The sequence below is a fragment of the Xenopus laevis genome, chromosome 3L, assembly GCF_017654675.1.
Source record: "Xenopus laevis strain J_2021 chromosome 3L, Xenopus_laevis_v10.1, whole genome shotgun sequence".
NCBI lineage: Eukaryota > Metazoa > Chordata > Amphibia > Anura > Pipidae > Xenopus > Xenopus laevis.
Window position 1 is genome coordinate 53523736 of NC_054375.1, and position 60948 is coordinate 53584683.

The 60948-nt window shown below is 38.7% G+C and overlaps 2 protein-coding genes across 3 annotated transcripts; one reads left to right on the forward strand and one right to left on the reverse strand.

Annotated features, from left to right (window-relative positions):
* Nucleotides 1-4438: 4438 nt before the first annotated feature.
* fam193b.L (family with sequence similarity 193 member B L homeolog) lies at nt 4439-25686 on the reverse strand. 2 transcript variants are annotated; one of them, XM_018252232.2, is made up of 10 exons: nt 25004-25686; nt 16162-16404; nt 13167-13407; nt 11828-12010; nt 11246-11615; nt 9463-9658; nt 8697-8924; nt 7141-8047; nt 4931-5006; nt 4439-4759 (listed from the first exon to the last, which is right to left on the reverse strand). In XM_018252232.2, exons 1-10 carry the CDS (start codon nt 25145-25147, stop codon nt 4663-4665), a joined length of 2685 nt encoding a protein of 894 aa, XP_018107721.1. In that variant the 5' UTR covers nt 25148-25686; the 3' UTR covers nt 4439-4662. The 2 variants fall into 2 exon arrangements, with proteins under 2 accessions (XP_018107721.1, XP_041442162.1); XM_041586228.1 differs by lacking the exons at nt 16162-16404; nt 25004-25686 and adding an exon at nt 15224-15508.
* Nucleotides 25687-31335: 5649 nt separating this feature from the next.
* On the forward strand, nt 31336-59978 carry zfyve28.L (zinc finger FYVE-type containing 28 L homeolog; the record flags this gene model as incomplete). The annotated part of the gene is given in 13 exon segments (NM_001093695.1): nt 31336-31428; nt 42651-42791; nt 46011-46148; nt 46230-46432; nt 51449-51538; nt 51742-51831; nt 53157-53258; nt 54596-55018; nt 56459-56538; nt 56731-56832; nt 58501-58581; nt 58988-59091; nt 59182-59978. Coding segments are annotated over 12 exon segments (1617 nt in total). The 5' UTR covers nt 31336-31428; nt 42651-42734.
* Nucleotides 59979-60948: the final 970 nt, after the last annotated feature.

The following is a 60948-nucleotide window of genomic DNA, read 5'->3' on the forward strand; positions in this document are numbered from 1 at the left end:
GCTTATTAAGGAACTCTATATAGAAACAGATTCCTATACAGCAATGCAATTAGGACTGAACAGTTATAGTCCCCAAATCCTTATTTAAGGGCACGTCAACCCAAAAAATATCCTATTGCTTAATAAAAGAAAACACCATTTTAAACAAATTTCCAATATGAATTTATTAAAAATTGTTGGTGTTTTAAAAGTTATTGATAAATGTAATTGCTGTTGAAAGCAGCATTTGCTTAACTCCTGGTTACTTTTTGAACAATGTTGCAAAAGTCAGTCTCCTCCAGTTAGACAGGTCTGTCAATCCTTTGCCTTGTCTTACATTGTTTCAAAAGCCAGAGCCACCAGGGCAGAGAATAGAAAGCTACTGCTTACAATAGCAATCTAAATACAAATAACTTAAAAACTTTTTGGGTTGATGTCCTTTAAAACTAGACAACTATAAAGCAGTTATTTTACTTGGTCTTTGTAAATATTCTGCTGACCACATGATTGCACAGAAGCCCGTGCAGTCTGTAGCAATTAGTGATGTGTGAGTCTGGGTTTTTCTTGACTTGCACCTGACCCAAGCCTGCTCGCACCTACCTCCTCCCCTCTATTTATAGGCCCCGCACCACCCACCCAGCCGATGACATCACTAAAGGGGTGTGGCATGGCAAGTACAAAAACCAAAACCGGAAGCAGGCAGTGTAAGTCACAAGTGGGGAGTGCAGGCCGAAGAGCTTAACCCAAACCCACCCGCAACCTGCAAAGGAAGTGTTGGCCCAAACCCGCCTGGGTGTTGGGCCGGCCTGCACATCACTAGTAATATCAGACCTCATTCTAGTTAGCAGTCTACGATGTGAATTTTATAAATCAAGCCTTTAAACAGGGCCATTTATACTAAACAGGTCACATGCCCTGCAGAAACAATTTTTATTAAAACTGTTCTTAGCTAAAGAGGTTCTAGAGGTCGGTTTTAAGGGATATGCTGAAAAAGGGGTGATGAAATGTTCGCTTTAGTGTCTAATCTGGATCCCAAAAAACAGGCTTCCCATCATCCATTTCAAAATGGATGATGGTAAGCCTGTTTTTTTTAGAAGTGGATTATTAAAACCGTTTATTCACTCAAAACTATAACATGAAATAACGTCTTAAACGTGCCCGGAGTGGATCATTTCCCTAATGTCAAGGTGTTGGCTGACGTATCTGCCAACTGATACTTATGGGCAGATTTATCAAGGGTCAAATTGAAAATTCAAATTTTCAAGTTTTTTGATGGCCAAAACGGTCAAATTAGACTAGGGAATTGTTAAAATTCGATTCATATTCTTCAAAAAATTCGATTTTCAAAATTGATCATACTGCCCCTTTAAGAACTCAAATTCAACTATTCACCACATAAAACTTGACGAATTGCCATTTTAGTCAATGGGAGACGTCCTGGGATCAGTTTGTAGTTGTTTGTAGCCTTCCTGACATTGGTCGAATTTCGAGTTTTGAATTTAAAATTTGACCATTAGAGTCCCTTTCTGCAAGTTTGTGTGACTACTGCATGACTGGACTCTTTGTTTCTCGGACTCATTTCCACTTCTGTCACATCGCTTGTAGTAACATAAAGACAAATCTGGTGTTAAACTGGTGTAAAATACTCTTCTCTGCCACAAATGAATAAAACAGCAATTCACAAGTTAGACTAAATCAATTTTGCCAGTGTAACTCCATCTTTCTGACAGAGTTCTTAACAGCAACATACTCCTGACTTGTGGGGAGAAATTCGGTACCCCAAATTCACTTATATGGCATTCAAAGTGTACAAAACACCATATGCATGTAACAAGTGTGATGTTCTTTTAACTCCAATATTTCTTATCATAGACTATTATTGTTTGCGTGAAATGACAGTGAAGCGACATTCATAGGTTGTAGCCAATTTCTCTGCATTATATGAATTCACAAGAAATAAGACTTTTTCACCTGTGTCCAAATTCATTTAATCTTCCAAATGAAAGATTTTTCACAGTATAAAAAGTAAATAATAATTAGAATAAAAAAACAAAACCAAAAAAAAAAACGAAAACACAGCAAAGCCAATGTACACTTGGCCAACAGAACATTAATAAAAACCAATTCCGAACCCAGAGAACTGGGCCTGCTTATCAACAAGGCCGGAGTCCCACTGTTAATTCGGCCATAGCACCGTCAGGTAAAATTAATGGGGGTGAGGGGATTAAGAAAACAAAAACAAAAAAAATACAAGGAATAAAGTAATAAGACAATTCCTTAGTTCAGTCTTGCACTGTTGTAGCCAGATACAGTTTCATAATTTTGGTTGACAAAAAGTAAGAACAGAATGGGGATACATCAAGCCGGAAAAGCAGAGATATGAAAGAGGAAAGGTGAATGCAGTTTGCAACTGTCACCCACATGAAGTCAGCCAGTTCAGTATTTCCATCTTAGGGAATTCGTGCAAAAGGAGTGGCATAAGTGCTTCAAAGGGTATGTGAAGTTTGAGTGAAAGCAGCTGCAGGAAAATTGTGGCAGGGGAGGAAAACCTTACTTTCGTCTTTACATACATTCCACTAATGCTGGGAATTAGCCTGCAAAAATTTTTTAGAATTTTTTTCTCCCAGAAGCACATCAAAGCTCTGCAACCAGGAAGGGGCAGCAAATAGATGGAATATACTTGTGTGATTTAAGTGGCACAGCACTGAGCACCTGTACTTACATGTAAAAAGAGACTTGTACTAAATGCAATGATAAAGCATGTGAGAAGTACAGGGGTCCCTTGCACAAAAGTAGGTGCAGAGTATTCTCTTGCAGATCTACTTTTTGTAAAGGAGCCCTATAATCTTTTAGGGTAATGACACACAGGCTACTTTGGGCACTTTAAGTAGCCCAAAGCCGCAGTACATATACAGCCCCACATTGACTAGAATGTAAATTGCCTGATAAGCATATGTGTCCCTGCAAGTGCAGCCTGAACTATGGTCTGACAAGCCCCGATGTGAGAACCTGTCAGGCAATTTGCATTTATTGCTATGTCGGGCTGCTTTTGGGACAAATATTTTCAGCCTACTACAAACTTGTTGCTTAAAGGGGAACTATCGCAAAAATGAAAATTTAATATAAGCTTCCTCATACTGAAATAAGAAACTTTCTAAATACATTCAATTAAAAATTCTGCATTGTTTCTGAAATAATCAAGTTCATATTCAGTATTCCTCTCTCAGCATCTGTTTCTCTTCATTCTGTCTTCATGCAGCAGTTGGGTGTCAGATGAATGATCCAATATATCCTATAGAGGGGGCTTCCTTTCCTAGCAGATGTATTAGAGCTCACTCAAATAACTGATTCCAGTACAAACAAAATCTAACAAAATAACTGACAAATCCTGTACGTAGAGAGACAGGATTTCTGGTGATTTTAATAGAGTGAGCTCTAATACATCTTCTAGGCAAAAGGAGCCCTCCCTATAAGATATATTGGATCATTCACCTGACACCCAACTCCTGAATGAAGCACAGAATGAAGAAAAACAGATACTGAGAGAGGAATAGTGAAAATAAACATGATTATTTCTGAAACGGTACAGAATTATTAATTGATTGTATTTAGAATGTTTCTTATTTAAGTGTGCTGAAGCTTATATTCAATTTTAATATTCCCCTTTAAAGTGCCTAAAATTGCCATTACCATTAAGCAAGACACTGCAACACAGTTAATGGCACTGAAAGCATCCATTTTTGCCTCAGGCTTCTTTAACCACCAAAAATTTTATTCTCTAAGGTTTGCTCACACCGACATCTACTGCAGTTGCAGGGGATTTGCTAAGAACGTTGTTATCGGCATCATGATCAGCACTTACACAGTCATGGTAAGGTTTTTCTGCTTAAAAAGCACTGCTACTATTATTACTACTAGTAGTAACATCAAATTGCAGCTGATTTGAGTAATATCAAGTTACAGCTACAAAGTTCGTGTCATGGAGTGAATGATGTCACATAATTAGAATTAACAGTAAGCATGTGACCCATGCATAATTCCTAGCAAAAATGTTTTTAAAAACCCACTGTAAAAATGACCATTTAATAAAAAAATTAAAAACAACCACAGTGAACAGTGTTCACAGGAAGTCAAGTTAATACGATTGGTGGTTCTATTTTCTTAGTTGCATTAAAGAGGTAGTGTCTGGTGCTAAAATTGATTGCTTTGCACAAACAAGGACATTTTTAAAGTGCTAGTGCCCACTACTGAGCCCCAAAGGGCGATAATTTAATAACTCCATGCAAATCATATGATAACGGTTACATGGGGATACCAAATTATATATGGTTAGCTTTTCCTCCCCTGATATGGATGCCACTGTCCCACAAGCAATATAAGACTGCTTCCTGCAGCGATAGGCAAAGTCAATGTTTCACAAGGACAGATAAAGGAGAAGTTTAAAAAAAAAAAACAAATCTGTTTTAAAACCTTTCTTGTAATGTAGACCGTTGCCATTTTAAGACTTTCGTAAAAAGAAACTAAGATCAGATCGGTGTAAATGTGTACTTAAAATCAGATCCCCCCCAAAAAAGTCAGTGAGGGAAAGTGAAACAGTAGATGGGACTGGCGTTCATCGCAGATTTCAAAGATCTGTATTGGTAGGAGCTAGAAGAGAGGTGTAAAAGTGAGAAAGTGCAGGCATCACTGAGCCACATTTGAAGTGGTTTTCTTCAGGCTAAAGTTGGTCCAGTTCACAGCTACTTTCTGGCGTGTTTGCTTGGCAGAATCTAAGCAGAACCTGTGGGGTAAGGATATAACAACATCACTAGGTTTTCTTTGCCATCTCACGATAAAAAATAAATCGACTGAATCCTGCACTACTCATCTGCTTACAAAGAATATATGTATGTAGCAGAGTTGATCTGCTTGTGGTGCAACTGGGAAAGTTACAGCATCATTCTGCGCTCACCTTTTGAAGTACTCCACTTCACGATCAGTCTCATCCATCTCCATGCTGTCTAAATCCTTTGGGAGGAATACATCATCTAGAAGAGCAGAAACAGTTCAATGTATTATAACGAAAAAACAAACTCGAGAACAAACACCTATGTGGCTAACAAAAGGAAATGAACAGATGTACCGAAAGAATTACCCTGACAATAACATCAGCCTCATATAGGTTTGCCACCTTTTATGAAAAAAAATACCGGCCTTCCAATATCTTTATCTTTTTTCCCTATTAATAACATTGGGATCAACCATCATTTTTACCGGCCATGCCAGTAAAATACCGGCCAGGTGGCAACCCTAGCCTCATAAGGCACAACTAAAGCACATGTAGTTGTTCAGAAGGAGAGCAGCAACCTTTCCCCAGAGATGTGGGTTCCAGCGCTTTGTACTTTTGGACATGAACAGCAGCCTCATGGAAAGGGACATTTAAAAATTAAAGCTAACTTCATTTTTCCAACCATTTTTATATTTTAATGCTGATGAGACTACCTTAAAGGAATACTACCATGCAAAAACATGTTTTTTTTTTCAAAAATCAACAGTTAATAGTGCTGCTCCAGCAGACTTCTGCACTGAAATCCATTTTTCAAAAGAGAAAACTGATTTTGATTTTTAAGATTTAATTTTGAAATCTGACATGGGGACATATTGCCAATTTCCTAGGAGCCCCCAGTCATGTGGCTTTTGCGCTGATAAACTTCAGTCACTCTTTACTGCTGTATGTCAAATTTGATTGATATCACCCCCCCCCCCAGCAGCCTAACAATAGAACAATGGGAAGGTAACCAGATAGCAGTTTACTGATACAATATAACAGCTGCCTGGTAGATCCAAGTATAATAAAAATCTAGGTCCCACAGCGACATATTCAGTTACATTGAGTAGTAGAAACAACAACCTGCCAGAAAGCAGTTCCATAGTGCAACAGTGTCTCTTTCTGAAAGCACAGGCAAAATGAGCCGAGATGGCTGCCTACAGACCAATATTACAACAAAAAAAATGCACTTGTTGGATTAGGAATGACATTTTATATGGTAAAGTGAATTAGTTGCAGTGTAAACAGTGTAATTTAGGAATAAAAATGACACCATAAAAATCATGACAGAATCCCTTTAACACTCTTATGATGCACTGGCCAAGCAATTTCTTTTAGCTATGAGTAAGAGAGAGACGCCTAAGCATACACAGAGTGAGACTGCCCTCTTAAAATGCAGAAACCCGAGTGGACTGTTGAAACACCTCTGTATCACCCTGTATGCGATGACACAGGAAAAAGCATTCAAAACATACAACTACATCAGCCTGCTAATAAAAAAACTCTGCAGATACAAATACCATGATACCTCAAAAGAGGTCCCAAAAGGCCCAAATTAGTACTCAAGGTCATAGAAAATATTGTCACTCTGCCTAATTTACTCAGGGTGGGTGCAAGTGCAAAAACATGTGAAAAGTTCTTTGTTTTCTTTTGCACTTTGCACAATACCCCACAGTTAGCAACCAAGACACAGGGCTTTGCGCTTTAGAAAAGAGCTTCTTGCCTGAATAATGCATCACTGTATTAAAGGGGTGGTTCACCGTTAAGGTAAATGTTGGTATGTTATAGAATGGTTAATTCTAAGCAACTTTTCAATTGGTCCTCGTTATTTATTTTTTAGAGTTTTTTTTAATTATTTGCCTTCTTCTTCTGACTATTTTCAGCTTTCAAATGGGGGTCACTGACCCAATCTAAAAACAAATGCTTTGTAAGGCTACAAAATGTATGGTTATTGCTATCATATTCCAGTCTCTTGTTCAAATCAGTGAATGGTTGTTAGGGTAATTTGGACCCTAGCAACCAGATTTCAGAAACACCAAACTGGAGAGCTGCTGAATAAAAAGCTAAATAACTCAAAAACCACAAATAATAACAAATGAAAACCAATTACAAATGATCTCAGAATATCACTCTCTATATCATACTAAAAGTTAAATTAAAGCTGAACAACCCCTTAAAGTACCTGGGCATCCCTTGGACAATCCCAACCTTGCATGTCACTCATAAGCTAGGGAGCACCAATACGCACATTTCACAATGGCACCGGCAGGTATTAAGTACAGGGCTGTATTGTGCTCACTGTGCTGTACTTTGCAGTTAAATTTCCTTTAACATTTGTTAAAAAAACAGCTTACCAATGGAAATGTTTGGTTTCTCAGACTTATTCTTGCTCTTTCTTGCTTTGCCTCTAGGTTGTGTTGACTCTTTGACAGTCACGTTAGTAGTGGCTCTCATATCACTTGGCACAGCTGTCCTTTCACACCCAACTGGCTCACACCTCTCTTTCTCAGGTCTGAGTTTTACTGGATTTACACTGTCAGATTCTTGGCTTAAGGCCACCTCTCCTTTCTCTGGCAGGGTTCTGTTTTGTGGCTTTCCATTTGATGCAGGAACATTCACCTGCCCTGTTTCTACACACTTCCGGGTCTGTAAGTATTGCTTTTTGCTCTTTTTCTGACGACCTCCAGCTGTTGCAGAGAATGGTGGTTCCTGAAGATCCTGCACGTCAGTGGCAGACAGACTGTTAGTGTCAGGGCTTGTGTCCATACTTTGTCCTGATTCAGATGCCTTCGGGGACTGAACCCAAATCATTCTTGATAAGTTGGGCACAGCACTTAGCCTTTTAACTACCCCATTTTCTGTGGGTTGAACAGCAGTACCGACTGTATCCTCTGGCTGCCTTGAATTCTGGCTTTTTGGTACCCCAAGGCTGAGAGGAGAGAGATCAAGGTCAATCTCCTGGAGTTCAGAAGAACCATTAAGGTGGGAGAGCAAGTTTTTCTGCTCTAGTACAGCTGCTTTCTTGGGAAAGTCATTCACATCAAGATTTAGGTCATAAACGCTGAAGCTTGCCCGGATCGAGTCCTTGATAGTATTCTTAATCTCTTCCAGTCTGCTGGTTAAAAAGCTGTTCACTCTCTCCAGTTCCAGCTGAGGCCATTGTAACAACTTGTCTCCTGATGCTGGAGCCCCTGTGTCTTTGATTGCTGAAGAATAATCATCTGATGTTTTAAATGCACCAACCTCCTGTAAAGCCTTCTCCTGTAGAACAAGCAATATACAACATTACTCATTAAATAAAAAGTTACATTCTCCATGATGTAGCAGAGTGCCAGGCTCAACACACAGAAAGAATGACGTTGACAGCTTTTTTATAGGCTAAAACCCATTTAAATCTTTTTCTGTTCCTTTGGGTAGATTTAAATAAGAATAAATGATCATTCAGTGGCCAACAAGGCTGTAAAGGTCTATTTATGACTCCTTGATCTTCGGCATCCTTAGAAACTTTTACAGCCAGATCAACAATTATTTAAAGCCACAAGAAAAGCATCTAGTAAATCAATTATAGAAGTTTTTTAACAGAAAACAAGTTCTATTAAAAACCCATAACGGATCATTGTTTTGTTTTTACCTATGCTTTCTCAACCTCTCGCCTCCTGTAAAGATAATAATGTCCTTAAATAATAAGCACTATATAAACATACCCCAATTCCTAGCTGCAGTCTGTGTCAGGCTTAGAGATATGAAGGAACTCATTATACAGGGGAATTCTCAGTGGACCAGTAAATTTAAATAACTACATTCTCCTCCTACAGCTTCTTGGAAGAACTACAAGAAGTTTTTAATTAATTCATTTATTCACACCTTTTATTTGGGTAGGATTTCCAGTGGCTTCAATTAATGGTTTTACCTTTTTTTTCAGTTTGTGTCGGGCTCTTTTGGCGGCTTTGCTGCTACTGGTGGTTTTAGCTTCAGAGCTATTGATGAAGTCCAGCAATTCATCCACATTCCGGTGATCTATAGCCTGTTCATCTGCCGAGTGCCGCTTCTGTGGAATCTCCTCTTTCCTTTTAGTAAGGCGAGAGCGAAGCTTCTCTCTCATCTCTGGGTAGTTGCGACTCGTAGGAGCTGGAGGCGGCTGAAGAGACAATGAGCAATAAAGACAAGCTTGATTTTTGCCTACTTGAATCAAGATATGTTACATCCATAGGGAAGGTACTATGTATAATGTCATAGACATGTTCTACATATCTTCCTGCCCTGCCCTCAAGTAGCTGCAGAGCTTAATGGGGCAGTATTTCACCTTTTTCAACATGGGTTCAATGAATAGTGCTTGTACTGAACATATATATTCTAACAATTATAACCATAGGCAAAAGCTATGTTTTTGTTATTTCTTGCACTACAGGGCAAAATCTGAAAGTCAAGTCACTACTTTAATATCTACTAAAAGTCAAGTCACTACTTTAAAATTTACTAAAATCTGAAAGTCAAGGCTCTATAACACCTAATGATGCCCTGACAACCCATTGCCTATGTCTGTAAAATGGCAACTTCCCCTGCGGTTCGACCAACCTCCCCAGCTCTGCCAAAATATTTTGGCCAATGCTCCATCACCCCTACATTCCAGGCTGAATTCCATATCATATAGTAATGCATTTGTTGCCATGCCTCACCGTGTTATGCCCAAAGAATTCGCAGTAGCAACAGTCACAGAATTTGCCATCTCTCTGGTTGGTGGATGATGAAGTGCATGAGCTGCGTTCCGAACTGCTGTCTTCATCTTCCCCAAGCCCCTCATCTGCTTCACAAGGCTGCATGGCTGAACAGCTTGAGCCGTTAGAAAACTTGTGTCCTCTACATGTTGTGTCCCTGAAAAGGTTGAACAACTCATGAATAAGGCTTCCTCATACATTTTGAATGTATGTTGTTTGGTTTGGGTGTATACGGTGACCCTGTGGGTGTGAAAGATTTGTCCTCTCAATCATTTTGTGATACATGCCCTTGGCTTTACTGAAAGCTACACTTTAGCAGAGTTTGCATATTTATCTGGTGCCATGTTGGAGGTGAATGTTGAACATCACTAATATTAATTATAATCAAGGAAATATGCTGCAATTTTATATCACTGATCTGCTGCCAGACTAGAGAAATGATGCCATCTTTATTTAGGGAGGAAATAAATAAACCTTTGTTTAAATTATAAAATGATGTTGAGGTCATCCCTACAGCTAAATATATTACAGCTGTGTCTGTTTCATGCAAAAGCCCTGCATATAAATTATTTTTATAACAATATAACTTGATATGAATAATATATTAGTGATTAAAAATGTTAAAAAGTAATGACAGATCATATGTCAAATCAGTGCCTCTATTCTCAAGTAAATGTTAAAGAATGAAATAGAGCTTTAATTAAAATCAGGTGAGTAAACTAAGGAGAGACACTAACAGTCTGTTTAAGAGCAAAATATTATTCAGAAGTCTGCCTGAAAAGATGAATGTTAACCAAACTCCAGCTATTTTTAGGGAGGAAGGAACAAATATCTAGAGAGGTATGTGAGCCCTCTGACAACATGATTAATTAGAAAACATTCAGTTGAATATTGCTGGATTTTATAATGATATATCACCTTACATGATGTTTGTGAAGATTCTCATTCATTTCTATAGCTACACCTTACATGACCCATTTTTAAAGGTGAACTATTGTGAAAATGACAATTTAATATTAGCTTCAGCATACTAAAATAATACAATCAGATAAATAGTCCGTACGGTTTTTGAAAATAATCAGGTTTATCTTTACTATTCCTCTCTCTGCATCTCTTTCTCTTCATTCCGGAGTTGGGTGTCAGATAATCATTGACAGTTAGATCCAATATATCTTATAGGGGGGCTTCATTTTGCCTAGAAGATTTATTAGAGCTCATTCTATTAAAATCACCATACATCATGTCTCTCTACATGCAGGATTTGTGCAAAAGGCAGTTATTTTGTTAGATTTTGTTTGTATTGGAATCAGTTCAGAGTGAGCTCCAATTCATCTGCTAAGAAAGGAAGCCCCTCTATAAGATATATTGGATCTGTCAATGAGTATCTGACATCAACTGCTGCATGAAGACAGAATGAAGAGAAACAGACGCTCCGAGAGGAATAGTGAAGGTAAACTTGATTATTGATTCAGGAACGATGCAGAATATCTAATTGATTGTATTTAGAAAGTTTCTTATTTCATAATAATAATAGTTCCTCTTTAATATAGCAAAGCCTTGAGAAAAATACATTATATATGCCACTGGATTACCATACAAAGAAACAATGCAATTTTAAGTTTTGGTACTTTAATAAAAAGTCCAATACATATAGAAATGTCATAAAAAAATCAAATTAACGGATTCAAGGGAACAAAATACAAATGTATCACTGGCTTTTGGTAACATACAAGTCCCCTTTTACCTGTTTGTAGTGGTCCCGGGGATGCCCCCGCCCTGTATTACATTCCCCCCACTGCAATGCCCATTGCAAGGATGGCTGCATGACGACAGTGGAGGAGGAGGGGGATTCACTTTCAGGAGTGAGGGGCTGGAGCCAGGTAGGTGTGGACCTCTGTGACCTCTAGGGGGAGATCCAGCAGTGGCTTTAGGAGCTGCGATGTTCGACGAATGGCTTGATATTGAGAAGGGGGATGAGGGGTTAGAAGAGGATAGGTGTGGAGGTGGAGAACTTTGAGGAGATGGAGGCAGCTGGGAGGAGAGACCTGTAGGACTGTTTGGGGGGGCGCTAGGATCCGGATGCTGATGGTGGTCTAAAGAGTGGTAAGCCTCTCCTAAAGAAAGAAAAAGAAGTCATGTCCTCCAAAAGCCGATACAGAGCACATTTGAAGCATCAGAATGTTTAAATTGCCACATAAAAATAGTAGTCTGGCAAAGAAAAAAAAACCCAAAATAAAGAACATAAAATCTATTAAGTTCCAGGGGTGATTGTCAACCTGGAGCGCTGGCACCTTTGCACCACATTCAGTCGCTCTTTCTCACTTACCAGGGGATGAGGGCCTATGGCACATGCTTTTAAACTGTTTGGGAGACTTGCAAAAGTTGAGTGAGGTAGGGAGTGTTCCTGTGCTTGCCCCTGATGGGCTATATGGACACTTCTTTAGTCCAGAGAGCTTGGGAGCTTTACTGCCATGTTCTGGAGAGACTGGGAAAACATCACCTTTATCTACTGTAAAAAAAAAAAAAAAATCTATATTAGACAGTGCAACTTTGACCTATAACTACATAAAAGCCAATATCAGTGGTATCTGCACTGCCAATGCTTACAAAAGCTAAAACTGACAGAGCTCACATCTGAATACAAAATTGCCCTTCACATCCACTGGTACGTACTGATACGTATACCGATGTTAATTTTTCTTTTATTTTCTGAGGTTTCTTTTTAACCTTCTTTTTGTTATTCCTAGAATTGTAGCATCATTTGTGTCACTGGTTATCAATACTGCTTGTTAAATCCATCACCTAAACTTTCATGTCTTATTATTGTAAAACCTCAATAAAATGTTTGAAAAAGGGTAGGTAGCCCAACAACTCATATTTTGGAATAATCTTTTAGATAACCTGTTATATAATAAAGCACTCCCGTTTCCAACATCCATTCCACTCTTCTTTTGCTATTCTTGTGTTTACTGGATTCTCATCATCATTTTTATTCCTTGCTTCCTCACATGGTCTCAGCCTTTAGCTTGTTTTTTTTCTTCTTTAAACACTTATTATGTATGCTACTTAGTTTTCATATCTCTGAGGACCATAAACAAGAAAATGGCAGAATATGGCTCTTGGGAGAACCAATTTGTGTGGTAGCAACAGAAACTGAATTAAAAGACACCTGAGCTGGCTATGATAAATGCAATAGTGTATATGAATCCTTTACCCCATAAAAAGGTAAATAAACACATTTAGAGAATAAGAAAACCAGCAATATATCTTTAAGCAGCAAGCAAAAAATAAAAATCATACCCATAAACGATTATACACAAACCATTGTATCAGACATTATACTGCATTTTCCCCTATGCTTCAGCCTTCTAGAATAGGTATAGAAATGCACCCCGTTTTCATAAACATTGGTACCTAGCACTGTTGTCTTGTAATGCCCGTCCGTATTTGTTCTGCAACCTGAAAGGTACTTCCTGCAGCCTGCCTTTGCAATTAATTCACCAGCATATGCACCTTGCTTACAACAAAAAAAAAACAACTACTTGGTATGGTATAGATAATAATGCATAATAAACCATGCACAGACTAGTTCTAAAATAGGAGTTTGTTTCCAACATGAGCCAATAACACAAATTTCATTATTTTTAAATATGGCTTACACTCACCAGAAGCAACACCTCCTAAGCTGCCATTAGAGTGCTGCTGAGAGTTCCAAAGGCCAGAGAGCTTGTGGGCAGAGAGGAAGGAGCTGGGGTCCCAGTCCCCAGAATTTCCATGACAGGCGGAAGAGGAGGAGGAACTAGAGGAAGAAGAGGTGGATGAAGATGAAGAGGAAGATGAGGACGATGAGGAATGTGAACCGCCTCCACAGGACTGGGATTTACAGGACGTATGAGACAAGGACACCTGTAGGAGAGAGAGAAAATAGAACAATGAGCTGTATAAATGACTTACATCATGAGGCACAGAGAAGGCCAAAATGTCACACATCTGTTAAATCATACAACAAAAAGTGTACATGGCAAATGAATAGTGTATGGTTTTAATGCAGCTCACTTGCCCAGGGCAAGGGCACATGGAGCATAGGCTCCTCTGCCCTTGTATTTTTTGCAGGCTGGGAGAAGCGGATGTGCTCTGTGCCCCACCTATATTGATTTTAATAAGTTCCGCTACCATGCAGTCACATGCAGAGAAAATGCACGCAAGCGGAAACAGTCCAAATGGATGAAGCTGGGGCATGGAGCGCAACTGCTTCTCTCAGCCTGCACAAAATAAGAGTAGGGCACTCAAAATATGATATAAACAAAAAAAAAATGTTTACATTTATTATGTAAATAAATGTTTTTAAGGTTTATCGTCTTATTTTGTGTACCCTGCTTTTGCCTAATTATTTGACACTTGAAGATGCAGAAAATACACAGGCTGAGAACACTGGAGCCTACTCCAGTCTGTCATTCAAACTACTGGTAAATTGGTAACTACTGGTAAATTGTAACCTAGCAAAAGATAGCTCTTGCCATCACTTCCCTTTATTAAGCAGGAGTATGTTGAATTATTTATAGCCCCGCTTTAGACGCATTCATTTGTTTATGAATGTCTAATCTTTTGATATAAACAGTGCACTTTTTTCAAGTAAATTGTTTGGACTAGCCACTGAAGGGGTGAGGTAAGCTCTTAAAAGCTATAAAGGAATGTAAATCAAACTTACAAGATGCAGGGAAACAGGAAGTATTTCTTTTAGGGAATATAGTATATTATTGCGCTCACAGCAAAAGTGCAACTAGATTTGAAGAAATAATACATCACCCTAAATCCCTTTCCCTAAATCACTTACTTACAACATTATTGTTATTATTGTTATTAACAAGTATTTTTAGAGCGCCAACATATTGTGCAGCGCTGTTGAGCCAGGTTGGGCGTGAGTGGAGAAATTCAGAACCTGTACATCACTAGCTCCCTGATCTTTACATACGTCAACTATTATAAACCAAACCTTTAGTTGCTTCCATTATTCTGACATTGTTGATCAATGTATCAATTAGTAGAACAAACCGTTGAATGAATTGGCAACCTGGCTTACTGAGCAGCTACTGGAAACACCTTACAGAGGACAATGAAGCACTACAGATATACTGGCAATGCAGAATGTGTTTCTATTCACATAAACCTGAACAAAGAAAGGCAGGCAAATCACTGTAGATTACTTTAAGGGATACTGTCATGAATAAAACATTTTTTTTCCCCAAAATGCATCAGTTAATAGGGCTGCTCCAGCAAACTTCTGCACTGAAATCAGTTTCTCAAAAGAGCAAACAGTTTTTTTTAATTTAATTTTGAAATCTGACATGAGGCTAGACATATTGTCAGTTTCCCAGCTGCCCCCAGTCATGTGACTTGTGCTCTGATAAACTTCAATCAGTCTTTACTGCTGTACTGCAAGTTGGAGTGATATTAACCCCCTCCCTTCCTCCCCAGCGGCTTAACAACAGAACATTGGGAAGGTAACCAGATAGCAGCTCCCTAGCACAAGATAACAGCTGCCTGGTAGATCTAAGAACAGCACTCAATTGTCCCACACGACACATTCAGTTACATTGAGTGGGAGAAACAACAGCCTGCCAGAAAGCAGTTCCATCCTAAAGTGCTGGCTCTTTCTGAAAGCACATGACCAGGCAAAATGAGATGGCTGCCTACACACCAATATAATAAATGTAATACCTACAGTTATGCAATGCATGTCTCATCAATGGTCCCTGTTAATCATGCATAATTATATAAATGGGGTGTCCATGCATTTAATGAGCAACTCCTTTGGTTAGAAAGGCAGTGTTCTCCCCAGGTGGTTTTGTTGAAGCGAACAGTCTTACTGGGTTGTATAAAAAAAAAAAATTATTTTAGTATAGGAGGCACATTGTTTTTTTCCTTACCCAGCCAAATTTTTTCTAACCCGGCCATTTTTCTTTTCTTGGGAGAACACTGTGACAGCATACAAGGGCTAAAGGTGGCCATACACGGGCAGATTTTTTTACTTTCAAACGACCGATAATATTGATAACCTATTGGTTGGTTGGTTGATAGTGTACTAACGATCGTCGGAGGAACGATCATCTCTACATTATCGTTCGCAAATTTGATCGGATAAGTTTAAAAATTTTAGTCGTTCAGGGATAAAATCCCTCTTTGCGCATGTCAGGATTGTAGCACAAGCCAACGAACATATACGGAAGGACCCGAATGCTGAAAGCTTCATTTGTAACCATATGAACTATGTAAAAAAATAAATTGGTGCTGACTGAAGGAATATCACCCCATCACCTCATATGTGAAAGACGTTTATTATGGCATAGCAAGACATAAATCCATGTGTCTGAATGGAGCAGGGAAGGAGAAACTGACTATATACTACAGACAGTGACACAATGCTAGCACCATTCCTCGTTTGTTGAACAACGTTAGTCCGTACACGAAGCAAACGATACGGTTATATCTGTTCATATAATCGTTCTCCGTGGATGGCATATCATATGGTAAAATAATCGTCAGACGATTGTTTATCGATGCGATCATTCATCGCAGAACGATAAAAGTATGCCCGTGCATGGCCACCTTAACACACACTTAATTAAATGAAATGAAGAAAAGGTTTGTCAGAAGTCTTACTGCTAGAGGCTGTTCAGGCATTGCCCGTCGCTCTTCCTCCTCAACACTTTTCCGACAGCTCTGGCAAATCCACAGAGGCATCTCTCCCAACAGGTTTTGTGCCAAGGAGGGCATAAAGGAAGCCGGGATATCATCCACTGGTGAGACTAGCCCATTGTGAGGAGGGGAACCTGTCCAGTCTTTTCTTTCCCGATGACACAGAAGGCAGCATGTCTGGACAAACTGGCTGGAAGAGGGCAAAACCTGGAACATGGAGAAGAGTTCTATTAACCCCAGAAGATACAGTATACGGTTTATACACACTTAACAGCGTATATACATTTCTTCTTATCTGCCTAGGCACTCCAAGATGCCTTGTGTCATAAATACTTCTTTATGTGATGAGAGTCCAAGATGTTATGCATAAAAGTGATCAGAGATAGAACCTAGAAAGTATATAGGGGCATGCCGAGAAAATAATAAAGACAATACAAAATACATTTTGTAATGCTTTTCTATTTATTTTAACTTTCATGTCACCAAAATTATTTTAAAGAACATGTAAACCCTATAACCCTTACCATGACTTTAGGTTGGGCACATATTCCCCACACAAACTGCATTGTCTCTGTATTTTTCCCCTGCTAAATGCAAGATCTGCTTGAACCCAGGCGGCCATTTTCATCGGCTACATCATCATTAACATTTGCATATCAAGACACGCCTGATGACCTCTCAGAATTTTTTTTGTTATGTAACTTTGTTAGCAAGATAATAAGAAGGGTGCATTCCCCTCGTGTAAAATCTTCATAAACAATTTATTATTTGTAGATAAAATGCAACTTTATTAGCAAACCTCATAATTGACATACATTCTCTTACATTTTAAACTTCATTAAATTGTATCTGTACCTTTGTTTCTTTCTGTTTGTAATCTATTTTATGAATCTGGTGATTTTTGATGTATGGATGGATAAATAAAATAAAACCACACAATTATATATTTTTCTTTTTTAAATATATTTTTTTTCTATTTTATAGCATATACTCTATGTATAGACTTTCTATTAACACATGTTGTTTCTTCCAGGTCTGTAGGTAAGCATGCTGTGTTATGCAAAAAGCGTCGGATGCTGCCAACCCACAGCACCATCTTTAGAGGTGGAAAACCTTGTGCCAAATTTTACGGCCCTACTCATGGGTGTCCACATTCTATTGTCCTGCTCGTTGGGGATGACAGTTGAAAAAAAAACTGGTCTCCAGTAAATGAAGAGAGGCTGTGCCCTTCTACTTCATTAACTCTGGCCTGCATTACTGTCACCATCTTAAGCTAATATACTTCATACCCTATAGTCCAACTGCAGGAGCTTTTGCTTAGACAAGAATTAAGCAGATTATGAGTTATTGAGCTTTAGGAAGAATATTAGACAGGCACAAATTATTGGTTGGATTTGGTTTGGAATTCAGCCAATATCTACCAACAGGAGACACAAAGGAGATACTACCTTACTAACAGCAAAAAAGCTCACCATTTTGGAGGGAAGCATAGAGGAAGGGTATAAGGGTTTAATATCAATATGTTGAGCTTCTTTTGCTTCCAGTATATTGGGTTATATTCCTTCCTTTTTGCTCCTGTGTCGCACTAGCTCTGTTGGTAATGCTTTCTTGCACATCTACACACAAGAAAAAAAGATGGCTGCAGCCTTAACATTAAGGGGCACATTTACTTAGCTCGAGTGAAGGAATAGAATGAAAAATATTTCGAATTTTAAATTATTTTTTTGGCTACTTCGACTACGAATCGAACGATTCGAACTTAAAAACATTCGACTATTCGACCATTCGATAGTCTAAGTACTGTCTCTTTAAAAAAAACTTCGACCACCTACTTCGCCACCTAAAACCCACCAAGCATCAATGTTAGCCTATGGGGAAGGTCCCCATAGGCTTTCTAGCCAATTTGGGATCGAAGGAAAATCGGTCGATCGATGGATTAAAATCCTTCGAATCGTTCGATTATTCCTTCGATCGAACGAATTGCGCTAAATCCTTCGACTTCGATATTCCAAGTCTAAGGATTTAACTTCGAGGTTCGAATATCGAGGGTTAATTAACCCTCGATATTCGACCAATAGTAAATGTGCCCCTATGTATTTACATAGCTAACAATTCTCACCATGACTACTAAAGTAGGCCAAGTATAGTGAAAGTCAGCTCAAGTCAGTGTGCCCACATGCACATATTGCTTATAAACTACCCTGGGCTATAAGTAATGTGTGTATTTATCTTGGATTTGGATAGTGTTGTGCTAGCCAAAGTTACTGCAGACATTGCACGCAGGAAAAAATTTAGGAAGAGCAAATAGTGCAACGTCAAAAGTAAACAAATTCTATTTATAACAGCATTTACTTTTCTATAAATAAAACAGCAAATTGAAATAGGTCATTCTGCATGGTGACTTTTATTTGTTGATATGTTAGTTTTAATGCGTTGAAGCCGACATATTGCTCTGATAATTCCAAAATACCTTCCCCAGTAACCCAAATATGATAAAAAAAAATTAGAAAATTTGCAAAGCAATAATCTTAAAGGGCAAGTCAACCCCAAAATAAAAATTTGCCTAATAAAAGAAAACATTATTCTAAGCAACTTTGCAATATACATTAATTAAAATAAAGTTATTTGTATTTGTATTGATATTGAAAGCAGTGTTAGTTTCTGTTCTCTGTCTTGATGTCTAAGACTGTTAATACAATGTCAGACAAGGCAGCTGATTAACAGACCTGTCTTTGCTGGGGAACCAAGACTGTTGCAACATTGTTTAAAAAGTAACAATTATTTATTTTTAAAAATAACGTTCAAAGCACTGAAAATTTGTAATGAATGTATATTGAAAAGTTGCTTAGAATTATGTTTTCTTTTATTAGGCAACTTTTTATATTGGGGTTGACTTGCCCTTTAAAGAGAACACTTTTTCTGCCAAAAAAAAAACCCAAAAACATGTGCATTATATACTGTATTGTGCCAATCAAAATAACGTTTAACTTAAATTCAGTAACAAAATAGCTGGCGCATGTATTTTCATAAAATAGAAGCAGGGCCACTTGAATCAAAAAGAAGTACTCTTCTACTTGATTACTAAAACTTATACTATAAATTGATTGTCTTTATTTTTTATTTAATTTACTAATTTGCAAGAGGCAATTAAGGATTAAAGGGCTGACGGCGGAGCTGTTCATTCTAAAACAAATACTCCACCCCAAATTATTTCTGAATATTTATTGCCACCAATTACTTCTAATTTTTGGGAGCTACTGTTTAAAGGGGTTATTCACCTTCCAACACTTTTTATCAGTTCAGTTCACCAAAATAAAAGGCTTTTTCCAATGACATTCTATTTTCTGTGTTTTTCTAATATTGAAGTGTAAAGTGTCATTGTCACTGTAAACGGTTCTAAATTGATACATTTAGTTGATACATTTCTTATTTTTTTCCTGCTAAACAGAATCCCTGAGTTTCATTACAGGCAGCTGTTAGCAACTATTATATTAATTCTAATACTCCAGAGATGCTGCTGAGAAATGTATCAACTAATGTAGCAAAATCGTAACAATTCAGAATCTGCACCTGAATTACTGAGCTGCCAGACTGAAACATTAAATTTTAACCTTACATTTTGTAAAAATGGTAAAAAAAATGAAAAATGTTAAGTAATTGAAAAAATAACTTTATTTCTGGTGAAGAATCTGAAAACTGTCCCTTTAAGACAAAATTGAATGGATAGTGTCATAGCATGATCCCATACATATAGTACTTACCAAAAACAAATAGGTATAAAGAATATACAAAAAAAGTACCAAAAATATATATCTGCCTGTCCAGCCCTACATTAATAATACAAATCAACAAACCATATTAAAGTAATGAATTCCCAAAGCCAATTTGCATACATAATACAAATAGATTTAAATTAATTCCTAACTAATAAATTACTAATAGAATAGACATGCACCTCTAATGAAAGTCAACAAATTAGTGGCCAACCTCCATAAAGGTGGGAAATGTTCACCTGGAGACTGGGACCAGGCAAAATTAATGTAAGTGCAATTATTCATACTACATATTTTAAGTAAAGATTCTATTCAGGCCCTCCCCTATTCATATTCCAGTCTCTTATTCAAATCAGTGCATGGTCGTTAGGGTAATTTGGACCCTAGCAACCAGATTGCGGAAATTGGAAACTGGAGAGCTGCTGAATAAAAAAACTAAATAACTCAAAAACCATAAATAATAAAAAATAAAAACCAACTACAAATTGTCTCAGGATATCACTCTCTACATCATACTAAAAGTTAATTCAAAGGTGAACAACCACTTTAATATGAAAGTGCATTTTATAGATCAGAATGATGCGCAAGACCATAATAATGCCATAACAAGTCCATTTTGTTTTTAAATGTTCAAGTGTATATGCTGCCTCCACCAGGAATTTGTTCCTTCCATAAAGGAGGACTAACTTTTTTACTGGCAGCCAATTTGCCACCAAGCAGGGTTGCACCAAATACACAGGAATCCAGAAACATAGCAAGTATGGTGCTGATATGCTAACTTGTGTACCCGGGCTGTATATTCTGCAAAGAGCAGAACATAAATACTTAGGGGCTGATTCACTAAGGGTCGAATATGGAGGGTTAATTAACCCTCGATATTCGACTGGGAATTGAAATCCTTCGACTTCGAATATGGAAGTCGAAGGATTTAGCGCAGATAGTACGATCTAAGGATTATTCCTTCGATCGAACAATAAAATCCTTCGAATCGAACGATTCGAAGGATTTAAATCCAACGATCGAAGGAATATCCTTCGATCAAAAAAAGATAGGCAAGCCTATGGGGACCTTCCCCATAGGCTAACATTGACTTCGGTAGCTTTTAGATGGCGAACTAGGGGGTCGAAGTTTTTTTTAAAGAGACAGTACTTCGACTATCGAATGGTCGAATAGTCGAACGATTTTTACTTCGAATCCTTCGATTCTAAGTCGTAGTCGAAGGTCGAAGTAGCCCATTCGATGGTCGAAGTAGCCCAAAAAAAACTTCGAAATTCGAAGTTTTTTTACTTCGAATGCTTCACTCGAAGTTAGTGAATCGGCCCCTTAGATAAGGGACAGATGAGGAATCAGAACGAAACAATTTGCAAACACGACACCTGCTGTACTTAGATGCCCCTCAAAATGATTTAGGCACACATATTACAAGATGAACCCAAGTTCATTGGATGCTCTCTCTCTGTATTTACACAAATCAATTTATCTTATGCATGAACTTTTTTTTTTAATAAATTGTGGGGTGGTTCACCTTTATGTTAACTTTTAGTATGTTATAGAATGGCTAATTCAAAGCACCTTTTTAGTTGGCCTTCATTATTTATTTATATTTTTATAGTTTTTGAATTATTTATTTCTGACGCTTTCCATGTATGAAACGGGGGGTCACTGGCCGTTAAGGTGGCCATAGATGCAAAGATCCGCTCGTTTGGCGATGTTGCCAAACGAGCGGATCTTTCCCCGATATGCCATTAACAGGCATGGCTATATCGGGGGTAATCTGATTGTTCGGCTGTATGGCCGAACGATCAGATTACGATGTGCCATGAGCTCAGGCGGGATCGGTCGGGTCTAAATCAAACCTGACCGATCGACCAAACGACCGATCTCCGCCGGGCGAAAGATGTCGGCACACGCCACACACGATCCGAAAATCGTACGAATCCTCGATTTGGACGATCGGATCCGTGTGTCTATGGCCACCTTTAGGCTACAAATCTATAGTAATTGCCGATTTTTAGGACTCATTTTTCTATTCTGGCCCTTTCCTATTCATATTTGTCTCTTATACAAATGGTTGCTAAGGTAATTTGGACCCTAGCAACCAGGTGGCCAAAATTTCAAGCCGGAGAGCTGCTAAATAAGAAGCTAAATCATTCAAAAACCACAAATAATAAAAAAATTAAAACCAATTGCACATTGTCTCAGAATATCACTCTCTACATCATACTAAAAATGAATTAAAGGATGAACTACACCTTTAAGCACAATCGAAGAAAATATGATTAAGGAACTTTTCAATATACATTGAACATTTTCAGTGGCTTCAAATAATTTGTTAATGTAATTGCTGCTGAAAGCAGTGTCTAGCCGTTTCTGTACTCTGCACTTCTTATTAGTGATTACAGTGTTTCACCTACATTTCCTAATCTTTCACTTCAAGTTCACCCAGGGCCAGACTGTGCCGGCAGGACAGCAGGAAAAAACCCAGTGGGCCAGATTTGCTCTCACTTGGCCCATCTCACTTTCACTCGGCGCTCCGTGATCTCTGTGACTAGCACAGAGTCCTGCGCGGGTCCATTTTTTGTAACCTTTACCCGACCCGTACCCACAACCCAGTCCCGCAACCCGCATTCTTAGCCGCTTGGACCCGCTACCCGACCCCACCCACAAGTACCTTATTTGCAACCCGAACCCGCTGGCCATCAAGAATCAGGAAGTGCTGTCATTGTAAACTGGAAGTGACATCATCGGAAGTAAACGTGATCAGAAAAAAAAAGTAAAATCAATATTGAGAAGACCCATGGCCCGACCTGCGACCCGCAAAACTGCCGATCCGCATCTATACCCGAACCCGGAACTTCTACCCACAACCTGCAGGGTACCGCAGGTTTTTGCGGGTACCCGCAGGTACCGACCCGCTGCAGGACTCTAGCATGCACCAACTTCTTCAGCTATATAGAGCACAGTGCTCATGGGCCCCACCATAAAATACAAAACATAATGCACTGTGGCCATTATACTTGTTCTGTGCACAAAGATTATAAATCACTGGGAGGCCTGACAAATTGATACCCCAATAATTTTAGCTTGCTTTTCTCTTTAAGACCTTTAAAAAAAAAAAAAGAACAGAGCAGAAAGTTAGAGGGCCCAGATGACAACAGCTTACAATCTAGATTTGAGAGTACTACCTCAGAGTTGTTGTGGAACATGCACAAAGTGTTTTCAATGAAGCACTTCTCTGCATATTCCTCTTTGTTCCTTTCCCTTATTTAAGCATTGTGCTGCTACCCTCCAGCTCAGTGCAGGACACCCACAATATTAGGTGCTGACAGTGATGTGACACGGACAGGATGTACCTTATTTACCTCAGGAAAAAGCTATTTTTCCAATGTTAATAAACGAGGGCATCCAATCCATGTCAGCTCACCCACACGATCACCTGTACTGATTGATGTATGGCAGTGGCAGCATCATTCTCAGAGTCTGCCTCACATCAGCAGCAGCTGAGCATCACTGCAAATGAAAGAATGAAACAGCAGAACACACTTGCTTCAGTCTTATAAAAAATGATACTTCATCTTTTAATAATGGTTGTAGATAAAAGGTGAAGGGCAACAATGAAGCAAAGCTCTGTCATTAATTCAGCTGAGCCACTGTAGGGATCATTTACTATTAGCCCAGGCAGAATGGCAAGAGCGCACCCCAATAGTGCTTATTCAGAAAGCATTTCTGACCAGGGTTTGGCCGATCTCTGCGCTTTGTGGCGGAGGTGTAGAGCAGAGCATTAACCCTGTCCTTACATGTGCCATAGGACAGATGGGAGGTACAAGGCTCCTTTGTGGCCTGTGTCTGCCGCCACTCTAACTTGTACAAGTTAGGAACTTTCTAGTAACCAACGGCAACCAATCAGCAGGTCATCTGTTTGAAAACACGCCTCAGATTAGCTGCTATGGGTTATTAGATGTGGGCAAACTTTAGACTGCTTATTATATTACTTCCCTAAGTATGTCTAATAATTTGATCCCAATCTCTGATTTTCCTACATCTGTTCACTACTTAGATCTGTCCCTTTTTAGGCCTGACAGTGCTTAGAGCGAATCAGCAATATCCCAAATTGCCAGTGCATAGCTACATGGAAGGCACTCTGAGTCACAACATGCAGAGAGAGATACACTGCAAAGCATACAACGCTCTTCTACAAACATGTGGAGGCAGTAGATTTATATAGCGCTTACATATAGCTCAGCAATTTAATGTGATTAATTTAGTGATTAATTATCATGCATTCCCTGCCCCAGTGGAGCTTACAATCTAAGGTCCCTAGCACATAAATCCCATTGTCCTTTATCAGGAGTTACAGCTCCCCCATATACCAGGGTTGCCAGGTTGGCGGGTTTCCAGCCAAATTGGGCTACTAATTTAAAGCCCAGGCTGGTTTTGCAAGTACAAACTAGCCATGGGCTACTTTTTGGGCCTCTGGCTGGTTTGTACTTTGGAAACCAGTTTTTTCTTGCACTAATGTGCCAAGCCTGCGTCTCCCAGGGCATGTTGGGCATGTTATGGATGCAGGTCCTTATGGAGATGTTGGGAGTTGAAGCTCGAGTGAGACTTGAGGAGACAGGTTAGGCATTATTGCTTATGTGGGTAAACCAGCGATGGATGGCATTGAGCACATGGGGCATGAAGCAGGCACATGGCTCCCTGTGTTTGGATGGCTGCAGGTTGTTACCCTGACAGAGGGCATTTGTTCTTGCTCCCATGGCACCAGCAACCCCTTGGGGAAGTTTGGAAGCAAATATTTCTGAGGAAAATCTGCACTTCACAGCAAAGGCTTAGCCCAGCAGGAAGAATGGCTGCGAGACTGTCCCATGAGACTTTACTAGTCACTGCAGGGAAGTCATAACTCCCACACTAAGTCTGTGTCAGAAATAGAACTGCCAGCAGCAGCCTTGGCATGTGAGGGAGGCAGTGCGTTGGATGTAGGGATGTAAGTGCAAGGCAGGAAGAGCGGACAGCAGAAGGGGGTGTGTCCTTACCTGTCCGGCTTTCCCCATCTCCTCCAGCCTCTCTCTCGCATCTGCCTCTGGTCCCTCACAAGCAGGAGAGCTTTTCCCCGGTCGATGCTGCCCCGCTGCACGCTCCCTGCGACCGTTCCCCTGCTTGTTTCTCTTCCTGGTCATCGCTCAGCCAGTCCGCAGAGTTCTCTCAACACAAGCTGCCCGTTTCGAGGCCACCTACAATCCTAAAGGCTACAGCCCAGATCTGTACCCCTTAGACAGGACAACAGTCAATATGGCGGCGTGCTGCTTACTATTGGCCCGCCCCTTGCCAGCAGGGTAAAGGTCACAGCGCAGGTGGCATTAGGAGAAAACTTGACGCTCCAGTGGCCATTTTGTTTGTGGGAAAGACTTTTCCACGGAGAAGGGAATGTAAAAGTTGCAGTGCCATCTTTTGTGTGGGCATGTGACGCCCAGCCCTTAAATAATAGACACATTCTCACCCCCCATCGCTTATAAGGAGTGGCCAGGCAGCCTGTATTTGAACCATGTTTGCACACCCGACTTCGGCATGTTTCAGGGGTGAGGGCTAACTAGGAGCGGAAGTAATCTTAAAAAAGGGATAATATCAAACAAAATAATAATTGTTAACATTTGCTGCTGGACTGGTATACAGGGTTGCAACACTTTCCTGTATTTTTTTTCTAATTATTCTTTTTTTTTTCTACAATGGGTTATTAAAACTTCGACCAATATGATGTTCTGTTGTTTTAATAGGGGATGTAAACCCCAAAATACTTTTTTTTTGTAAAAAAGAAAAGAAATGCTGATTGTTTTTTCGATCGGTTTTCCAATATGTATCAATATTTGAATGTGTTTTACGACACGGGCAGATTCGGGGAAATTAGTCGCACCAGTGACAAATCGCCATTTCTTTGGGACGACAATCTCACCGAACTGCCTTCCCGCCGGCTATAATGAAAAGTCGCCAGCGGGATGGCACTCGCATTGCTTCGTTTTCTGAAGCTGCCCAAAGTTTCCTCGTGAGGCAACTTTAGAAAACGAAGCGCCGCGAGTTTGTTGTCAGGGTGACTAATCTCCCTAAATCTGCCCGTGTGTCCTTACCTAAGGTGATTAAGGCAGTTGAAAGCAGTGTTTTGTCAGGCGCCCTTGCTATACTGCTGGTTCCTGTCCTCCACCCCCTCCCCCATCATCAGAAGGGACCCAGGAGGTATAGGGACCCCATAAGGCCCTAATACATATACAACTTCAATAAATATTAGTAAAACAGGTCAACTTCTAGACATGTTGGTGGCCAACAGATTTTTGCCCTAAAATTGAAAGCAGTGTTTTGTCAGGCGCCCTTGCTATACTGCTGGCTCCTGTCCTCCACCCCCTCCCCCATCATCAGAGGGGGCCCAGGAGGTATAGGAACCTCATAAGGCCCTAATACATATATTAGGTTAAAAAAAAAACAGGTCAACTTCTAGACATGTTGGTGGCCAACAGATTTTTGCCCTAAAATTGGGAGAATGGGACAGGATCTGGTAGCTCCCGACTTCTACACAAGTCAGTCCCATTGCATGCTGGGTTGGGTAACTGCATTACCCAACATGCATTGGGAGACACAGGCTTGGCACATTAGGGCTAGAAAAAACTTTGGCTGGTTTCCAAAGTACAAATCAGCCAAAGTCCCAAAAAGTAGTCCAAATCCCTACCTTGTACTTTCAAAACCTACCAGGCTTTAAATACTGTATGTCCTAATCCCCCTCCCTGACACTCTTGCTTTTTCTTCTAATTGATGCACTTGCGCCTGTGCGAACTTGCGGTAGGGGGGTGCGAATGGTTGGTTGCGATCGGAAGCGGCTGTTCTTTCTTGGGGGGACCCGGCACAAGCTTGTTATGCTCATGCTTAAACCATTGAAAAGTTGCAATGAACCTACATTGGAAAATGTTGGGGGTTTACAGCCCCTTTAAGTGCACAGTACACCGTAAAATCACATCAGTACTGCTAGATACAGCAGCCTGTGCATGGAAGGAAAGAGAATACAATTGTTACAGGATGTATCCAGCCGGGTAGTGGTTTTAAAATGCATATAAGGTCAAGAAGAAAAAGTAAACGTAGCCGGCTCAGACTACTCCTCTTAGCTCTTTTGCATTTTGTCTATTTAAAGGAAAACAATACCCTTGTACAATATAAACAGAATATTGCATGAAACAGCACATATGTAAAACCCTGCTTCATCTAAATAAACCAGAAGATTGCCATAGTCCCATTGACTAAGGGACGTCCCCTGGACCATACCATTCACAGTGCACACAAACAAGGGAAGTTTCCTCGTGAGGCAATTACGGGCAACTTCGGAAAACAAAGCGTTCCGTGTGCCTGCCCCCAGGCGAAAAAGAGGAGATATGTCGCCTGGCGACTAATCTCCCCGATTATGCCCGTGTGGCCAGACCCTTATGTTGGCTTGCACTTGTAAACTGGTGTGTCTGCTTCAGGAACACTACTATAGTTTATATAAATAAGCTGCTGTGTATCCATGGTGGTAGTTATGCTATCTAAAAAAGGAGAAAAGACAGGTTGCATAGTAGATAAGACCTGTAGAATACAATGGGTTTAGATTCATGTGAAAGAACTAAACTATGTAGCCCTCTTTTATCAATTATTGGTCGCATTGTTTGTAAATCTGTATTTTCAGTGTATACACCCATTAATTGTACAGTGCAGCAAAATATTTTGGTGTTTTATAAATACATTTTATAATAACAGTGGCATAACTATCAGTGGTCAACTTACCCCGTAAAAAGATCTTCAGGCGGGCCTGGCCCTTAGCCACAGGAACACCACAACTTCCAACAGCCACTTTTTTTTTAAGTTTCCATTTAATCACATGTACAGTAGAAACCCCATTTTATATTTTTCAGGGGACCAGAAAAATTGTGTAAAGTCCAGGAATTTTTAAATCAGGGAAAACGTAAAAGGCTTGTTCGCCTTCCAAAGCTTTTTTCAGTTCACTTTTCCAGAATGAGAATAATGATCGTGGATTCTAAATAATATGTGTGTTAGAGGTCAATGGGAACAACCTATAAAAGTATTGCAATATGTCATCTATGTGTAAAGCAAAATCCACACACCCTCAAGATCTGATTATGGGAGCAGCTTTATAATATTTTTTCCACCATACAGTGTGTAAAACAACATGGGAAACAAAGACATAAAAAGTTACAATCCTTTTACACTTGACAAAAGTCGTCATATAAGGTAATCTTTGCTTTAGCTCACTTAAAGATTAGGAGTCACATCATACTCTGGTAGATCATTTCCTTCAGAACCTCTGACACATCAGTATCTCAACAGCCGGGCCCTTTGGAATTCTTTTGTTTGCAATTAACAAGATATGACCTTTTGATATGTAGTTAGCATGATGGAAGAGATAGGGAAATAAACACAAGCACTTCAAACATGCTTACCCACTCAGGGAAAAATATAGACCATTCCGAAATTCTGTACATCTCCTGCAACAAAACCCTATTTGATGGAAAGGAAGAGCTTTAATGCAAAGTACATATTTTCGATTCTTAACCTGCGTTTATACACAATTAGCCAGTGAAGCATTAACCTAAATTATTTCTGCGACTCTCAATCCACTTGTGTACATCTATGCCAACAATATAATCTTATGCAGTGGTTCCCTTTTATGCACTCATTGATTATATCACAGTCTTTGGTTTTATTTAACAGCTTTATTGAGATTACACAAAAGGGTGGTGGCACACTTGCAAATTTGGGGAGATTAGTCAGCAGTGTGTCATGGAATGCTTTGGGCCACAATATATCATTACATGGTGGAGATCACTGTGTCTGTCATCTGTTGTGTTTTTGAGAAATGAACATGGTATATGGGGGTGTGGCCACAAAGAAGGCATGGTGAAAATATTTTTGTGGCACTACGATTGGCATAACATTATTTCTATCCTTCTATTTTTTAACATCGGCCAAGTGGAAGTTGGGGGCCCCAAATGCATTACCTTGTCTAGGGCCACATTAGGGGCACATTTACCTAGGGTCGACCGTTGAAGTTAAATCCTTCGACTTCGAATATCGAAGTCGAAGGATTTAGCGCTATTCCTACGATCGAACGATTGAAGGAATAATCGTTCAATTGAACGATTAAATCCTTCGAATCGAACGATTCGAAGGATTTTAATCGAAGGATTCAACGGATTTTAATCGATCGAAGGATATTCCTTCGATCAGAAAGTTGTTAGGAAGCCTGTGGGGACCTTCCCCGTAGGCTAACATTGGCCTTGGTAGGTTTTAGGTGGCGAACTAGGGGGTCAAAGAATTTTTTAAAGAGACAGTACTTCGACTATCGAATGGTCGAATAGTCGAACGATTTTTAGTTCAAATCGTTCGATTCGAAGGTCGTAGTCGAAGGTCGAAGTAGCCCATTCGATGGTCAAAGTAGCCATATTCGACCATTCGAAATTCTAACTATTTTTCCTGTATTCCTTCACTCGAGCTAAGTGAATGGGTCCCTTAGTCTTAAATTGGACCTGTCTCCCTAAGAAATTATTACAAATTCTTTTCAATTGTGTTAGTCAGGCAAAATAAACTTTACTTACACTATATAAATGATTGAAATGTTGTTTCCTTCAGGGTTGGAATTACGCAATCCCAGCAAGCAGGCAGCTACCATTTTGTAAACACTGTTATTAAGGCAAGCTTTGCATCGTTCCAAAATCTTGTTTACCAGAATGGGGAGCTTAATGCCCAATTATATGCACTGGCTACACAATTACAGCGTATGCATTGTGAAAGGAAAGGGAATGTGGGGGGCAACGACATTTAGGATGTGCAGAATTGAAAGTGAAAGATATTGCCTACCCCACCTCTATGCCTGAGGCAAAGAGAAGGGACAGGCAATATTTGATTGACAACAGGTATGGGTGTTTTAACAACATGGGTTTCATGTTTAATTTGCAAAGGACATTTATTATACAGTACAACTTTTTATGTCTGGGTGACAGGTCTCCTTTAACCCGTCTCTGGCTCTATAACTCACAGGTTTTAATGCAGCAGAACACATTAAAAAGCCACCACACTGTAATGCATAAAAACACCCGTTTGTATGAGCCCTAATGGTTTATAAACCATGCAAATAAATAATAAAGAACAACTGGAAACTTGCTAAGTACAGGCAAGGTCAGTTTACTAATATTTACAGTCAAATCAAATTAAGACAAATATAAATCTTACCACCTAAAACCCGATGAGAAGCCACAGAAGTCAAGTGTGTGTTCAGCATTTCAGCAAGTTGATAATCAAGTTTTTTTCCCCACGCAAGATGAAGCCTTTTGAGATTCTTCTTCATATATGAACATCACTGAAAAAACATATTTGCAAAAAATCTTTGTTACTGTGTATATTTTTTTATTTTTATTTGATTAATATACTGACTTGTAAAAATGTTAATGACATACCTACCGACATTACAATTTTTATATATATGTAAATGTGTTCATGTGCATGGTTGTTTAAAATACACTGCAGCAGGGATCATGACTGATTAATGTTCAGTAATGTGAATTGTTGTTACAAGTGGTTGGACTGGATTTTAACCTCGCTGCTGTGGATCTAATGACATTTGCAGATTCCATACAATTATCTACTAATCCCATAGTTGAAGATAATGATTATGACACACTCTGGCCATTTTTCAGGCCTGACATCCTGTTAACATGGGTAGAAATTTGATTTTTTTAAAAATCCAGGTCTGGATCATTATATAATGCTAGAATGGCCATATCTCACTTTTAATAAATGGCGCCTATAATATAAGCATGCTACAGGGAAAAATGTACTATAAAGCCTGCAGTATAAATGTTATAACGCTTGCTACCCTAGGCCAGTATTTCATAGGGACTAGTTTTTTGGTCCCCATCCAGCTGATCAGGATGAAATTATAATACAATGGGAATTAAAAATAACAATAAAATAATCTCTTGTAATCAGTCTGCAGATTGTGCCATCCTCATCCCTCAGATTTTCATCTGTAAACACTGTGCCGTAGCTGTCACTACAGTTGTGGAACTCAGTCCTTGGGTCAGTTAACAGTTTACTTTGTAGAAACCCACCTCCTCGAGAGAGTTAGACTAAGTGCATCTAGATCTAACTTGCTACAATGCTTCTGAAGGTGCACTAGGCCAGTTGTACCATTGGATGGCAGCAGACATGCTTCACAATGATGTTCTTTTTGTGCTCCCTTGATTTTGTAACTGGAGATGAGTTCTCTGGAAGCAGACAGGTAAAGGCGGAGCCAGGTGAGAAAGACAAAGCAGCAGCTAGGCAAGCGGCATTAAGGAGAGACCAAGGAACTGAGCACAGAGTGCCACACTCTAGGAACCAGGCTTGTACAATGTTACCCTCTGCTGTGAGAAGATGGCTGAACAAACCAAAGGTAAGAATCCCCAATCCATTTCTTCACTGTGTACTACTTGAAAAGACCGACAGTTTTTATTAGAACAAACAAGAAAGTGGGTTTCCTCTCATACTTTATTAGGGGCAGTTAAACCACTCCTTTCTATGATTGTGGGTGGGGGGTCTTTCAATTCCATTGCCAAAGCATTTTGGGCCACGAAATCGCTCCTTGATTTTAGGCACCGGCATTTCTCATTGCTCAAGACACAGGAGGAAAGTTCCCTGTGTTTTGTTAGTGCTTTTTATTTATTTCCCATAATTCCTTTGTTACTTTTTCCTAATGTGGAAAAAAAACCCTCAGAGACGTTCTCAGTTTGTCATGAACACAGCTATTCCTATTGACTATAATTAGAGCAGTCATTCCCTAAACATTTCTATGCACAGTAATTCTCCAGGTGACGGCACTGTAGACTTCAGTGTCCTACAACAAACTGCATGGGTGGAATGACTCACTGAAAAGAATTAGGCAACATTTATACTAGGGGTGCAGCTGATAGCAAGGGCTAACACCACATGTTTCATTGTTGTCTATGTGGCAGACCACACAGACTACACATTGCAGTACAGGCTTTTTCTTCACATGAATCAACACAGTCTGATTTTTTTTTAATTTGTTAAAAAATCACTTCTGGAATGCAAAGGGGCACAACAATGGAAACCGTAAGGCTAGGGACAGACATGGCAGATCTTGTCGTGCAGAGCAATGCAGACCTAGAATCCACTCCTCCGCTGTTCCATGTGCCTGCACCCTGATACATTGCCTCTGCTCGGGTACAAGCAGACACTGCAGATTGCAATGTTGCATTTTAGCACCAAAATCCAATGCGTCTGCCTGCACCATCACTACTGCACCCAAGCAGGGCGATGTATCCTGATGCAGGCATATGGAGCAGCGGGGGAGCAGATTCTCAGCCTGTGGAAGTCATGTCTGTTCCTAGCCTAAACCTATTAGTTGCCCAGGGATGAAGAGGGCCTGATGGTAGTAATGTGTTGTTAAGCACACAACTTGCAGAGCAGACAGGTTTATATCAGGGAAACTGTTTACTTAGGTGGGAGGGTGGCTCAGACTCCAGCAAGAGGGATTATGGTTCCATCACTATGGTACAGACTGTAACTTTAACCGTTGCCTGCTCCCCCCCTCTATGATATTGGTGAACTGTTAGGGACAGGTTTAAATGAGAAAAATGTCTGAACTGTGGGAACTTGTCTGTTGTAAGTTGTTAAGTGTGGGCAAATGTCTGGCTGGGTGGTGTTTTGTCCCAGCCAACTCATCACAAGATGCTGAGAGAGTTTCAGCATATTTACATTATTCAATTAGTTTTGGTAATGAGGTGCTAAAAGTCAAATCGTTTTGCGTGACAATTCAAATTTTGTTGCTTAGCAATCATTTGCATGATCATATTGCCACTAAGGTTGGTTTTTTTCTGTTGGAATTTTAAAAAAGGATGTTAAGCTGGTTAACACAAGGCTTGTTCTTGGGATATATAAAAAAGGTTATCCAGGGGCTTTCCAGCATGTGGATTACACTGAATCAGGGACCAAGGAAGATGATTATGCCTGGGGGTGGGCACAAGGGGTAGAGTAAATCACTGTGATACACGGCACACCCCACCTGAAAAACTTTTATGGTGGTAAAAAAAATCAACGGGGAGCCAAAGTGCTCTGGCACCCCTTTTCTGCAATACACAGACACTAAATCAACTGCATACTATTTAATCTTGTCCAGGGACTTCATAATAGTGCTGATTGGAGGCAAAAACAGCAGTAAAGAAAAACTTAAGTATTAAATCTGTGTAGTTTAGGCCTATGGTGCAAATGAAAGATAAGAGATGTTCTGCTCTATAAGGGTCACTAGGGTTTGAGCCAACCAAGATATTCTTATACTATGTGTTCTGGAAGGTCAGCCAGACCCTGAAGTGGAACATACTAAAATGCACAGCACATCAGCTTCATAAGAATATTAGCCGTATGGGTCATGGGTATGAGCCCTAAGGGCAAAACCACATACAATGATGATCACCAGGACCACCCATGAGGATATCCTACAAAAAACATGTTTTCTCTAATTTTATTTTAGGAACCTAAATCAGATGACCAACCAATTTTTTTTTATGCAAAATAGATTCTAGTAGCAAAATCTGACTGTCTGTTTATATTTTTAGCAGCCCTGATTCGGACTACTCAATCACTGGAATAAAAGCCAGCTGATTAACAGACATAGGAAATCTGACTTCAGCCAAATTGTTTCAAGGGTCAGAACCAGGAGTGAGTGCAGGGAAGAGAATGTTATAAACTAATGCTGCAATTGCAAATATATATACATATATTGCAGCAACAGAAGGTTTTTTTTATATGATTTTATAAAAACAATAGTAGTGTTTCTGAAGCAAACACAGCAGTTCTACCAGTGCACGGCAGCACTGCATTATATTTGTATTACTTTAAAAAATTAAATTTTTTGATGTTACTGGTAGCAACTTGTCCAGGGTAACAATTAGTTGCCACAGGGAATCAAAACAGAATCTCATGCTTAAAATTAAAGGAAAAAATTGCAGGGAAAAGTTGCAATTTGCTAAAATAAACTAAAGGGGGCAATCATCCATAACAGAGTGCAAAAATAATATTGTATTGGTTCAACAAGAAAAAGGTCACTGTCCTACAATGACCCAGTCAAAGTCCTGACCTCAATGCCACTGAGAATCGGTGGCACTGTTTGGAAATGAAGGTGCACAAGTGTCTTCTAAATAACATGAAAAAATGGGCACAATCACTGTCGTTGTGCAAAGAATTAGAATAATTCCTATAATTATAGCTGCAAAAGTTGACTGAAAAATAATAATTGAATACAACATTTGTTATTTTATAATGTATATATAAAGGTATGGGACCTGTTATACAGAATGCTAGGGACATGGAGGTTTTCTGGATAACAGATCTTTCTGTAATTTGGATCTTCCTACCTTAAGTCTACTAGAAAATCATTTAAACATTAAATAACGCAAAAAGGCTTGTTTTGCCTCCAATAAGGGTTTATTATATGTTAGTTTGGCTCGAGTACTATACTATGTATTATTACAGAGAAAAAGGAAATCATTTTTAAAATAATTTGGATAAAATGGAGTGAAAGGGCATTGGCCCGCAACGTTGCCTAGTTTGTTGGCTCAATAAACCACTTTCACAGGATTTGGAGTGCTGCAGCGTTTGTTTCTTTATGGAGTTATACCTGTACACCAATATACTGGGCCTTTAATTAAATTAAAATTGTCTAAAATGCATTATAAAATATAGCGCTCAAAAGGCCTTTCAAACTTGCTGGGCATCAATCAATAACAGTTTTACACAGTTTTACACTAACATCTCTATGGAGATTTTCTTTAGTAAAGCTGTCTGTACATCTAAAGACCAGGTTCAGATAATGGACCATTCCAAACAGGTTAATTCATCAGATCACAACGATGGTAAATGCTGGCCATGGAGGCAAGGACCAAATCAAGGTACTATTACTATTGTAATCCTTGCCCTGAAGGAATTTTGAAACCTGCCCAACTGATCAGCAACTGTAATCAGCCTGTGTATGCCACCTTAAGACGGGATACGGCAACCATTTGATACATTTGACTGCTGGCATACGTGATGCTAATTGGTCTGTGAGTCACAAAAGTGCCCAGGTCTGATTAGACCTGTTTGGGTGGACCGCAGTTGACAGGGCCACATACAAGTTAATATTGTTGCTAAACTGGCATCCGTCTGTAGGTGTGACTCACATATATATTTTATGATCAAATCTGTTCATAGTCATTCATATTTAGTTTGGACATTTTTTTTTACTACTAGCGTAGGCAGTCATTAGCCCAAGAGTATTCCAGACACCCACTCAAGTAATCCAATCTTTTAGCCAAATAAATTCTGGACTAGTATGTTTGAATGTCTAATTAGCCACGTATCTGGTCCTTCATGTTAAAATGACCTGTTATCCATAAAGCTCCTAATTACAGGGAGACCATGTCTCATAGCCTCTATTTTAATCAAATAATTCTAATGTTTAAAAACAATTTCCTTCTGTAATAATAAAATAGTGCCTTGTACTTGATATTACCCACGATATAATTAATTTTCACTGGAAGCAAAGCAATCCTATTGGGTTTAATTAATGTTAAAATGATATTTAAGTAGACTTAAGGTATCGAGATCCAAGTTATGGAAAGACCCCATATACTGAAAACCCCATGACCCAAGCATTTTACATAACCTATACCTGTATACCCAGAAGATGTGCAACACCCTAATGTCTGTGAGGAACTGATCACATATGGGACAAATGAGTCACAGACCAAACAGCTGTTGTTGCTTGTTCACATTCTGTACTTTGTTACATGTTTAAGCCTTCGAGCGGCTTGTGTTATTATTAACTCTCAGCCTACTAATGGTATTTTGTCAAATGCAAGCATGTTTCTACACCTGCGCAGCTATGGTTACTTAGATATTAAAATAATTCATGTGTTTCTTGTCAGGTACTAAGTCTGTGAGAATAGGTTGTCATGTAGAGGAAACTTTCCTGTTGATGGTGTTTTCAGTGATGAAAAATATGGGCATATATGTTTTCTGTTGAACTTTTTAACATCAACATAGACTATCTCTTGTATGTGATGAGTTATAATTCCCTTTTTAGATTATCATTATTATTAGTCTTCTTTTATGGTATTTTTTTTATGGTATATGATTATTTTAAGTCTTTTATGGTAGGCCATACTGAGAGAGAAAGCTAATCTTTGTTTAGTGCAAAAGGTGATCTTTAATCAGTATAAATTAAATGCTAAGCATACTGTATGTTTAATAATTCACTAACATTTCAAGGAAAAAAAAATACCTTTATAGAACATGCAGCAGAGTCATCTTATTATACAGTTTTGTACCATGGCAGTTTGTCAAAATCTATATTGTCTACCCTGACTAAAGCTGGCCATACATGAAGAGATCCGCTCGTCTGGCAACATCGCAAAACTAGTGGATCTTTCACCGATATGCCCACCGACGACAGGACTATATCGTGGTAATCGAACATTTGGCCCTAGGGTCGGTCGGCAGAAAAATGTAACCTTCCTGATCGATATCGTGGCCAGATATTGATCGGGAAGACCCGCCGGAAGCCCCCATACACAGACAGATAAATTGCAGAATTGGTCTAAAGGACGGATATCGGCAGCTTTATTTGCTCATGTATGGCCACCTTAAGAGATCCGTTATCCAGAAAAAAAAGTTTTTACGGGAAGGACGTCTCTCAGTCCATTTTAATCCAATATTTCTAATTTTTAAAAATGATTCCTTTTTCTCTGTTATAATAAAACAGTACTTTGTATTTTATCCTAAGATATAATTAATCTAGCCAATTAGGTTTAAATGTAACTTCTGCACTCCTTGTAGCTACAGTATGTCCCTAGATCTGCGAGGATAGTGTATGCCAAAGGAACATCATAGGCAAAAGTCTTTTAGCTGGTAAGCTGGTGAATCTTTACACGCCTAACAACATTCGTAATAAAATAAATCAGTTCATAAACCTGATCTAAAAACGAATATACCAATGCACATGATTAACTCCAAGGAATACGTAATCCACCCCTTTAGTACCGTTTCCCTGGAAATAGGGCAGCTAATGTCTTTATAGAAGCATTTTGAATGGGGTTGTTCAGCTTTGAGTTAACTTTTAGTATTATGCAGAGAGTGATATTCTGACACAATCTGAAATTGGTTTTAATCTTTTATTTGTGGTTTCTGAGTTATTTGGCTTTTTATTGAGGTGCTCTCCAGTGTGCACTTTCTGCAATCTGGTTACTAGGGTCCAAATTACCCTAGCAACCATACATTAATTTGAATAAGAGACTGGAATATGAATAGGAGAAAGCCTGAATTGAAAGATGAATAAAAAAAAAGTCACAATAACAATAAATGTGTAGCCTTACAGCAGTTGACAATGTAGTCATGTCTATAATGACATCCAGGGATACTGCTGACAGTGTCCACTGACGTAAACAATAAATTACTGCTTCTACCTTTTTGTGACCATCGCATTGTATGTACCAGATCTGCCTAACTAATTAGGTAATTGTAACTGTATGGCTTTTAATACGTAAAACACCTAATTTTGTTACATTTAGTTTTAAATTCTCCCTTTAATAAGCTGTTTTGTGAACTCTATTTCTGTTTGGAGCACATCCCGTAATTTGTGTGTTAAGAGGCTGATCTTTTAGAGATCTAAATGTTTAGTTACTCAAACAAAATCTACCTTTTCCTATTAGAAATCCTGTCTCCTTCTGACGAAAAGAGCAATGTTTGACACACAGATTTCCCCCTCCCATTTTCAATAGCCTGTCTGTACATGACTTTAAAGCATTAAACTTAATCTTGCAATGCATGACTCAAAACACTGTTTAAGAGAATGGGAATAAGTCCCAGTCCAAAAATCAAGTCATCATTTTCTTTTAGCAGCTTTGCAGGACACAGGAAACCAAGAACACGCAAGTTAAAGGGCTACTTTTCTTTTATCATTTTGTTTGTGACATAACTTTCTGGCTAACCTAATCCCAGCACAGTTCTACATGGTTTGTTTCATTGTTTTGGCCACAATTCAGATGTTTACAGTGGCCTACAACAGATTATTTTATATGGTTATTGCAAGTTAAGATTTCAGAAGTAAGGCCAAGGGTTATCTATTAAAAATCACACTTCAGGGATGTTCATGCCACTTTAAATTATCAAGAGTTATTCTTGCATAAAGAAGCCATATCAATGGCAGTATATCTGTTTTCACCCTGATTGTTACCCTAACAGACCATCAAGATGGGCTGTCGGGAAGTATTACAATTTTTCCCAAATCACCCCTCCCAAAGTCAAAATAAACTTTATTGTCATCTCAGCAGTATAAGAATACACCGTGTGACGAGACTAATACAGATATCAGAGTGTCTCTGAGGTAGTCCAGGTGTGACTCCCCCCACTGGACTTTAGACTGCCTCCTCAGTTTGCAACTGGGGGCCTAGTGGGGCTCTAACAAATCAGTTCAGTTTGTGTGGAGCCCTGGAATTATTTTGGTCTGGGGCCCAGTTCCTTCTAGCTATACTGCTGCTGATCTGGTATAACTGTACACTTTCTAATATAATTTGTATGGACTGAGACACAGTTTGGAGTAATTCATGGAAAGGTTAAAACTGTACAAAGGTGTCAGCAGAAAAGCTGAACTATTTATTTTAACAACTCTTATTTCTGCTTTCACAGCTCCCAGCTAAGGTGTTATATTCCCTATACAACATTTGGGGGCCCAGTTATGAGTTTTTTAGGGGGGAAAACAATATTTAGAGGAAAAAAACCTTGAATATGTAGCGATGTATTATATCCCAAAGCTGTAAAAAATCAGAATCCAAAAATACTCCAGCTGAAACCTACTGAGGCTATGTAAAAGTCAATGGCAGATGTTCCCTTTTACAATTTGAAGATGTTTCTTGACATTGTAATCTGCACTGGTTTTTGTGCGATAATACAAAAATGTCGAGCTTTTAAAATGACAGCTCAAAAAAGTCGTATGATTCAGGGTCCATATACACAGGTGTTTAAATGTTTATTGAAATGCATATATTACTAACTATTATGTATATTACTTTTTTACTTAGGTAATTTTGCAAATTCAACTTGTATTTTGAATGTGTGTCAAATGCATCGATATGCAGGATGTTGTGTTATTTTACACAAATCTGAATTCTCATGGGTCCAAACAAACAAAATAAAATAGAATCAGTTGGCTGATGTCTTTAGGTTCGTTAAAACGTGTGTCTGTGTAAGAGGGTCCTTGAATGTATTCAGAAACACACAAAGTAGAAGTTGGATCCACATGCACGCTCCCTGCAAGCTTAATTTGTTTCTGACCCTTGAATCAGATCTTTGCATCTCTTTGTGCACCCTCTCTCATGGGGCCCTCTACTGGAATACCCCCTGTTTCCCATGATGGCACCTCTGCAATACCAATTGCCATGGGGATTTTGATTGTAGGAGCCCTGGAAGCAGTGACTATAGCAGACACCACTGTGATCTTTGCAACTGGGTTTGGTAAAGATGAACTTTTCCTTTAAGGGGAAAACACATATAATATAGTTATGCATTGTACAGTTCCTGGAATTATTATTGATAAAACAGGAAGCAACTATTCTATGAAGTCAAGTGAGGAGGATGTAGATTATTGTCTTTTTAGGAAGATATATGAAAGCCAATAGAAAAGATGAAACAGATATTGCCTTTCCCTCAAGGCCATATCACATGCATCAGATTGTCTCTATTGTCATCTTAACAGATTCATGTATGAGTACCCTATGCCCTTAATCTTCTTATTGACCACAGGTTTGTGTGCTTGTACCCTTTTGAGTTTTATTGTGAAATGTTTAATTAGGTATCCCAAAAAATGATGCTTGCGTAGGAAGCTTATTTCTTCAATTGATTGTGGCAACTTTCCAGCTACAATACAGTTACAGTTATATAATAACAGCTGCCTTGCCATTGTTATGACTACATCCTCTTCAAGTCACCCAAGAATATGTGGATATACATATCCATACATATAAGGCAGTGGCTGCTACTCTAGTTTCAAACCAATATTGCTCTTTGTGGGGCAGAACGAGTTACACTTAATATTGCATCTGCCAAAATTACATCAGTTACGCATAGGCTTATTACTCATATGCTCCATCCTTTTGGCAGCAGCATGTGTTGAGTAAATTCTTTGTACAGCAAAGATATATTTAAGGCAAATAGGTGTTGGTCACCTGTATTTCATTTTAGGGTTTATCATATTGCTTTAACTAAACGAAAATCTTCAAACTTAGTCAACTTAGCCATGGGACACAGTTCCAGGATCCCGGCAGCAATTCTGCTAAAAAAGTTATTATAAAAACTATGAATGCATTCATCTGTGGTGCTGGATGATTGAACTGAGCCATAGTTTTCTGCCCAGCCCCAACCTGTTAAGCACTAAACAATGGACCTTTGGACAATTCGGTCACACATATGGAGAACCAAACTTGACAGTAAAGGCACAGGTCAGGCCTTTAACCAGTCAAATGAATAACTAGTTAACAGATGAGACCCTTTTTGTTTATTACTAAAATACCTTAATAGGCAGATGCAATCATTGACCAAAGATACCGATGTCTGATTGAAATTCACTTGTTTCCATACAATGGTAGGCCGTAGGAAAACAAAAAAGGGATCGACGGCTTTCAGTAACAACAAGCAATTATTATGCTCATACTTGTTAAACCTGCTCTTGAGCCAGTTTCTCTGCGTCAACTGTGGCCATTACACTTGACATGTCTTACGAACCCACCGTTGAAACATGAATTTACCGTGAGAACCCTGCTATAAGTGAGCACACAACATGCACTGAAAAGTAATGGATATATTTCCAGATTCCTGTGAGGGTATATGTGCAGTATATGTGATGTATAATAGTTCTGAAATTGCCCTAATAATCCAAGCCATATCAAACACATCCGTACCATCTCTGCGTCACTGCAAGTCTAAACAAATTTTCTCTGAAATTCTTTAGGGATGAATCATACCAGATCGAAAATGACTCTCCATTTACATAGCTTACTGGGATCCCCTGATAAACTATCACCACCATTATGTGGTATATAGAATAGTTGTGGATTCTATGAAATACATATTAGTATTGCATATAGCCATGTAAGGGGTGGCAGCCTTCTTCTGGTTTATTTTATCTTTCTCAACAAAGGAACCTGAAGATAAAGTTAGTTTTGTGGGCTGGCATATTTTTACGTTTGGTGCAATTTAATATAGTATAGTCCATTGAACTATTCACTTGGTTTACCTGACCCAGGTATTACAATATGAAGGATACAGAAGGTTACAAGACACCATTAAAATATAGGCATCTGTGGGATGTGGAGCTTTTAGGATATTTAGTAATGTATAGCAACACATACATAATCCTTTTCAGTGGACTGGCAATTTGTTCTTACTGTGCTTGGACATGAAGTAAAATGTGACTTTGCTTTTATTTTGAGATTTTGCCCTGTTAAGTGAAAAATTTAAATAAAAAAACATATATTGTATAATTTAAACAATTGGCAAAAAGTGTGTTCGGCACAAGCCCTATTCATTGAAGTAATGTCAAATAGGCCATATTCTGCCCTTTAAAATACTACTGAAGCAAGAAGGACACCAGATGAAAATGTGTGAGGCGGTGAACTATGAAGGGTTAAAGATATGTGTCAAATTCTACCTCCAACTCTCTAGTAATATTTAGGATGATTGCTTTACACCCATGTCCCTTAAAACAACCTGGAACATTCTGTCTGCATCATTAGGGGCTTATTTACTATAAAGAGCTGCTAATTTGGCAGATTTACCATCATATCAGTGGCGGAACTACAGGGGGAGCGGGCGGGCCAGGGCCCGCCCCCCACTAGTTACGTTACTGCATCAAATGTTGCAATTAGCCATATTATAGGGCAAAGCATTTGTATATTTTGTGCCTAGTTGTGCTGAAATAAGTACAGTTTATTGACAACCTAGAATCTAGAAAGCATGCTGATTACAAGGCTAGTATTTTATTGTACAGGTATCGAACCTGTTATACAGAATGCTTGAACCTGAGTTTTTCAGATAAGGGATTTTTCGGTACATTGGATCACCACACCTTATGTCTACTAACAAATAATTTAAACATTAAATAAACCCAATACAATTGTTTTGCTTCCAAAGGATGAATTATATCTTAGCTGGAAACAAATACAATGTACTGTTTCATTATTAGAGAGAAAAGGGGAATATTTTTTATCTATTAAAGCGGAGTCTATCGGAGATGGCCATCATGTAATATTGAGCTTTCTGGATAACAGGTTTCCAGATAACATACCTGTATAACTTTTATTCTTTTTACTTTCTTTTTTTTCCCACAAAGGGATCTTTCATTCTGACATTCAAACAACTAGTTTTGGCTGTCTGGACCTTGGCTATAAGATATCAGTTTGAATGCCAAAACTAAGGACTGGACAAAAATACCACAAACAAAATCAACAAAGACAAATTTTAAGATGAATGACCTTTAATTAACTCAAACTTCTCAATACACACTGCACAATTCAATATGTTTCCTTTGTTCCTTTTATGATGAAATGCCTTCTTAATTTATCACAGAAATCTGACCCACGGCTTTTGGCAAAATTTTTTTACGTCAATGAGGAAGTGTCCAGTATTGTTAATGAGTTGGAAAACTTGGACATGCGGAAAGACCCCCAAAACTATCTGGTACTGCTTAATCAGCTGCACAGCAGCCAGGTAATTATCATCATTGCTATATATATATATATTTTATGTACGTGTGTAAAATCTGTATATATGCACATTATTGTGGGGACAACAGGGAAAATCACGGTAATAAAAGTGCCTGCAGTATTAGTAAATTTACTTCTCTTTAAAAGCAGAACTATTTAAGCAGGATGTGTTTTGTACCTATGGGTAACTGGTGGGCTATAAAGGGTTGGAGTGTCCACAACAGGTTTATGAATATATGTATATACAAAATGGGACTTCTACTCCAAACCAATAGTTCACCAATACGTCAAAACCTCGTGTCACAAATCCACTAAATTGACTAAAGTTAAAAAGCAATATTTATTTATCACCAAGCCATATGTAAATAAAAGCAGTGCTGCATAGAAGATGAGGGATCCCTCCTAATTAAGTAATAACTCATCCAACTAATTAAGTGCCAAACACATATGAGATAAACATGTAAAGAAGTGTTATTGTATAGATACTATAGAATGAATTAATTAGAGTGGTTAATGTGTTGTAATGACCACTGCAGTTAGCCTTAATATTATGCATCCATGCATGTGCCCACGTATCCAAATTAAGGGTTCTGATTATGGAGAGGGCACTGTCCCAAGTAGTACAAAGTACGGCGGGCATCCCTGCCGACTCACTAGACCACCAGGGTGAGTTATCCTCACAGCACCACTCTGCTGGTCTTAAGGGGTTGTTCACCTTTCAGTCTCTCTTCAGCTCAGTCATTTTCCGATTTTTCACCAGAAAACTTCAATTGAAGTTAAATTGAAGTTAAAATTTTAAAGGGGTTGTTCACCTTCCAAAAACCTATGTCAGTTGAGTTGTTTTAAGATTGTTCACCAGAAATAGACTTTTTTCAATTGGTTTCTATTTTTTATTTGTTACCGGTTTTCCCAAATGGAAGTTTAAAGTTTAATGTTCCTGTCTCTGTGATCCAGTAGAAGATTCTGAACAATTGTTACAATTTGCTACATTTAGTGGCTACATTATTTTATACATTTTATCAGTAGTATCTTTGTAATATTGGTTACAAATGTATCAGTTCTAACAACTGCCTTTACTGAAACTCAGGGATTCTGCTCAGCAGGGACAAATATAACAAATGTATCAATTAAATGTATCATTTAGAACAGTTAAATGGTCGGTCGGTGACCCCCCCCCCCGAGCTGCTTTGGGTGAAAAATGAAACTTTACACAATTACAAATAGAAAATATAAAGTAATTGGAAAAAGTCTTTATTTCTGCTCAACTATCTGAAACCATCTGAATGGAAAAAGTGTTTGAAGGTGAACAGCCACTTTAAAGGAGAACTAAATCCTAACAACGAATGGTAAAAATGACACATTTTATATATTGAACTTATTGCACCAGTTTCAGCTTGTCAATAGCAGCAATGATCCAGGACTTCAAACTTGTCACAGGGGGTCACCATCTTGGAAAGTGTCTGTGACACTCACATGCTCAGTGGGCTCTGATCAGCTGTTGAGAAGATGAGTTTAGGGGTCGTCACAAATTATCAAGCAGAAAATGAGGTTGGCCTGTAATATAAGCTGATGCTACAGTGCTGAATATTAAATTCTGATGCTAATTGTAATGCTTTTTGTGCTGCCCTGTAGTAATTATCTGTATTAATTACTAATCAACCTTATATTGTGACATTTCTATTCTATCGGGGGAATATAATAAAAGTCGGTAATGGAAAAACTATTCACAATGCAAAAAGTTATGCCTTTGTGCGAACAAATTTTGCTTTGTGTGAATTTAATATAGCTTTTGCGAACCCGGAAACTGTTTAGCAACCACTTCAGACAGTGGAAGACCGTTTGCGAATGTTATAGTTTGCGCCAATGCACAGTCAATGTAATAAAACGTCTTACTGAAAAAGTCGTTATGTTTGCTCCAAAAGATTATGTAGTAAAAGGCATTAAGTTTGCCCAGGAGCAGTAACCCATAGCAACCAATAAAATGTTTGCTTTTAAACAGGTGACCAGTAAGTGCTACCTGCTGATTGGTTACTAAGGGTTTCTGCCCCCGTGCAAACTTAGTGCATTTGATTACATAACCCCCTAAAACACCTTCAAGCACCAATTCACAATGTAATAACAGTTTAAGGAACAATATAACATTGCGAGATGTGGATTTTTATTCTTAATAGTACGAATTGTTTTACTCTTTGATTATATTCCCCCTGTATGTGTACTGTATATTGTGAGTGGGTCCCTAAGCTCAGTAAGTGACAGCAGCACAGAGCATGTGCAGTGAATCAGCAGAAAAAAAGATGGGGAGCTACTGGGTCATCTTTGGAGGCACAAATCTTTACTGCTAAAGGGCTGTGGTTGCCTTGGGCTGGTACAGAAGCCCAAAACATAATGTACAACATTTCTAGCTACTTCTTTAATTAGTTTTAGTTCTCCTTTAATGTTCCTTTCCTGGCAGTTTAGTAATTCAGGTGCAGATTCTGAACTTTTACAATTTTGCAACATTTAGTTGAAACATTTCTCAGCAGCATCTCTGGATTATTAGCAACTATTGTATCAATTCTAACAGCTGCCTTAATGAGGAATTCTGCTCAGCAGGGTAAAATACAAGAAATATATCAACTAATGTATGAGAACAGTTTACAGAGTCGGTGACTAGTGATGTGCTGGTCGAGAAAATCTCAGCCTGCACCCGACCCGAACCTGCACCACCAGCTTCCCACCTCCTTTTATAGACTCGCCCCACCTTGCTGATGTTGTCACAAAAGGGACAGGGAAGGCAGGCGCGCATCTAGCCGTTTAAGGTGGTGGACGAGGAGAGCAGACAGGAGCAGACCTGAACCCGCCCGCAAACAGCGCAGCGAGGTCAGCCAAAACTGCGGGTCCTGTGGGTATCGGGTCGAGCTGCTTCAAAAAAACATAAGAAGGTGAAAAATGAAACTTTAAACTTCAATAGTAGAAAATCACAAATAGAAAATAGAAAGTAACATTTGTACATAAGGAAAAATGACTGAATGTTGATATTAGGAATGCTGTATAAGGGGCTATCAAATACAATAAAACATATATCTCACTTCATAAAATGTCACACTCTTAGAACTGCAACCAGACTTATGATATTTCACCCCGGCTAGAGAAGCACTTTTCCAAATTCTATATTTTTTATCTTCTAATTTTAATCAAATTTGGTTGTTAGAGATCAGTGTTAAATCTGCCTCTCACCCTTCAGGAACGCATGCTGTGTATAATAGAACAAATTATGGAACTGTGTGTACCAACAAAGAGACAAGAAAGAGATTACCTCCTGAAATTCCCTGATGAGATTGCGCATGAAAATATGGCCACTCAAATACTATTTGCAGCAGAGGTACAGTATGCCAGGAATTATAGATACAATAATGTTTTATTCATTTATGTTTGTCCTTCAACAAATGCACAATTCTCTTAGCTTTTGGTAGGTGGCACTTATATTGAAGTAGAGGAGGCAGATGGGAGTTTGCTCCGTCCCTTGGCACAAGAGCTACTACATAGCCTGGCAGATCTCCGCTATGCATTAAGAGAACAAAGCTTTGAAGATCCCGGGTCATTCCCAGAGACGATACACAAGGCCCTGCTGCACTATGACAGGCTTTCTGCAGAGTTTGAGTTAAGGCAAGTACAAGTTCACTTCAAATGTTGTCTTTGAGTAGAACACATGCAGACAGCAGGACATTTTTCTTTCTGGAAAATGGCGGTCTCTGTGGTAAATTTCCTGTGTTTGCAGGCATGAGCATGTGTATGTGAGCTGCTCCACAGACAACTAGGTGGAATGTTCCATTAGTGGATCTGGCCTTCATCTTTGAATCGTAAATAAACTAAGTGACTGTTGTTTATATTCTAAGAGTATCGGAGCATGTAAAAAATTGAGGACTTCTAGAAATGCCATATATTCACCTAATTGTATTTCATTTAAATACATTCATCTGAATGACAGCAATGTGCATTATTAGAAGTGTCCCCAATTTTTAAATGACCTGGTATTTGTATGTAAAATACGGACAGGGGCGATATTATGCCCCCCACATTGCCCTAGGGTGGGCATCCTGATGCCGTCCATTAGCCACCTCCCCCCCCATTTACTTACCTTTTTCTGTGCTCCTACTGGGGTCACATCGTTAGTGATGAGAGATGAATTTCCAGTATAAAAAAATATATATATTACTATTAATAAATGCCATTGGATAATCCTATGTTGAAACCCTTATATTCATACTAATAATGTGCATCCCTCTGATTCACATGAGGCTCAGTGCTCACACACACAAACCAAGTGCAAAATGCATTCTAGAAGACCTCAACCAATGAATGGACAGATCTGTTTCTTTCACCTCCTTTACATATTACCATGGTCAAACAGCTGGACTGTATGAAACAGGCATATAACTGAATGGAAGTTGGTCATACCACTTGCTTTGTATTGTTGATAGGGCAGGGTTGTTGTGTTCTAGTTACCTTACCCAGCCTTTGGTATGTTCTAAGGGTAGTGGCCAGTTAGCAGGGACTAGCAAAGGTACATTTAGCTATGTTGCCCAATTACAAACTGTGAATAGCCTTTAAATATATAAAGTGTAATACAGTGAAAGAATCTCCTTATTTAACAACAGCTGGGAGCTGCAGATATCTTTCTGAGTACATGGGAAGGCATCCTGTTTTTTTAATCTGGAAATATGCCAGACTGTGTGGGTGAATTAGTTTTTTTTCTTTGTTGTTTTTTTTATTAGCTTGTGGTTGTCAGGAGGTGCCTCTGTTGATATAATTGCAAGTATTTCCCTTATGACCTTTTAGTATGGAATGATTGACAAGTTGTTGCAACCGGCTTTCTCTGGGCTCGGGCACATTCCCACATGAGCTGCTTCCTCTGAACTTTGTAACTCATACTGCCGCATATGATTTGTGAAATATGTTTTTTTTCTATTCATTGCTGCCAGTAACGGAAATAGGTGGGGGCGTGTCCTGGTGCGGGCCGTGCAGCCGGCCTCCCCCAACCCTCGTCTGTGCGCATTTAACGGCTGCAGCGCGCGCAATCTGCCGGGGGGGCCCTGCGGGGGTGTGGGCCCTGGCCCAGTTGCACCCCTTGCTCCCCCGGTAGTTACGCCACTGATTGCTGCCTACTTGGCTTTTATGTAAAGCAGCTTCTTGATAACAGGGATTTGTATCCTTTAAGGGATTCTGTCATGATTTTATGGTGTCATTTTATTTCTAAATTACACTGTTTACACTGCAAATAATTCACTCTACCGTATACATTTTTATTCCTGAACCAACAAATTTTTTTTAGTTGTAATACTGGTGTGTAGGCAGCCATCTCAAATCATTTTGCCTGATCCTGAGCTTTCAGAAAAAAACAGCACTTCATGATGAAACAGCTTTCAGACAGGCTATTGTTAATCCGAATCAATGTAATGGAAGTAGTCGCAGTGGGACTTGGATTTTTACTATTGAGTGCAATTCTCATATCTATCAGAGAGCTGTTATCCTGTTACCTTTCCATTGTTCTACTGATGGACTGCTGGGGGGGAAAGGGAGGGCTACATTACTCCAACTTGCAGTAAAGAATGACTGAAGTTTATTGAGGCACAAGTCACATGACTGAGGGCACCTGGGAAACTGACAACATGTCTAGCCCCATGTCAGATTTCAAAATTAAATATCAAAAAAATCTGTTAGCTCTTTTGAAAAATTAATTTCAATATAGAAGTCTGCTGGAGCAGCACTAACTGATGTGTTTTCAAAAAAACATGTTTTCCCATGACAGTATCCCTTTAAATGCTGTAAGTTCTGTTTAATTGTCATATTTTTTTTTTTTTTTTAAAAGATTAAATTTTTTGAGTTTTCATAATAAACACAAACAACCTTAGAAAGGAAAGTGAAGGAAAAACAAAGAACAGGAAGGAGAAAGATTCTCAAGGGCCATAAGAAGTGGGGTCAAGTGAGTTACCTATCTATATGTTTGAGTATCTATACACCACCTTATTATCTTTGCACTGCTACCCAGGTACCCCACACTGCATCAAAATTTGTGGGCAGCCTCTGGCTACATATGTAAGTTTCTGTTTAGGTAAAGAATTATTGATTACTTTTTTCCAAAAATTGAGCGAGGGGGCTGTCATAGATTTCCAGTGAAGTAATATTGATTTTTTGGCATAATATAACAATTGTAAATAGCATAGTCTTGTGTATGAGTCCATGTTGGAGTCTTTCGGGACGCCCAGGATGCAGATCAGGGGGAGGAGTATGTATCATGCAGGTTAAGTTCTGCTGTCGTATTTGGTATAACCTCTTTCCAGAACTGCTGTATATCTGTGCACTCCCAGTACATGTGAAAGAATGTCCCTACTGAGGTTCTGCATTTTGGGCAGACATCAGATGCTGTAGGGTACAATTTAGCCAGCCTGTATGGGGTATAGTTTGCTCTGTTCAGAATTGTCATATATTTTTGACGCACAATAAGTTATTTGAACATGTTTTTGTGAGTTAAACATATCCCTAGTGAGTTTTAAATAAACTGACTTTTTTTTAAATAAAGTCATATAACCTGCTGTCTGTTACAGGAGACTTTTTGTGACTTGTACTGCAAAAGGTAAAAATAAGCACTTTCATTGGTATTGGAGAATGATATGGGAGAGGAGGGGTCAAATGAATCTGTTTCTTTATGTGCTAAATTTGTAGATACAAATTTTTTTATAGTTCAAAGTATTTAAAGGAACGGTAACAACAAAAAATAAGTGTTTTAAAGTAATAAAAATATCATGTACAGTTGCTCTGAACTGGTGTGTTTGCTTCAGAAACATTATTATAGTTTATATAAACAAGCTGTTATATAGCCATGGGGGCAGCCATTCAAAGCTGAAAAAGGAGAAAAGACACAGGATATACTGCAGATAACAGATCAGCTCTGTTGTATACAACAGGATTCTTCAAAGCTTATCTATTATCTACCGTGCATCTTTTGCTTGAATGGATGCCCCCATGGCTACACAGCAGCTTGTTTATATAAACTATAGTTTATTTCTAATGCAAACACACAAGTGTTACCAGTGCAGGGCAACAGTACACTATATTATCATTCCTTTAATACAATTTAATTTTTTGGCGTTATTATTCCTTTAAGTTGGAATACTGTGAAAAGTATAATTTTTTTGTGTACACAGTGCCTCTCTGTGTAAAAAAAAAACCCAGTATGTTACTAAACTAAGAAGCAGCAGTGAAGCAGAGTGTAAAAATAGCATTGCATGGGTAGTAAACCATGAGCTGCTTGTGTGTTCAGACTGATACACTTCTAAGATGACGTGCACTCCACGGAAATTTAGGCAGCAGTGAATTTAAAGCAGCTTTATTTTCCAAACCTCTTTCCTAACGTGTTTTGTGTGATCTACACGTAATCATAGGCAAGTGTGTTCAGCCATCTTTTGTCTGTTTAAACTTTACTCCTCACCTTGTTTGCTGTGTTAACATAAGTCTTGAGATCATACATATTTATGAACTTTTCCCCAAAACCACTGTAAAATTAAACTACAGATATATTGAAATAGAAATAACGAGTCATTCTGAAATACTGTGGCATTTTGGAAATTGCAGGCTAAGGGGCTATTTATCAAAAGTCGAGTTGGCGTTATTTTTCTCAATTTAGGAAGAACTCATGGGAAAAAACAGGGATGCAAAAAGCCTTGCAAGTATTTTCTGAAACCTCGAATAGTCAGGATTTATTAAAGAAAAGAAAAACACAAAGTTGCCAGAAACAACTCGGCAAGTAAAAGCTTTATTTTTTTTAATTCAGCCTCATTGAAAATAAATAAAACAATGTGATTCCTGCTGGCATGGGACTATTGTTTCCATGAAAAAATATGAGCAGGAATTTTTTGTCATGATTTTTTCTTAAAGGAAAAGTGATACCAAAAAAATCTAAATGAAATTACAATGTACTGTTGCCCTGCAGATGAGCTTTACACTAAGCAGTGGGATTCTGCAATGCTTGTATGTTATTTACTTATCTGTTATTTACTGGGTATCCTGTGCTTCAAATAAGCTAGTATTCAAGGTTTTTTGGCTTTCTTTTTCCCAAGTCCACTTTTTTTTTTTCACAAAATCAAATTTAGATCTGCCTCAAGTGAACAGTAAGGCCTGCGGCAAATCCACAATCATTTACATCGTCTGCCCCTAGCCTAAGCATAAAATGCATTGGGCATTTGTTATACTTTCAAAATATACAGTAATTCATCTCCAGCAGCTTAGCATTTATTGATTCTGATGGATTTAATGCATAATGGATGGTAGCAAGCATTTATAAGATTATGGCATGTGCTTTTATGGCCAAAGCAAGCCTTTACAGATCATTCCATGAAATGAATTCTTAGCTAATATGTTCCTTTGCATGAGTTATTGTCATTATTAATTTATATAGCCATTATTTAGTGTGTTGACGTTATTCTGGTGCTACCAGGATATTATTAATATGTATGGTGTGGCACTAGCCTAAAGCTCAGCTTGATTGGCAATCTCATCAAACAAACGGATCTTACCAGTATATAGCTAAACAGATGTATGATTGCTCATCATGCTTGTTTGTCTTTTGTCCCCTCCCCCCAAAACAAATTCTTTAATTTATTGTAGTGTAATACTGTCTTGTAGGTATGTGTCATTGTTGGTCTCTGTCAAAACCCCCGAGGAAATTTATTCACAGCAGGAAGTAGCAGTACTTTTCTGTGAAACCGTTTCCAGGTGAGTATATGACACTCCATGGATATTAAGAGTATTAATTCTTGAATAAATGATGTTCACGTCTGTATCAAGAATGTTAACATTAGTCACATCGCAACTAAAATAAGGGAGTCCATGGAGGCTGTAAATGCATATATTTTTCCCATTGGGTGCGGGGTAATCTGTGCCAGAAGATGCAAGTGATTTTTTTTATTATTTAATAGGGCACTTAAGAAAGCATATTTAACCCAGGAAATGATTGATTATTGTGAACCGGAGCTGATGATTTCTATCCCACGTCTGGCAATTATCAGGTAAATGGAGAAAATCAAGAAGGTGAAGGACAAAAAAAATGACTTAGGGGTTGTCATTTAACTCCAGTCCAGTAACCAATCGATTATTTGTGTGTATGTGGATTTAGGCTAGGGCCACATGGGGCCAAAATCAGCTTGCTGACATACGTAGGCCGGTTTCAGTCCCTACCATGGGTTGTAGCCTCCCTCTTTTGTTTGCATCCTGAACTATTGGGTCGGCTCCAGCACAAACACACTCACTGGATTTCGCCAAAGAAATGCATATGTTTGCATTTTGTGCCGAAATCCACAGAGTGTGTTCATGCCAGAGCCAACACAATGGTTCCAGTTCCAAAAGAAGGAGGCTATTGCCTACAGTAGGGGCTGACACCAACTTGCGTATTGCAGCAAGCTAATTTCCGCCCCCTGTGACCTAGACTGCAGATGGCCGTATATAGGCCGATGAAAGCGGCTGACTTTGTTTGTTTAAGCATGTAGTAAGTCAAAGCCAGCAAGGATGTGCTCATTTGGCAACCTCACCAGACATGCAGATCTTTAGGTGTATGCCCAGTTTTAGAATAATCAAAACCAACATCTGACTGGTTGCTATGAGACTGAAACAAACACTACCCTTGTTAAAGGAGACATTTTGTGTAAAAAAAAAAAAAAAAAACATAGTGCATTATACTCCTTTAGATATAGAAGAATTGTGCTTAAAAAATTTAGTTTTTCAGGCTGTTTATTGAATATTTCTGCAAAAACCCTAATAATCCCTCCATTCTCTTCCAATTCCTTCTCCCTGAATTCCCAGGCTGTGCAGGGGAGCCGGCAGCACTCGGCTCACTGTACTGTACGACAAGAACCAGTCCCAGCTAGCAGGACCTGATAGGGAACTCAAGTCTGTGTTTGCTCAGGTGACTGCAGGGCTATGATTGGCTGCCCCCCTCTGTGCTTCTGGCAGGGACCATTAGGACATGCCCACCCCTCATTTGAAACAGGGACCAGAGAACATCTATGGGGAGCTCTAAAAAAGGGACTATTTTTTAAAGATAATATTAATTTTTAGCACCATGTAAAAGCAACACCATATATTACTCATAACTGCCTACAAAATTAGGGGTTTTTCATTTATACTATGTCTCCTTTAATATAGGTGCTCCTTTTGCAGTGTCATAACTACTACAAAATCATCTTTTGAGTAGTAAGGATGGCAAGGCAAAGAGCATGGTGGGGTGGGAGGGGGACCAGGGCCCATTATAGTTGTGCTGCTGCCCATGTGGAAGCTGTATTGTATATGACATCATCACCTTCCTTTTACCCAGCTCAAAAAAATTTTCTTCTTTTAGCGGTTTGCTGATTTATCCTGATGGTCCCTTGAACTTACAGAAGCGGCCTGAAGAAATGTGTGAACTCTTCAGACCATTTCATGGCTTACTTAAAAAAATACAGTGAGTAACGCAACTACTAAAATAAAACATTTGCTGATAATGTATTTAATCCTTCCCTTGCCATTGATCTGTAGCGATATTTAAATATCTAAGTAGCAGTAAGCCAGCTCGGTAGATTCTTTGTTACACTGAAGTCAAGTGTAAACCACAAATTGTTCATATCAAAGGCTGAGCTCACGGCACAGAATGGATAATTATGCAAATATATTTTAAACTGCTTTGAAAAAACATGTAATGCTCAGCTGTTACAGTTCCAACGCTATCAATACCTTATATAAAATGCTAATCCAGCCTGATAACAAGCAAATGGAGTTTTGAATATTAACATGAATGCAATTAAGTTTCAAAAAGGGTGTTTTCATTTATATACATATATACTCATATATAGTATCTCAATTTGTGAACTGTACTTGAACTGTATTTGAACTGCCTCCTAAAACTATTTGATACAGGAGTAATAGAACTACAAGGAAGCAGACATCAGATAAAAACTATATAGTGTAGTAAGTCAATACAAATTGTGTATGTACAAAAATCCACTTAAAGTGACTTGTGTGATCTCTTCTTTACCACACACCCAGTGAGTCCGCCTACACACCAGATATAGAGCAGTATTAAGCCGAATGGAAAGGGATAAAGGTGCATGTGGTCCTATAGCAGATCTTCAAACGCCCAAGTGGTGGGAAAATGTTCCAATGCTCCACAGGTTGGACATAAAACACAGAAGCCAGTATATAGTTTAGCAAATTGTAATAAATTAATAAATCACTAAAAATAGGCTACTTACAAACATCTAATATAAGTGCATCACTTAGAAAAACAGATGAGTACAATTCAGTCCAGCGCGTTTCACATTGAATCCTGTCCCTGAGGAATTGTGGCATCTAACCACGTGAAATGCATCGGACTGTATTGTATTCATCTGTTTTTTTGATGTGCTATACCTATATTACTTGTAGTTCTACTACTTCTATATCAGATTTGGGACTCCTGCACAGAGGGGATGACTCTGGAAACTGCAAGTCACTAACTGAATATTGGATATTTCTTTGTGAAGATCATGTTTTAGTGCTGAACATTTGTTTAACTGGTATACTCCTAAAACCATCAAACTGCCCCTTGATGGTTTTAGGAAAAGCCATTTGGGAACATTATCGGAGGAATAATTTATTATTACAAAGGATATAAACAAGGATCAGAATATATACTGCTTTGTATTGATGTCACTTTGCTGCTGCGTGGATATACAGTTCACATACATACAGTTCACATACAGACAGATTGTGGAACCAATACCTAAAGACAATAATCTAATTTTCTGACTTCTGTTCTTGCAGGGAATTGTTGGGCATACTTACTGAGCAGGAGTTGATATCTTTAGAGCGGGCACTGTGCTCTGCATCTTCAGACGATTCCGCAGGACACCTGTCTTCTATCTCAGACTCTCCTAATAAATGGAACTTTATAAGCCACGCCAATGGATCACTACCGGAGCCCAGTTCTACAATTATGGGGATTTCAGATAATCCAAGATCTGAGGTTCCAAGCTCTTGGGAAACCCAGTCAACCGGCATTCAATGCCAATCCCCAGTGACAATGCACAGCAACTGCACCTCTAATTATTGCAAAAGTGATCGCAGTCACAAGACATATAGAGACCAGGGGGTTATTAAAACAGCTGTCTTTGAATGTTCTGGAAATGCCGAAATAGAGTATACAAAATTGCAGCATCACAATCTGCATGTAAAATATTCGCACAGGTAAATGGAAGGAACAATTCTATCACATACAATTGAAACTTTTCTATTTAAAAGGCAAATAGCAAAAGTAAAGGTTTTGGATTGTGCTTTGGTCATGGTCTCTCTACTCCCCCAAAATGTCTTGTTTTCAGTGAATTGAAACCAGAAGTAGAAGAAAAGACACAAACTGATAGAAAAGGAAAACATGAAAGTAACCCAGGACCCTAATGTTAAAGATCAGAACATTGAAGGGGTTGTTCGCCTTCCAAACACTTTTTCAGTTCAGTTGTTTTCAGATTGTACTCCAGAAATAGACTTTTTTTCAATTGCTTTCCATTTTTTATTTTTTAAAGATTTTCCAGAATCTAAGTTTAAAGTTTAAGGTTCCTGTCTCTGGTTTCAGTCTGGCAGTTCAGTAATTCAGGTGCAATTTTGCAACATTTAGTTACATTAGATACATTTCTCAGCAGCAACTTTACTCTTCAATAATAGAAATATGGTCACAGATAGAAAATTGAAAATAATTGGAAAAAGTCATTTATTTCTGGTGATCTATCTGAAATCAACTGAACTGCAAAAAGTGTTTGAAGGTGGAGGCAAATGGTTCAGCAATGAGCAAGAGGTGAAAGCAGTATAGGCATGGGAAGGGAAGAAGAAAAGTATTTAAAGGGATACTGTCATGGGAAAAATGTTTTTTTTCAAAACACATTAGTTAATAGTGCTGCACTGAAATCCATTTCTCAAAAGAGCAAACTGACTTTTTTTATATTTAATTTTGAAATTTGACATGGGGCTAGATATAATGCCAGTTTCCCAGCTGCCCCCAGTCATGTGACTTGTGCTCTGATAAACTTCAGTCACTCTTTACTGCTGTACTGCAAGTTGGGAGTGTAGTAAAAGTTTAGTAGTATAGTAAAATGCAGGTCCCACTGCGACACATTATTACATTGAGTATGAGAAACATAAGCCTGACAGAAAACGGTTCCATCCTAAAGTGCTGTGTCTTTCTGAAACCCATGATCAGGCTAAATGACCTGAAATGGCTGCCTACACACCAATATTACAACTAAAAAAATACACTGGCTGGTTCAAGAATGAATTGTAGAGAGAATTATTTGCAGTGTTAACAATGTAATTTAGGAATAAAGAACTTCATAAAAATCATGACAGAATCTTTTTAAGAAAGCACAATGATCGAGAGCGTGCTGGCTGGAAGAAACTAAATTATTAAAATCACTGGGAGTGCTTCACAACCTGGAACCACCAGTGAATCTACCATTTATTCTCCTTTAACATACTTTATACATGACCTACCTTATAACTAAAAGCTATCCCAAATAACAATGCTTCTGAATCATATAGTTAAGCACTCCCTAAACCTAGGTGCATTAATTGTCATCCCCTGTCAAATCCACTTCTGGTTTTATTGCCTATAATGTATTTTGGTTTTTTTCCCCCTAGGAATTTGACATTTCAACATGTGAGATCCCGTTATCGCAGTGACAGCGACATGCTTCACCGCCTGTTTGTGTGCATTGCAGGTAAACTCGAATCTTTCTCATTGCACCTTACAAAAGGTTAAACTTCTCGTGCATCTTTTTTTTTATTTCAACCTTATGTACTAAGTAGTGTGTAACATTCATAAGTTGAGGTTCAGCATTAAGTGGAGCAGAATGAAACTACCTACAGCAGCTTTTGTGCAATGAGCTTGACTATTGTGCTTTTATCCTCAGGTGTTGCTGACCAGCTGCAGACCAACTTTGCAAGTGATCTCCGTGTTATTCTGAAGACTGTGTTTGAAACAGTGAGCTCGAAACAACAAGAGGAAAGGGAAAGTGAGTATGCTTTAGAGCAGGCATGTCCAAAATCCGGCCCGCGGGCCAATTGCGGCCCGTTTTCAAATTTACAGCAGCCCACAGCCTCCGTCATGAAATTAATAATAATGTGGCCCGCCAGCACAGTGCGATCAGGAATCGCCTAGCCGTAGCAGTAATATTTGGGCACATTCATGAAATGATCTGCCACTTGGGCTATACTGCTGCCTGTGTGCTGAAGGGGTTAGCAATACACATACTGGCACGTAGTGACCCACCGCTCTCGTATTCTTCTTTAGGGGTGAAGGTGTCGACAGACGTACTGACGTGCCAGTACAGTAAACTAAGAAGAATGCGGGAGCGGCGCGTCACTATGTGCCAGTACGTGTCTATTGCTAACACCTTCCTGTGCTCAAATATTACTGCTACGGCTATGTGATTCCTTGTTTAAATAAGACACAGAGAATAAGTCCACATACTACACTTCCTAAACGCCGTGTACGCGCCCATCCAGTGTCGGACTGGGATGCCAGGGGCCCGCCAGAAGACCTTGGGCTGAGGGCCCACTTTCAAATCTATTATACCTCCTCTCCTTACTCAACCTCTTTATTCTCCTAGTCTCTTTTCTCTACACACTATACTCTGTTATTATCCTATTATTCCATTATTAAGCCTCTTTGTTCCATAAAGAAAAACGGAATGACCATGAAATAGACCAAATGGTTAGAAGCAAGAGGCCCACTGACACCTGGGCCCACCGGGAGTTTTCCTAGTATCCCAGTGGGCCAGTCCAACTCTGTGTCCATCTCCACGAGTGAATGATCCTGATCACAAGCTAGCTACCTCAGAATGGATGTTAGGCTGAATGGTCAGCCCCCACACATTTTCACCTCACCAACTCTGTCCCTCATTGCCAAAAGTTTGGACACCCCTGCTTCAGAGCAATATTAGATGGTTTTATTTTATTTTACCTTTCTATCGAATATATTAAAGACTTTTAAATGTACAACCCTTTCCTTAAAAACAAGAATTGCATTATTGGGGGGAGCTGATTTTGTTTTTTTAAGCACACGTTGTGGTCATATCTCTGGCCTTCTCCATTAGGTTCCTAATGGAAGTGAATAAAGGAGTGGAGTTTTATCATGTTCCCCAAATAGATTGTAAGTTACACATCTGACAGACTGAAGACAGTTTGTTGCTTCTCAGTCTGACATAGAGCAGTATCGCTAAAGATAGAAACAGAAAAAAGACCCCTTCGCTGAGAGCTTCATTTAGGGGCCAACAGCAAAGAATGTGTGTGTGTGTATATGTGTATGTGTGTGTGTATATATATATGTGTGTATATATATATATATATATATATGTGTATGTGTGTGTGTGTGTGTGTGTGTGTGTGTGTGTGTGTGTGTGTGTGTGTGTGTGTGTGTGTGTGTGTGTGTGTGTGTGTATGTGTATGTGTATGTATGTATATATATGTATGTATATGTATGTATATATATGTATATATATGTATATATATGTATATATATGTATATATATATGTATGTGTGTATATATATATATATATATATATATATATATATATATATATGTGTGTGTGTATATATATATATATATATATATATATATATGTGTGTGTAAATATGACGTTTGTATTTTTGTTAATAACTACATTTTTTTTCCCCTCAGAAACTACAGAAAATGCCTTTCGGTTACCTGACTGCTGCCTTTGTCAGAACAACATAGAATGTCACACCATAGCTAAATCAGGTATAAATGCCAGATTGTTTTTTCTTTTTTCTGTGTATTTATAGTTAATAGGAACTTTCATAGTCTTTCACTCAATGGTGACACTGTTTCAATTATTAAATATCTCAAAAAAACAAAAAACCAAAGAAATCTGTTGGTGAAACTTGCCAAAACATAACTGCAATGACCACTTCCCTTTAACGGATAAAAATAAATACAAACAGTCCATTAAGGGGGCTACCTCAGGTTAAAAAAACTTTAGCTTAATAGTTGATGATAGATGTTAGTGCTTTAGCACCTATTTTCCTGGTAGCTGGTGCTTTGTGCAGCCACAAATTAGAATTGTGTACTGTATATTACTTGCTCTTGTTTTAATTTCTGCCAAGACTGTACAATGATGATTCTAACAGGGGTGTTTTGTGCCCAGTACCTCCAGAATGGCTCCCAGACAATGCCAGTTCCCACTGCATGAGCTGCTATGCATCTTTCACCTTACTGCGCAGGAGGCATCACTGCCGTAGCTGTGGGAAGGTAAATAAAAAAAAATGTTGAAGTTGTTTTATTCACTCTTTTAGAGATGTGTGTCTATGTTAATGATCTCCTGTTTTGTATCCACCTTAGATCTTCTGTTCACAATGTTCTGCATACTCCTCTACCCTGCCTTATATCATCTCTACCCATCCTGTCAGAGTGTGCTCTCATTGCTTCCATGTTCACTGCAATCCACTAAACAGCCACAGAATGGAACAAGACTGGACTGGAGCCTGAAAAGGGCACATGACAATGACAGATATCTCAGACAGTGGCAAGGGGCCTGTTTACTTCTAATTTGTTAATGGCGACTACACAACCTGTTTACAAACATTTATTATTGACATTGCACTGATTTTATTAAGTGCCATTTCTTACTTCTGCTTCTGTTGTCCATGCTCAGGAGTTAAAGCTTGCAAGATGAAGCCCTAATTATTCTGCAGGGTTTTTATTCACTATAGAAATCATTTAAGCATTTTCATGTGTGTATGTTTTTTTATTTTTATTTTAACAAACGGATTCTGTAGTTATATATTCTATCCTATATTATACCCCATATTATGTGAGCCACTGGGAGCTTTTCATCAGCACTTGTTAAAGGTTTGCTTGCGAATTCTAGGAAGACACTGTGCTCTTATATTCTTAAAGAAAACATGTTGGAAGCACTTAGTGCTTCTTTCACAGATTTTAGCAGAGAGTTTTCTTGGCAGGATCTGTTGGCAAATGTAATGTTTTTATTAGAATTTATAAGCTAAAACTATATGAATGAATAAAAGTAACTCCATATTGCATAAAACAAAATCATTGGAAAAATATCAGTGATGGTGTCCCTTGAAAGTATAGACTTTAATGTGCAGTATTTTTATTTTCTCTTAGCATTTGGTGACCTAGCTGGTCAACCAGAGTGAATGAACTACCTAGTAATTATGTGTAATGACCAAGACTTTATATATAATGGTGTGTAATATAGAAGGTATAATATTTAGGCTACCAAGATTCCCAGTCCAACAGACACTAGATACACCTTGTAGCTTGTAGCTATAGTAGATAATGGACTATTCATACAACACCATTATGAGCAAATATAACGATCAAATTGACTGATTAAATGGGTTGTTCACCTTGTACCAGTTATTTTGGTGATACTTCACCAGAAATATAAGTCTTTTTTTCAATGACATTCTATTTTCTGTATGTGGCTGTTTTCTAATATTGATTAGGGGCAAATTCATCAAGGGTCGAATATCGAGAGTTAATTAACCCTCGATATTCGACTGGGGAATGAAAATTCTTCGACTTCAAATATCGAAGTCGAAGGATTTTGCGCAAATACTTCGATCGAAAGAATAATCTTTCGATCGAACGATTAAACCCTTCGAATCGAACGATTCGAAGGATTTTAATCCAACGATCGAAGGATTATCCTTCGACCAAAAAAAGTTAGGCAAGCCTATGGGGACCTTGAGCTCGGTAGCTTTTAGGTGGCGAACTAGGGGGTCGAAGTTTTTTCTTTAAGAGACAGTACTTCGACTATCGAATGGTCGAACGATTTTTAGTTCGTATCGTTCGATACGAAGTCGAAGTCGTAGTCGAAGGTTGAAGTAGCCCATTCGATGGTTGAAGTAGCCCATTCGATGGTCGAAGTAGCCAAAAAAACACGTTGAAATTCGAAGCATTTTTTCTTCTATTCCTTCACTCGAACTTAATGAATGGGTCCCTTTAAAGTTTGATTTCTCGCCTTCTTATAGGTGTTTTTTTTTTTTTTAAACCACTCTGGGAGGGGGAGTCGCTGACTCTGTAAACTGATACATTTAGTTGATACATCTTTGTCCCAGCTGAACAAAATCCCTGAGGCAG

Bases quoted from the DNA above. Each gene is read 5' to 3' on its own strand.
- fam193b.L (XM_018252232.2), bottom strand. From the start codon at position 25,147: ATGACCAGGAAGAGAAACAAGCAGGGGAACGGTCGCAGGGAGCGTGCA. The intron at 16,405-25,003 runs GTAAGGACACAC...TCCATGTTCCAG, and splicing joins AGATGGGGAAAGCCGGACAG to GTTTTGCCCTCTTCCAGCCA. The intron at 11,616-11,827 runs GTAAGTGAGAAA...TTCTTTCTTTAG, and splicing joins CCATAGGCCCTCATCCCCTG to GAGAGGCTTACCACTCTTTA.